The 72089-nt window shown below is 53.0% G+C and overlaps 1 protein-coding gene across 1 annotated transcript; it reads right to left on the reverse strand.

Moving 5' to 3' along the window:
* Positions 1–7604: 7604 nt before the first annotated feature.
* Positions 7605–38430, reverse strand: WARS2 (tryptophanyl tRNA synthetase 2, mitochondrial). The gene is made up of 6 exons (XM_083171483.1): positions 38289–38430; positions 31178–31432; positions 27288–27368; positions 27002–27087; positions 13853–13971; positions 7605–12748 (listed from the first exon to the last, which is right to left on the reverse strand). Exons 1-6 carry the CDS (start codon positions 38376–38378, stop codon positions 12300–12302), a joined length of 1080 nt encoding a protein of 359 aa, XP_083027609.1. The 5' UTR covers positions 38379–38430; the 3' UTR covers positions 7605–12299.
* Positions 38431–72089: the final 33659 nt, after the last annotated feature.

Genomic DNA, 72089 nt, shown 5'->3' on the forward strand with positions numbered 1-72089 from the left:
TCCCTGGTAATGTATGATTGCCAGCACCTGTGGTGACACCTTTCTTATCAGTTACCTAGCTCCTCACAGGTGCTGGCAATCCTACATTATCAATACCTCCCAGTATGCCCCTCTCCAGGAGGACAAAATGCTCTGCTCCTGGGCTTCCCTGGTAATGTATGATTGCCAGCACCTGTGGTGACACCTTTCTTATCAGTTACCTAGCTCCCCACAGGTGCTGGCAATCCTACATTATCCATACCTCCCAGCATGCCCCTCTCCAGGAGGACACAATGCTCTGCTCCTGGGCTTCCCTGGTAATGTATGATTGCCAGCACCTGTGGTGACACCTTTCTTAGCAGTTACCTAGCTCCCCACAGGTGCTGGTAATCCTACATTATCCATACCTCCCAGCACGCCCCTCTCCAGGAGGACACAATGCTCTGTTCCTGGGCTTCCCTGGTAATGTATGATTGCCAGCACCTGAGGTGACACCTTTCTTATCAGTTACCTAGCTCCCCACAGGTGCTGGCAATCCTACATTATCCATACCTCCCAGCATGCTCCTCTCCAGGAGGACACAATGCCCTGTTCCTGGGCTTCCCTGGTAATGTAGGATTGCCAGCACCTGTGGTGACACCTTTCTTATCAGTTACCTAGCTCCCCACAGGTGCTGGCAATCATACATTAGCCATACCTCCCAGCACGCCCCTCTCCAGGAGGACACAATGCTCTGTTCCTGGACTTCCCTGGTCATCTATGATTGCCAGCACCTGTGGTGACACCTTTCTTATCACTTATCTAGCTCCCCACAGGTGCTGGCAATCATACATTATCCATACCTCCCAGCATGCCCCTCTCCAGGAGGACACAATGCTCTGTTCATGCTCTGTTCCTGGGCTTCCCTGGTAATGTATGATTACCAGCACCTGTGGTGACACCTTTCTTATCAGTTACCCAGCTCCCCACAGGTGCTGGCAATCATACATTATCCATACCTCCCAGCATGCCCCTCTCCAGGAGGATACAATGCTCTGTTCCTGGGCTTCCCTGGTAATGTATGATTGCCAGCACCTGTGGTGACACCTTTCTTATCAGTTACCTGGCTCCCCACAGGTGCTGGCAATCCTACATTATCCATACCTCCCAGCATGCCCCTCTCCAGGAGGACACAATGCTCTGTTCCTGGGCTTCCCTGGTAATGTATGATTACCAGCACCTGTGGTGACACCTTTCTTATCAGTTACCTAGCTCCCCACAGGTGCTGGCAATCATACATTACCAGGGAAGCCCAGGAACAGAGCATTGTGTCCTCCTGGAGAGGGGCATGCTGGGAGGTATGGATAATGTATGATTGCCAGCACCTGTGGGGAGCTAGGTAACTGATACTGGGGGAGAGGGGTAGGTAGGCAAGTATGTGTTATACAGTAATAGTATTGTCACAGTATATATCATACCTCCCAACATGACCCATTCAGGGAGGGACACAATGCTCTGTTCCTGTCAGAGCACAGGGGCTGAGTGATACAGCAGCTACATGTGACTTGTCCTGTCAGAGGGCAGGGGTGGAGTGATACAGCTACATGTGACTAGGCCTGTCAGAGGGCAGGGGCGGAGTGATACAGCTACATGTGACTTGTCCTGTCAGAGCGCAGGGGTGGAGTGATACAGCTTCATGTGACTTGTCCTGTCAGAGGCAGCGCAGGGGCGGAGTGATACAGCTTCATGTGACTAGTCCTGTCAGAGCGCAGGGGCGGAGTGATACAGCTTCATGTGACTAGTCCTGTCAGAGCGCAGGGGTGGAGTGATACAGCTTCATGTGACTTGTCCTGTCAGAGCGCAGGGGTGGAGTGATACAGCTACATGTGACTAGTCCTGTCAGAGGGCAGGGGCGGAGTGATACAGCTTCATGTGACTAGTCCTGTCAGAGCGCAGGGGTGGAGTGATACAGCTTCATGTGACTTGTCCTGTCAGAGCGCAGGGGCGGAGTGATACAGCTTTATGTGACTAGTCCTGTCAGAGCGCAGGGGCGGAGTGATACAGCTTCATGTGACTAGTCCTGTCAGAGCGCAGGGGCTGAGTGATACAGCTACATGTGACTTGTCCTGTCAGAGGGCAGGGGTGGAGTGATACAGCTTCATGTGACTTGTCCTGTCAGAGCGCAGGGGCGGAGTGATACAGCTACATGTGACTTGTCCTGTCAGAGCGCAGGGGCGGAGTGATACAGCTACATGTGACTTGTCCTGTCAGAGCGCAGGGGCGGAGTGATACAGCTACATGTGACTTGTCCTGTCAGAGGGCAGGGGTGGAGTGATACAGCTTCATGTGACTTGTCCTGTCAGAGCGCAGGGGCGGAGTGATACAGCTACATGTGACTTGTCCTGTCAGAGGGCAGGGGTGGAGTGATACAGCTTCATGTGACTTGTCCTGTCAGAGCGCAGGGGCGGAGTGATACAGCTACATGTGACTAGTCCTGTCAGAGGGCAGGAGCAGAGTTATACAGCTTCATGTGACTAGTCCTATCAGAGCGCAGGGGCGGAGTGATACAGATTCATGTGACTAGTCCTGTCAGAGCGCAGGGGCGGAGTGATACAGATTCATGGGACTTGTCCTGTCAGAGCACAGGGGCGGAGTGATACAGCTTCATGATGTGACTAGTCCTGTCAGAGCGCAGGGGCGGAGTGATACAGCTTCATGTGACTAGTCCTGTCAGAGGGCAGGGGCAGAGTGATACAGATTCATGGGACTTGTCCTGTCAGAGGGTAGGGGCGGAGTGATACAGCTTCATGATGTGACTAGTCCTGTCAGAGCACAGGGGCGGAGTGATACAGCAGCTACATGTGACTTGTCCTGTCAGAGGGCAGGGGTGGAGTGATACAGCTACATGTGACTAGTCCTGTCAGAGGGCAGGGGTGGAGTGATACAGCTTCATGTGACTTGTCCTGTCAGAGCGCAGGGGCGGAGTGATACAGCTTCATGTGACTAGTCCTGTCAGAGCGCAGGGGCGGAGTGATACAGCTTCATGTGACTAGTCCTGTCAGAGGGCAGGGGTGGAGTGATACAGCTTCATGTGACTTGTCCTGTCAGAGCGCAGGGGTGGAGTGATACAGCTACATGTGACTAGTCCTGTCAGAGGGCAGGGGCGGAGTGATACAGCTTCATGTGACTAGTCCTGTCAGAGCGCAGGGGTGGAGTGATACAGCTTCATGTGACTTGTCCTGTCAGAGCGCAGGGGCGGAGTGATACAGCTTCATGTGACTAGTCCTGTCAGAGCGCAGGGGCGGAGTGATACAGCTTCATGTGACTAGTCCTGTCAGAGCGCAGGGGCTGAGTGATACAGCTACATGTGACTTGTCCTGTCAGAGGGCAGGGGTGGAGTGATACAGCTTCATGTGACTTGTCCTGTCAGAGCGCAGGGGCGGAGTGATACAGCTACATGTGACTTGTCCTGTCAGAGCGCAGGGGCGGAGTGATACAGCTACATGTGACTTGTCCTGTCAGAGCGCAGGGGCGGAGTGATACAGCTACATGTGACTTGTCCTGTCAGAGGGCAGGGGCGGAGTGATACAGCTTCATGTGACTTGTCCTGTCAGAGCGCAGGGGCGGAGTGATACAGCTACATGTGACTTGTCCTGTCAGAGGGCAGGGGTGGAGTGATACAGCTTCATGTGACTTGTCCTGTCAGAGCGCAGGGGCGGAGTGATACAGCTACATGTGACTAGTCCTGTCAGAGGGCAGGAGCAGAGTTATACAGCTTCATGTGACTAGTCCTGTCAGAGCGCAGGGGCGGAGTGATACAGATTCATGTGACTAGTCCTGTCAGAGCGCAGGGGCGGAGTGATACAGATTCATGGGACTTGTCCTGTCAGAGCACAGGGGCGGAGTGATACAGCTTCATGATGTGACTAGTCCTGTCAGAGCGCAGGGGCGGAGTGATACAGCTTCAGCACAGGGGCGGAGTGATACAGCTTCATGTGACTAGTCCTGTCAGAGCGCAGGGGCGGAGTGATACAGCTTCATGTGACTTGTCCTGTCAGAGCACAGGGGCTGAGTGATACAGCTACATGTGACTTGTCCTGTCAGAGCGCAGGGGCGGAGTGATACAGCTTCATGTGACTAGTCCTGTCAGAGCGCAGGGGCGGAGTGATACAGCTACATGTGACTTGTCCTGTCAGAGCACAGGGGCGGAGTGATACAGCTTCATGTGACTAGTCCTGTCAGAGCACAGGGGCGGAGTGATACAGCTTCATGATGTGACTAGTCCTGTCAGAGCGCAGGGGCGGAGTGATACAGCTTCATGTGACTAGTCCTGTCAGAGGGCAGGGGCGGAGTGATACAGATTCATGGGACTTGTCCTGTCAGAGGGTAGGGGCGGAGTGATACAGCTTCATGATGTGACTAGTCCTGTCAGAGCACAGGGGCGGAGTGATACAGCTTCATGTGACTAGTCCTGTCAGAACGCAGGGGCGGAGTGATACAGCTTCATGTGACGTCCTGTCAGAGCACAGGGGCTGAGTGATACAGCTACATGTGACTTGTCCTGTCAGAGCGCAGGGGCGGAGTGATACAGCTACATGTGACTTGTCCTGTCAGAGCACAGGGGCGGAGTGATACAGCTACATGTGACTAGTCCTGTCAGAGCGCAGGGGCGGAGTGATACAGCTACATGTGACTTGTCCTGTCAGAGCACAGGGGTGGAGTGATACAGCTTCATGTGACTAGTCCTGTCAGAACGCAGGGGCGAATTGATACAGCTACATGTGACTAGTCCTGTCAGAGCACAGGGGCGGAGTGATACAGCTTCATGATGTGACTAGTCCTGTCAGAACGCAGGGGCGGAGTGATACAGCTACATGTGACTAGTCCTGTCAGAGCGCAGGGGCGGAGTGATACAGCTTCATGTGACTAGTCCTGTCAGAGCGCAGGGGCGGAGTGATACAGCTACATGTGACTTGTCCTGTCAGAGCACAGGGGCGGAGTGATACAGCTACATGTGACTAGTCCTGTCAGAGCGCAGGGGCGGAGTGATACAGCTACATGTGACTTGTCCTGTCAGAGCACAGGGGTGGAGTGATACAGCTTCATGTGACTAGTCCTGTCAGAACGCAGGGGCGAATTGATACAGCTACATGTGACTAGTCCTGTCAGAGCACAGGGGCGGAGTGATACAGCTTCATGATGTGACTAGTCCTGTCAGAACGCAGGGGCGGAGTGATACAGCTACATGTGACTAGTCCTGTCAGAACGCAGGGGCGGAGTGATACAGCTACATGTGACTAGTCCTGTCAGAACGCAGGGGCGGAGTGATACAGCTACATGTGACTAGTCCTGTCAGAACGCAGGGGCGGAGTGATACAGCTACATGTGACTAGTCCTGTCAGAACGCAGGGGCGAAGTGATACAGCTACATGTGACTTGTCCTGTCAGAGCACAGGGGCGGACTGATACAGCTTCATGATGTGACTAGTCCTGTCAGAACGCAGGGGCGGAGTGATACAGCTTCATGTGACTAGTCCTGTCAGAACGCAGGGGCGGAGTGATACAGCTACATGTGACTTGTCCTGTCAGAGCACAGGGGCGGAGTGATACAGCTTCATGATGTGACTAGTCCTGTCAGAGCACAGGGGCGGAGTGATACAGCTTCATGTGACGTCCTGTCAGAACGCAGGGGCGGAGTGATACAGCTTCATGTGACGTCCTGTCAGAACGCAGGGGCGGAGTGATACAGCTTCATGATGTGACTAGTCCTGTCAGAGCACAGGGGCGGAGTGATACAGCTTCATGATGTGACTAGTCCTGCCAGAATGCAGGGGCGGAGTGATACATCTTCATGTGACGGGGTTAGTGCACAAAGAAATGGCAGCGCTCTTGTTTAATGATGATTAAAATTTGGTGGGATCCGGCTGCAACCAGGCTGTCCCGTGTGAATGGACACATTTGTGTCCATTATTAACTTCTGTGTGCGGCACGGCTTCCTGGCCATGCGGAGCCCCTTTCACGCACTCCGGCTCCTGCCGGGCGGCGAACACCCCCCCCCCCCCCCCCACAGCTAAGAGTCGTGCGGTACACAGAAGTTAATAGTGGACATGATTGTGTCCATACACACGAGATGGCCGCCCGTTTGCAGCCGGATGTCGCCACTGGAGTGGACGGCTGCCGGGCTGTGGCCATCTCCACCATTGATCGTAAACTTGTAGTGTGTGGCCCGGCTTCTTGGCCGTGCGGGGTTTCGCCGCCAGGCAGGAGCCAGAGCGTTTGTACCCCGAACATGTAGAGTCTGGGGGCAGAAGGCCTTCATGGGGAAGCAGGTGATGGTCCAGGGGACAGCACGAGAGGCAGGTGGCCGTCAGGAGGGCAGGACAGGTAGGTGGCTGTCAGGGGTACAGAGATAGGCATCCTCAGGGCGTGTGCCAGTGTTTATGGGGTGTATCAGGGGGCGATGGATGTCGGGGTGACATCAGAGTTTCTGTGCAGAGTGGTAATGTACATACGCCATTATTTTGGTTATCTTGCAAAGGAAAAATCCTTCTCAAATGGACAAAACCATGCTGCACTGCAGGTGGGGCAGATGTAACGTGTGCAGAGAGAATTAGATTTGGGTGGGGTTTTACGTCAAAGTGACATCTATATTGCAGTGTAAAAATAAAGCAGCCAGTATTTTCCCTGCACAGAAACAAAATAACCAAATCTAATTCTCTCTGCACATGTTACATCTGCCCCAGCTGCAGTGCTGCATGGTGTTACCCAGGTCTTTCTGTACGTATGACATCTGCCTCCCTGCTGTGCCCCCGAGGTCTCTCTGTAAATATGACATCTGCCTCCCTGCAGTGCTGCATGGTGCTACTCAGGGCTCTCTGCACATGTTACATCTGCCCCCCTGCAGTGCACATGGTTTTGTCCATTTGAGAAGGAATTTGCCTTTGCAAGTGAACCAGAATAAGGACCATAGTGCGAGTAACCATCGCCACTAGGGCCAGACACGTGTTCTCCTCAGCCACAATGGGAGCAGACCTCCTGAACGGAAGGTGCCCACACACGGTACAGTAATTGGATGCGTTTTGGACTAGATCGCATCAAATGCAATTTGCATGTGATGCGTTCCGAACCTAGTATGTAGAGCACCTTAATGTAACCAACCCCAGCAGGGTCAGATGCCTGAAGGAGCTTCTGACAGACGGATCCCCAGGGGCAGGAGATGAAGCCGCGTCTAGGGCAATGGTTTGCTTACACCATGCAGTGCAGAACATGGCTCCTACCCCGACAGTCAGTACTCCGACGTCGGAATCCCGACTGCACAACGTGGGGAGCGCAATGACCCCTTGCGGGCTCGCTGCGCTCGTCACCTATTTTATCCTCCCTCTATGGGGGTTGTGGACCCCCACGAGCGAGCAGTCGGGATTCTGACGTCGGAGTACTGACTGTCGGGGAGCCGTCCGGCACCCCATATAACACATTGCACCTCAGCATAGGACGATGTCTGTTAGATAAAATATAATAGTCCTGTAATAAAGACCCGGTCACTGTACAGGCGCTGCAACGCTTAGGAGAACATCATATACTAAAATCGCAGAAATAGCAATAAACAAAAAATCACTTTAAAGTGGATTATCCTGAAAACAGTGATGTCATTTACAAAAATAATCAAGTTTATTGGAAAAAATAAGCCATGAAATAATCAGTTATAACAACCTGCAACCAAATTATTATTATTTTAAATACCATTCATTTTGGGGATGTAGGCCTATAGAGTGTCATACAGAGAAATCTGTAATATGGTTATATCCTACAGCAGGGGTGGCCAAACCGCTCCTCAATTTCTAACAAGTTCACATTTCCCAGACCTCCTAGTAATGACTGCACCTGTGCACCAGCTAACTGCCACATTCCCAGACCTCCTAGCTGGGGCACAGGTGCAGTCATTACTGTCACATTCCCCAGACCACCTAGCTGGTGCACAGGTGTAGTTATTACTGTCACATTCCCCAGACCACCTTGCTGGTGCATAGGTGTAGTTATTACAGTCACATTTGCCAGACCCCATAGCTGGTGCACAGGTGTAGTATTACTGTCACATTTTTCAGACCCTCTAGCTGGGGCACAGGTGCAGTCATTACCGTCACGTTTCCCAGACCCTCTAGCTGGGGCACAGGAGCAGTCATTACCGTCACGTTTCCCAGACCCTCTAGCTGGGGCACAGGTGCAGTCATTACCGTCACGTTTCCCAGACCCTCTAGCTGGGGCACAGGAGCAGTCATTCCTAACGGTCACATTCCCCAGACCACCTAGCTGGTGCACAGGTGCAGTAATTACTGTCACATTACCCAGACCATCTAGCTGGGGCACAGGTCCAGTCATTCCTAACGGTCACGTTTCCCAGACCCCTAGCTGCTGCACAGGTGTAGTCATTACTAAGTCACATTTTCAAACGTGCTGCTGGAAAACATGGACTGTTGGCAGATCTTAAGGAGCAATTTATCCTACAGTATATGTCTGGCAGATCTTCCACATGTTCCTTCATAGATTTTGGTACTCATGCATTAGCCGACCAGAGCAGGCACAGGGTGAGTGACAGCTTGAGGGTCATACATGGGGTGGAGACAGTGGTGTTACAGTAATTCAGATGATGGAATGCTGGCTGTATCCACCCATATGAGATCACATAGGAGGCGGGAGGAGATGGACAGGGATAACAGGGCTGCAGCATGTGGTACCATGGGGTAGTGGCCCTCCATAGGCTGCAGCGTGTGGTATAATGGGTTAGTGGCCCTCCATAGGCTGCAGCGTGTGGTATAATGGATTAGTGGCCCTCCATAGGCTGCAGCGTGTGGTACCATGGGTTAGTGGCCCTCCATAGGCTGCAGCATTTGGTATAATGGGTTAGTGGCCCTCCATAGGCTGCAGCATGTGGTACCATGGGGTAGTGGCCCTCCATAGGCTGCAGCATGTGGTACCATGGGGTAGTGGCCCTCCATAGGCTGCAGCGTGTGGTATAATGGGTTAGTGGCCCTCCATAGGCTGCAGCGTGTGGTACCATGGGGTAGTGGCCCCTCCATAGGCTGCAGCGTGTGGTATAATGGGGTAGTGGCCCCTCCATAGGCTGCAGCATGTGGTATAATGGGGTTAGTGGCCCTCCATAAGCTGCCGCATGTGGTACCATGGGTTAGTGGCCCTCCATAGGCTGCAGCATGTGGTACCATGGGGTAGTGGCCCTCCATAGGCTGCAGCGTGTGGTACCATGGGTAAGTGGCCCTCCATAGGCTGCAGCATGTGGTATCATGGGTTATTGGCCCTCCATAGGCTGCATCGTGTGGTACCATAGGTTAGTGGCCCCTCCATAGGCTGCAGCATGTGGTATCATGGGGTTAGTGGCCCTCCATAGGCTGCAGCATGTGGTACCATGGGGTAGTGGCCCTCCATAGGCTTCAGCGTGTGGTTTCATGGGGTTAGTGGCCCTCCATAGGCTGCAGCATGTGGTATCATGGGGTTAGTGGCCCTCCATAGGCTGCAGCATGTGGTACCATGGGTTAGTGGCCCCTTCATAGACTGCAGCATGTGGTATAATGGGTTAGTGGCCCCTTCATAGACTGCAGCATGTGGTACCATGGGTAAGTGGCCCTCCATAGGCTGCAGCGTGTGGTATCATGGGGATAGTGGCCCTCCATAGGCTGCAGCATGTGGTATCATGGGGATAGTGGCCCTCCATGGGCTGCAGCATGTGGTATCATGGGGATAGTGGCCCTCCATAGGCTGCAGCATGTGGTATAATGGGGTTAGTGGCCCTCCATAGGCTGCAGCATGTGGTATCATGGGGATAGTGGCCCTCCATAGGCTGCAGCATGTGGTATCATGGGGTAGTGGCCCTCCATAGGCTGCAGCATGTGGTACCATGGGTTAGTGGCCCCTTCATAGACTGCAGCGTGTGGTACCATGGGTAAGTGGCCCTCCATAGGCTGCAGCGTGTGGTATCATGGGGATAGTGGCCCTCCATAGGCTGCAGCATGTGGTACCATGGGTAAGTGGCCCTCCATAGGCTGCAGCGTGTGGTATCATGGGGATAGTGGCCCTCCATAGGCTGCAGCATGTGGTACCATGGGTTAGTGGCCCTCCATAGGCTGCAGCGTGTGGTATCAAGGGGATAGTGGCCCTCCATAGGGTGCAGCATGTGGTACCATGGGTTATTGGCCCTCCATAGGCTGCAGCATGTGGTATCATGGGGGTAGTGGCCCTCCATAGGCTGCAGCATGTGGTATCATGGGGTAGTGGCCCTCCATAGGCTGCAGCATGTGGTATCATGGGCTAGTGGCCCTCCATAGGCTGCAGCATGTGGTACCATGGGTTAGTGGCCCTCCATAGGCTGCAGCGTGTGGTATCATGGGGATAGTGGCCCTCCATAGGCTGCAGCGTGTGGTATAATGGGGTTATTGGCCCTCCATAGGCTGCAGCATGTGGTATCATGGGTTAGTGGCCCTCCATAGGCTGCAGCATGTGGTATCATGGGGTTAATGGCCCTCCATAGGCTGCAGCATGTGGTATCATGGGGTTAATGGCCCTCCATAGGCTGCAGCATGTGGTATCATGGGTTAGTGGCCCTCCATAGGCTGCAGCATGTGGTATCATGGGTTAGTGGCCCTCCATAGGCTGCAGCATGTGGTATCATGGGTTAGTGGCCCTCCATAGGCTGCAGCATGTGGTATCATGGGGTTAATGGCCCTCCATAGGCTGCAGCATGTGGTATCATGGGGTTAATGGCCCTCCATAGGCTGCAGCGTGTGGTATCATGGGTTAGTGGCCCTCCATAGGCTGCAGCATGTGGTATCATGGGTTAGTGGCCCCTCCATAGGCTGCATCGTGTGGTATAATGGGGTTAGTGGCCCTCCATAGGCTGCAGTGTGTGGTACCATAGGTTAGTGGCCCTCCATAGGCTGCAGCATGTGGTATCATGGGGATAGTGGCCCTCCATAGTCTGCAGCATGTGGTATCATGGGGATAGTGGCCCTCCATAGGCTGCAGCATGTGGTAACATGGGTTATTGGCCCTCCATAGGCTGCAGCATGTGGTATCATGGGTTAGTGGCCCTCCATAGGCTGCAGCATGTGGTATCATGGGTTAGTGGCCCTCCATAGGCTGCAGCGTGTGGTATCATGGGTTAGTGGCCCTCCATAGGCTGCAGCATGTGGTACCATGGGTTAGTGGCCCTCCATAGGCTGCAACATGTGGTATCATGGGGTAGTGGCCCTCCATAGGCTGCAGCGTGTGGTATCATGGGTTATTGGCCCTCCATAGGCTGCAGCATGTGGTATCATGGGGATAGTGGCCCTCTATAGGCTGCAGCATGTGGTATAATGGGTTAGTGGCCCTCCATAGGCTGCAGCATGTGGTATCATGGGGATAGTGGCCCTCCATAGGCTGCAGCATGTGGTAACATGGGTTATTGGCCCTCCATAGGCTGCAGCGTGTGGTATCATGGGGTTAATGGCCCTCCATAGGCTGCAGCATGTGGTATCATGGGTTAGTGGCCCTCCATAGGCTGCAGCGTGTGGTATCATGGGTTAGTGGCCCTCCATAGGCTGCAGCATGTGGTACCATGGGTTAGTGGCCCTCCATAGGCTGCAACATGTGGTATCATGGGGTAGTGGCCCTCCATAGGCTGCAGCGTGTGGTATCATGGGTTATTGGCCCTCCATAGGCTGCAGCATGTGGTATCATGGGGATAGTGGCCCTCTATAGGCTGCAGCGTGTGGTATCATGGGGTAGTGGCCCTCCATAGGCTGCAGCATGTGGTACCATGGGTTAGTGGCCCTCCATAGGCTGCAACATGTGGTATCATGGGGTAGTGGCCCTCCATAGGCTGCAGCATGTGGTATCATGGGTTATTGGCCCTCCATAGGCTGCAGCGTGTGAAGTCATCGTACTGATGGGAGCGTTTATGGACACCCCTTACACAACAATTGTATACGACTATAAGGACCGAATTAGGCCCATGTTCACCAAACACTGCTGCTGGTCGCCGAGGATCCAGGCCGGAGTGTACATGGTGGAACCACCCCTGCCAGCTCCTGTGACAGTTTTATCGGTACTTGTGTAGTTTCACTGCGCCGTGCATCTGAGTCCCCTTGCGGGGCTCGCTTCGCTCGCCCACGCTGCGCTCACCACGCTATTTAAAATCAACTCCATGCCAACATGGATAGTGGAGGTATGAACTATCCATGTTGGCATGGAGTTAAGTTATAAGTTTTTTTTTTGGACATATTTTGTGGCGAGCGTACACCCGGAAGTAGCAAGGCGCCATGCTGGCGCCGTGAAACTACACAAGTACCGTTTTATCTTAAGCCCACCAAGTGGCAGACGGCATCGTACACAGGAACCGCCACCTCCCTGGCTCTCTGAGCCCCACGGTTTAGCACATCCACAAGAAACCCCGTATCTTCCCTGAGCCTCTGGATTTCCTCCCGGATCGGTGTCAGTTTCTCTATCACCGCGTCCGCCACCACCATCTTGTACTGCGCAGTCTCTAGCGCACTGCTCTGCTGAATGATATCCTCAGGCGAAAGGCCTGTCATGGCGCTGTGGATGGCCACCAAGTTGGAGACACCTGGTCGCCCTTCAGGGTCAAAGGTCACCTCGGAGGTGAAATCCGTGATGGCCTTGCGAAATTTCATTGTGATATCATCCGGGCTGTCCATCAGCCGCACAGTGGCCAGCACTTGGGGGTCCGACTTCGACATCTTTACAGAGGGGTTGCGGAGGGACTTTATCTTTTTGGAGCTGCCTGTAAGAAATGATGATACAGTATGTGTCAGCATTCCTCCTCACAGCCGACACATAATTACACAGCGCCGTGCACATGATGTAAGACACTAGGTTAAATCCCTCTGATTCCAAAGCACATTATCATTTTCATAGCACCTCTCTGAGCACAGATCATCTCCCGATTGTAAGGTGCGGCAGTACCTCCTATGTACTGTATGATCTGACCCTTCCCCCTCCCACCTTGGGGCTGCTCCTCTAGGGCTGGGTGATGCAGCACAGCAGGGGTGGGGCAGTAGTACAACCAATCAGAAGTAGCCATCACTTGTTCAGCCCCCTATGTGTGGGGGCACAGATAATAACCACAACGTGTCTGAATTTGTGTTGTGTGGAGACCTGGAATTTATTAGGGTTAGTGCCACGTAAGTCAGACCTCCCCACATGCCCATCCCACCCAACCCCATATCTACCCACTCACATCTCCACAACTTATCTGGATCCTAAACATCTAGCCCTTATTCATGCAGCCTAGCCCCCCCAGCCCGCACAGCCTAATCCTAACCCTGGCCTGACAACCAGGTTATGCAGCTGCGCAGCAGGATGTTCGAGCTTAAGCTGCATTTAAATACACCTGCCACCGGCTCTCTACGCCCGCTGCCCCAACTAAGAACCGCCTTACATCAGTCCCTGGTGCAGCGTAGCGTCTGTAGTCCCTCAGTTTTCCAATCCGGAAATCTGGGATTTTTCAGCACAGTTATGTGTCCTAGTGTTTTATGGTAAGGACCTGGCGTGGAATTTCGGGGTGCATGGTGCAGCAATGAGGTACGAGGACGTTTCCTCTGTGTATAATGATCCCCCTTTGGCAGTTGCATGTCAGAGGGTCTCACATTCCGGCTGTACCCCCTGCCCCACCACCTTGCTGGCATAATATTGTAGACACATAGGATTAGCGTGTGCCTGAACCATGGCAACAACAGTATGGTCACCGCAATCCCACCTGCAATGTGTGTGGCCAATCAGAGCAAATGTGACATTCTCTCACCGTCCCCAGTCCATGCTCCGCCATCTGCCTGTACACCCTGCGCCATAGACCACAACGATCCCAGGAATTGGGCATCTTACTTACCCATCAGCGCTGTGGGAATGGGGAAGAATTCGCCGTATCGGTTATTGAAGATCCGAGCTATGTCCTGGGTCAGCTCTATGTGCTGGGACTGGTCATCCCCCACCGGAACGTGTGTGGCCCTGCCGGGGTAAAGTCCCAGATATAACAAAAGACAATATGCGCAGGAAAGCAGCGGATCCGTCACATAATAATACTAACACTTCCTATAGGTTCTATACCATGATCCCGTCACATAATAATACTAACACTTCCTATAGGTTCTATACCATGATCCCGTCACATAATAATACTAACACTTCCTATAGGTTCTATACCATGATCCCGTCACATAATACTAACACTTCCTATAGGTTCTATACCATGATCCCGTCACATAATACTAACACTTCCTATAGGTTCTATACCATGATCCCGTCACATAATAATTCTAACACTTCCTATAGTTTCTATACCATGATCCCGTCACATAATAATACTAACACTTCCTACAGGTTCTATACCATGATCCGTCACATAATAATACTAACACTTCCTATAGGTTCTATACCATGAACCCCTCACATAATACTAACACTTTCTATAGGTTCTATACCATGATCCCATCACATAATACTAACACTTCCTATAGGTTCTATACCATGATCCCGTCACATAATACTAACACTTCCTATAGGTTCTATACCATGATCCCATCACATAATAATACAAACACTTCCTATAGGTTCTATACCATGATCCGTCACATAATACTAACACTTCTTATAGGTTCTATACCATGAACCCCTCACATAATACTAACACTTCCTATAGGTTCTATACCATGATCCCGTCACATATTACTAACACTTCCTATAGGTTCTATACCATGATCCGTCACATAATACTAACATTTCCTATAGGTTCTATACCATGATCCCGTCACATAATACTAACATTTCCTATAGGTTCTATACCATGATCCGTCACATAATAATACTAACACTTCCTATATGTTCTATACCATGATTCTGTCACATAATACTAACACTTCCTATAGGTTCTATACCATGATCCCGTCACATAATAATACTAACACTTCCTATAGGTTCTACACCATGATCCCATCACATAATAATACTAACACTTCCTATAGGTTCTATACCATGATCCCGTCACATAATAATACTAACACTTCCTATAGGTTCTACACCATGATCCCATCACATAATAATACTAACACTTCCTATAGGTTCTATACCATGATCCCGTCACATAATACTAACACTTCCTATAGGTTCTATACCATGATCCCATCACATAATAATACAAACACTTCCTATAGGTTCTATACCATGATCCGTCACATAATACTAACACTTCTTATAGGTTCTATACCATGAACCCCTCACATAATACTAACACTTCCTATAGGTTCTATACCATGATCCCGTCACATATTACTAACACTTCCTATAGGTTCTATACCATGATCCCGTCACATAATACTAACACTTCCTATAGGTTCTATACCATGATCCGTCACATAATACTAACACTTTCTATAGGTTCTATACCATGATCCCATCACATAATAATACTAACACTTCCTATAGCTTCTATACCATGATCCCGTCACATAATACTAACACTTTCTATAGGTTCTATACCATGATCCCATCACATAATAATACTAACACTTCCTATAGCTTCTATACCATGATCCCGTCACATAATACTAACACTTCCTATAGGTTCTACACCAGGATCCCATCACATAATAATACTAACACTTCCTATAGGTTCTATACCATGATCCCGTCACATAATAATTCTAACACTTCCTATAGGTTCTACACCAGGATCCCATCACATAATAATACTAACACTTACTATAGGTTCTATACCATGATCCCGTCACATAATAATTCTAACACTTCCTATAGGTTCTATACCATGATCCCATCACGTAATAATACTAACACTTCCTATAGGCTCTATACCATGATCCCGTCACATAATAATACTAACACTTCCTATTGGTTCTACACCAGGATTCCGTCACATAATACTAACACTTCCTATAGGTTGTATACCATGATCCCATCACATAATAATACTAACACTTCCTATAGGTTCTATACCATGATCCCATCACATAATAATACTAACACTTCCATAGGTTCTATACCATGATCCGTCACAAAATACTAACACTTCTTATAGGTTCTATACCATGAACCCCTCACATAATAATACTAACACTTCCTATAGGTTCTATACCATGATCCCGTCACATATTACTAACACTTCCTATAAGTTCTATACCATGATCCCGTCACATAATACTAACACTTCCTATAGGTTGTATACCATGATCCCATCACATAATAATACTAACACTTCCTATAGGTTCTATACCATGATCCCATCACATAATAATACTAACACTTCCTATAGGTTCTATACCATGATCCGTCACATAATACTAACACTTCTTATAGGTTCTATACCTTGAACCCCTCACATAATAATACTAACACTTCCTATAGGTTCTATACCATGATCCCGTCACATATTACTAACACTTCCTATAGGTTCTATACCATGATCCCGTCACATAATACTAACACTTCCTATAGGTTCTTTACAATGATCCGTCACATAATACTAACACTTCCTATAGGTTCTATACCATGATCCGTCACATAATACTAACACTTCCTATAGGTTCTATACCATGATCCTGTCACATAATACTAACACCATTTACGGTGACTGGTGCGTAGGGAACGTCCGCGCCACATATCCCCCAACCACCTTCATCTACATACAGTAAATGGAAGGCTCCCCCAATACTGGAATTGGGGTGCTGTGGTTAGGGTTAGGCTGCGGGAGGGGAGTTTAGGGTTAGGCTGAGGGAGGGGAGGTTAGGGTTAGGCTGCGGCAGGGGAGGTTAGGGTTAGGCTGTGGGAGGGGAGGTTAGGGTTAGGCTGCAGGAGGGGAGGTTAGGCTGCAGGAGGGAAGGTTAGGGTTAGGCTGCGGGAGGGGAGGTTAGGGTTAGGCTGTGGGAGGGGAGGTTAGGGTTAGGCTGTGGGAGGGGAGGTTAGGGTTAGGCTGGGGGGGGTTAGGCTGCAGGAGGGGAGGTTAGGGTTAGGCTGTGGGAGGTAAGGTTAGGCTGCAGGAGGGGAGGTTAGGGTTAGGCTGCGGGAGGGGAGGTTAGGGTTAGGCTGCAGGAGGGGAGGTTAGGGTTAGGCTGCAGGGAGGGAGAGGATATGGTTAGGCTGCTGGAGGGGAGGTTAGGGTTAGGCTGCTGGAGGGGAGGTTAGGGTTAGGCTGAGGGGAGGGGAGGTTAGGGTTAGGCTGTGGAAGTTAGGGTTAGGCTGAGGGAGGGAAGGTTAGGGTTAGGCTGCATGAGGAGAGGTTAGGGGGATGCTGCAGGAGGGGAGGTTAGGGTTAGGCTGCAGGAGGGGAGGTTAGGCTGCGGGAGAGGAGGTTGGGGTTAGGCTGCGGGAGGGGAGGTTAGGGTTAGGCTGCGGAAGGGGAGGTTAGGGGATGCTGCCGGAGGGAGGTTAGGGTTAGGCTGCGGGAGGGGAGGTTAGGGTTAGGCTGCGGGAGGGGAGGTTAGGGTTAGGCTGCGGGAGGGGAGGTTAGGGTGAGGCTGCAGGAGGGAAGGTTAGGGTTAGGCTGTAGGAGAGGAGGTTAGGGTTAGGCTGTGTGAGGGGGAGGTTAGGGTTAGGCTGCAGGAGGGGAGGTTAGGTTTAGGCTGTAGGAGAGGAGGTTAGGGTTAGGCTGTGTGAGGGGGAGGTTAGGGTTAGGCTGCGGGAGGGGAGGTTAGGGCGAGGCTGGGGGAGGTTAGGGTTAGGCTGTGGGAGGGGAGGTTAGGGTTAGGCTGTGGGAGGGGAGGTTAGGGTTAGGCTGCGGGAGGGGAGGTTAGGGTTAGGCTGCGGGAGGGGAGGTTAGGGTTAGGCTGCGGGAGGGGAGGTTAGGGCGAGGCTGCGGGAGGGGAGGTTAGGCTGCGGGAAGAAAGGTTAGGGTTAGGCTGCGGGAGGGGAGGCTAGGGTTAGGCTGCGGGAGGGGAGGTTAGGGTTAGGCTGCAGAAGGGGAGGTTAGGGTTAGGCTGCAGGAGGGGAGGTTAGGGTTAGGCTGCAGGAGGGGAGGTTAGGGTTAGGCTGCAGGAGGGGAGGTTAGGGTTAGGCTGCAGGAGGGGAGGTTAGGGTTAGGCTGCAGGAGGGGGAGGTTAGGGTTAGGCTGCAGGAGGGGAGGTTAGGGTTAGGCTGCAGGAGGGGAGGTTAGGGTGAAGCTGCAGGAGGGAGGTTAGGGTTAGGCTGCGGGAGGGGAGGTTAGGGTGAGGCTGCAGGGAGGGGAGGTTAGGGCACGGCTGGGGGAGGGGAGGTTAGGGTTAGGCTGTGGGAGGGGAGGTTAGGGTTAGGCTGCGGGAGGGGAGGTTAGGGCGAGGCTGCGGGAGGGGAGGTTAGGCTGCAGGAGGAGAGGTTAGGGTTAGGCTGCAGGAGGGGAGGTTAGAGTTAGGCTGCAGGAGGGGAGGTTAGAGTTAGGCTGCGGGAGGGGAGGTTAGGCTGCAGGAGGGGAGGTTAGGGCGAGGCTGGGGAGGGGAGGTTAGGGCGAGGCTGTGGGAGAGGAGGTTAGGGTTAGGCTGCGGGAGGGGAGGTTAGGGCGAGGCTGCAGGAGGGGAGGTTAGGGTTAGGCTGCAGGAGGGGAGGTTAGGGTTAGGCTGCAGGAGGGGAGGTTATGGTTAGGCTGCGGGAGGGGAGGTTAGGGTTAGGCTGCGGGAGGGGAGGTTAGGGTTAGGCTGCGGGAGGGGAGGTTAGGGTTAGGCTGCGGGAGGGAGGTTAGGGTTAGGCTGCGGGAGGGAGGTTAGGGTTAGGCTGCAGGAGGGGAGGTTAGGGGGATGCTGCCGGAGGGGAGGTTAGGGTTAGGCTGCAGGAGGGGAGGTTATGGTTAGGCTGCGGGAGGGGAGGTTAGGGTTAGGCTGCGGGAGGGGAGGTTAGGGTTAGGCTGCGGAGGGGAGGTTAGGGTTAGGCTGCGGGAGGGGAGGTTAGGGTTAGGCTGCGGGAGGGGAGGTTAGGGTTAGGCTGCGGGAGGGGAGGTTAGGGTTAGGCTGCAGGAGGGGAGGTTAGGGGGATGCTGCCGGAGGGGAGGTTAGGGTTAGGCTGCGGGAGGGGAGGTTAGGGTTAGGCTGCGGGAGGGGAGGTTAGGGTTAGGCTGCGGGAGGGGAGGTTAGGGTTAGGCTGCAGGAGGGGAGGTTAGGGTGAGGCTGCAGGAGGGGAGGGGAGGTTAGGGTTAGGCTGTAGGAGAGGAGGTTAGGGTTAGGCTGTGTGAGGGGGAGGTTAGGGTTAGGCTGCAGGAGGGGAGGTTAGGGTTAGGCTGCATGAGGAGAGGTTAGGGGGATGCTGCAGGAGGGGAGGTTAGGGTTAGGCTGCAGGAGGGGAGGTTAGGCTGCAGGAGAGGAGGTTAGGGTTAGGCTGCAGGAGGGGAGGTTAGGGGGATGCTGCCGGAGGGGAGGTTAGGGTTAGGCTGCGGGAGGGGAGGTTAGGGTTAGGCTGCGGGAGGGGAGGTTAGCTTTAGGCTGCGGGAGGGGAGGTTAGGCTGCAGGAGGGGAGGTTAGGGTGAGGCTGCAGGAGGGGAGGTTAGGGTTAGGCTGTAGGAGAGGAGGTTAGGGTTAGGCTGTGTGAGGGGGAGGTTAGGGTTAGGCTGCGGGAGGGGAGGTTAGGGCGAGGCTTGGGGAGGGGAGGTTAGGGTTAGGCTGTGGGAGGGGAGGTTAGGGTTAGGCTAGGGGGGGAGGCTAGGGTTAGGCTGCGGGAGGGGAGGTTAGGCTGCGGGAGGGGAGGTTAGGGCGAGGCTGCGGGAGGGGAGGTTAGGCTGCAGGAGGAAAGGTTAGGGTTAGGCTGCGGGAGGGGAGGTTAGGGTTAGGCTGCGGGAGGGGAGGTTAGGGTTAGGCTGCGGGAGGGGAGGTTAGGGTTAGGCTGTGGGAGGGGAGGTTAGGGTTAGGCTGCGGGAGGGGAGGTTAGGGCGAGGCTGGGGGAGGGGAGGTTAGGCTGCAGAAGGGGAGGTTAGGGTTAGGCTGCAGGAGGGAGGTTAGGGTTAGGCTGCAGGAGGGGAGGTTAGGGTTAGGCTGCAGGAGGGGAGGTTAGGGTTAGGCTGCAGGAGGGGAGGTTATGGTTAGGCTGCAGGAGGGGAGGTTAGGGTTAGGCTGCAGGAGGGGCAGGTTAGGGTTAGGCTGCGGGACAGGATGTTAGGGTTAGGCTGCAGGAGGGGAGGTTAGGGTTAGGCTGCAGGAGGGGAGGTTAGGGTTAGGCTGCAGGAGGGGAGGTTAGGGTGAGGCTGCAGGAGGGGAGGTTAGGGTTAGGCTGCGGGAGGGGAGGTTAGGGTGAGGCTGCAGGGAGGGGAGGTTAGGGCGAGGCTGGGGGATGGGAGGTTAGGGTTAGGCTGTGGGAGGGGAGATTAGGGTTAGGCTGCGGGAGGGGAGGTTAGGGTTAGGCTGCGGGAGGGGAGGTTAGGGTTAGGCTGCGGGAGGGGAGGTTAGGGTTAGGCTGCGGGATGGGAAGGTTAGGGTTAGGCTGCGGGAGGGGAGGTTAGGGAGAGGCTGCGGGAGGGGAGGTTAGGCTGCAGGAGGAGAGGTTAGGGTTAGGCTGCAGGAGGGGAGGTTAGAGTTAGGCTGCAGGAGGGGAGGTTAGGCTGCGGGAGGGGAGGTTAGGGCGAGGCTGGGGGAGGTTAGGGCGAGGCTGTGGGAGAGGAGGTTAGGGTTAGGCTGCGGGAGGGGAGGTTAGGCTGCAGAAGGGAGGTTAGGGTTAGGCTGCAGGAGGGGAGGTTAGGGTTAGGCTGCAGGAGGGGAGGTTAGGGTTAGGCTGCAGGAGGGGAGGTTAGGGTTAGGCTGCGGGAGGGGAGGTTAGGGTTAGGCTGCGGGAGGGGAGGTTAGGGTTAGGCTGCGGGAGGGGAGGTTAGGGTTAGGCTGCGGGAGGGGAGGTTAGGGTTAGGCTGCGGGAGGGGAGGTTAGGGTTAGGCTGCAGGAGGGGAGGTTAGGGTTAGGCTGCAGGAGGGGAGGTTAGGGTTAGGCTGCAGGAGGGGAGGTTAGGGTTAGGCTGCAGGAGGGGAGGTTAGGGTTAGGCTGCGGGAGGGGAGGTTAGGGTTAGGATGCAGGAGGGGAGGTTAGGGTTAGGATGCAGGAGGGGAGGTTAGGGTTAGGCTGCGGGAGGGGAGGTTAGGGTGAGGCTGCAGGGAGGGGAGGTTAGGGTGAGGCTGCAGGGAGGGGAGGTTAGGGTTAGGCTGCGGGAGGGGAGGTTACTGTGGGAGGGGAGGTTAGGGCGAGGCTGCGGGAGGGGAGGTTAGGGCGAGGCTGGGGGGGGAGGTTAGGGTTAGGATGCGGGAGGGGAGGTTAGGGTTAGGCTGCGGGAGGGGAGGTTAGGGCGAGGCTGCAGGAGGGGAGGTTAGGCTGCAGGAGGAAAGGTTAGGGTTAGGCTGCGGGAGGGGAGGTTAGGGTTAGGCTGCGGGAGGGGAGGTTAGGGTTAGGCTGCGGGAGGGGAGGTTAGGGTTAGGCTGTGGGAGGGGAGGTTAGGGTTAGGCTGTGGGAGGTTAGGGTTAGGCTGCGGGAGGGGAGGTTAGGGCGAGGCTGGGGGAGGGGAGGTTAGGCTGCAGAAGGGGAGGTTAGGGTTAGGCTGCAGGAGGGGAGGTTAGGGTTAGGCTGCAGGAGGGGAGGTTAGGGTTAGGCTGCAGGAGGGAGGTTAGGGTTAGGCTGCAGGAGGGGAGGTTAGGGTTAGGCTGCAGGAGGGGAGGTTAGGGTTAGGCTGCAGGAGGGGAGGTTAGGGTTAGGCTGCAGGAGGGGCAGGTTAGGGTTAGGCTGCGGGACGGGATGTTAGGGTTAGGCTGCAGGAGGGGAGGTTAGGGTTAGGCTGCAGGAGGGGAGGTTAGGGTGAGGCTGCAGGAGGGGAGGTTAGGGTTAGGCTGCGGGAGGGGAGGTTAGGGTGAGGCTGCAGGGAGGGGAGGTTAGGGCGAGGCTGGGGGAGAGGAGGTTAGGGTTAGGCTGTGGGAGGGGAGATTAGGGTTAGGCTGCGGGAGGGAAGGTTAGGGTTAGGCTGCAGGAGGGGAGGCTAGGGTTAGGCTGCGGGAGGGGAGGTTAGGGTTAGGCTGCGGGAGGGGAGGTTATGGTTAGGCTGCGGGAGGGGAGGTTAGGGCGAGGCTGCGGGAGGGGAGGCTAGGCTGCAGGAGGAGAGGTTAGGGTTAGGCTGCAGGAGGGGAGGTTAGAGTTAGGCTGCGGGAGGGGAGGTTAGGCTGCGGGAGGGGAGGTTAGGGCGAGGCTGGGGGAGGGGAGGTTAGGGCGAGGCTGTGGGAGAGGAGGTTAGGGTTAGGCTGCGGGAGGGGAGGTTAGGGCGAGGCTGGGGGAGGGGAGGTTAGGGTTAGGCTGCGGGAGGGGAGGTTAGGGTTAGGCTGGGGGGGGAGGTTATGGTTAGGATGCAGGAGTGGAGGTTAGGGCAAGGCTGCGGGAGGGGAGGTTAGGGTGAGGCTGCAGGAGGGGAGGTTAGGGTTAGGCAGCGGGAAGGGAGGGTTAGGTGTAGGGTGAGGGTTATATATTAGCAGGTATGGATCATTGGATAGACAACAACTAAGTTAACAAGCATTAAGTCGACACTACTATGCATGAAGGTCGACATGGGGTTAGGTTGACATGGGATGGTCGACAGTTAAAAGATCGGCATGGGGTTTTTCAGCTTTTTTTTTACCCAACACTTCACATGGACACTAAAACATAGCAGTGCATCCCACCGCGTGGTTCGCTGCGCTCGGCACACTGGTATTCTCCCACCGCGCCCTAGTGGGATGGTAGGGCATGAAATACCGCCTGTCGCACATGTCGGCTCCCAAACAAAATTAAAAAACCCCATGTCAACCATTTCACAGTTGACCTTCCCCATGTCGACCTAATGAGTCTATCGGCCCAACCCCATGTCGACCTATTGCCCGTATCCCAGATTAGCATACTGGGCCCGGCAGAAGTGACCTTCTCCTGACTGCTGGGCCCCGGGGACACAGCTGCAGCCGCTGCACCAGGTACAGTCACCACTAGACCTCCAGGGACATTTTGTCAATATTCTACTCGTGTTAACATATCAAGTGTGTCGACATGAATGACATGAATATCATTTTGATCAACGTGAACAAGCCAAGTATGCTGTCAGTATGACCATGTCGACACAATGAATGCTGCAGGTCACACATGTATCACCACACAGGTTGGCACACACACAGATGGCAGCAGCTCCAGCTGTGCCCACAGATCAGGATCCCGCCGCCATACCTGTCCGAGCACAGAACATGTGGATACATGAGCCGTCAGCGTGAGGTTACTGAGTACATGCTCCTGGCAGAGGGTGCGGACGGAGGTGCCAGAATTTAGCAGAACAAGTCCCTCCCCGCACGTTCCAGCCAACAGCAATATTTGCACAACGCCTCACAAATGACGGATTGTCTTATTGGTGCGAGGAGGTCGCTGCTGAGTTCTAGTCACACCGGGGGCCACTCGCTAATTGGAGAGCAGACGTGCTAACAGGCTGGACGGGGCCTGGTCCTCCAGGCATGTAATTAGGGTTCTGCAGCCAGTTACAGAGGACCCAGACCGCGCCGTGTGTCACCAGGGAGGGTATAGTGCATCACTGAGGGGACATCAGCTTACAGAGCACCCAGACCGCACCGTGCGTCACCAGGGAGGGTACAGTACATCACTGAGGGGACATCAGCTTACAGAGGACCCAGACCGCGCCGTGCGTCACCAGGGAGGGTACAGAGCATCACTGAGGGGACATCAGCTTACAGAGGACCCAGACCGCGCTGTGCGTCACCAGTGAGGGTACAGTGCATCACTGAGTGGAGATCAGCTTACAGAGGACCCAGACCGCGCCATGCGTCACCAGGGAGGGTATAGTACATCACTGAGGGGAGATCAGCTTACAGAGGACCCAGACCGCACCGTGCGTCACCAGGGAGGGTATAGTGCATCACTGAGGGGACATCAGCTTACAGAGGACCCAGACCGCACCGTGCGTCACCAGGGAGGGTACAGTGCATCACTGAGGGGACATCAGCTTACAGAGGACCCAGACCGCGCTGTGCGTCACCAGTGAGGGTACAGTGCATCACTGAGTGGAGATCAGCTTACAGAGGACCCAGACCGCGCCGTGCGTCACCAGGGAGGGTATAGTACATCACTGAGGGGAGATCAGCTTACAGAGGACCCAGACCGCGCCGTGCGTCACCAGGGAGGGTACAGAGCATCACTGAGGGGACATCAGCTTACAGAGCACCCAGACCGCACCGTGCGTCACCAGGGAGGGTACAGTGCATCACTGAGGGGACATCAGCTTACAGAGGACCCAGACCGCGCCGTGCGTCACCAGGGAGGGTACAGTACATCACTGAGGGGACATCAGCTTACAGAGGACCCAGACCGCACCGTGCGTCACCAGGGAGGGTATAGTGCATCACTGAGGGAGATCAGCTTACAGAGGACCCAGACCGCGCCGTGCGTCACCAGGGAGGGTACAGTACATCACTGAGGGGACATCAGCTTACAGAGGACCCAGACCGCGCCGTGCGTCACCAGGGAGGGTACAGTACATCACTGAGGGGACATCAGCTTACAGAGGACCCAGACCGCGCCGTGCGTCACCAGGGAGGGTACAGTACATCACTGAGGGGACATCAGCTTACAGAGGACCCAGACCGCACCGTGCGTCACCAGGGAGGGTACAGTACATCACTGAGGGGACATCAGCTTACAGAGGACCCCGACCGCACCGTGCGTCACCAGGGAGAGTACAGTACATCACTGAGGGGACATCAGCTTACAGAGGACCCAGACCGCACCGTGCGTCACCAGGGAGGGTACAGTACATCACTGAGGGGACATCAGCTTACAGAGGACCCCGACCGCACCGTGCGTCACCAGGGAGGGTACAGTACATCACTGAGGGGACATCAGCTTACAGAGCACCCAGACCGCGCCGTGCGTCACCAGGGAGGGTACAGTACATCACTGAGGGGACATCAGCTTACAGAGGACCCAGACCGCGCCGTGCGTCACCAGGAGGGTACAGAGCATCACTGAGGGGACATCAGCTTACAGAGGACCCAGACCGCACCGTGCATCACCAGGGAGGGTATAGTACATCACTGAGGGGAGATCAGCTTACAGAGGACCCAGACCGCACCGTGCGTCACCAGGGAGGGTACAGTACATCACTGAGGGGACATCAGCTTACAGAGGACCCAGACCGCACCGTGCGTCACCAGGGAGGGTACAGTACATCACTGAGGGGACATCAGCTTACAGAGGACCCAGACCGCACCGTGCGTCACCAGGGAGGGTACAGTACATCACTGAGGGGACATCAGCTTACAGAGGACCCCGACCGCACCGTGCGTCACCAGGGAGGGTACAGTACATCACTGAGGGGACATCAGCTTACAGAGGACCCAGACCGCACCGTGCGTCACCAGGGAGGGTACAGTACATCACTGAGGGGACATCAGCTTACAGAGGACCCCGACCGCACCGTGCGTCACCAGGGAGGGTACAGTACATCACTGAGGGGACATCAGCTTACAGAGCACCCAGACCGCGCCGTGCGTCACCAGGGAGGGTACAGTACATCACTGAGGGGACATCAGCTTACAGAGGACCCAGACCGCGCCGTGCGTCACCAGGAGGGTACAGAGCATCACTGAGGGGACATCAGCTTACAGAGGACCCAGACCGCGCCGTGCGTCACCAGGGAGGGTACAGTGCATCACTGAGGGGACATCAGCTTACAGAGGACCCAGACCGCACCGTGCGTCACCAGGGAGGGTACAGTACATCACTGAGGGGACATCAGCTTACAGAGGACCCAGACCGCGCCGTGCGTCACCAGGGAGGGTACAGTACATCACTGAGGGGAGATCAGCTTACAGAGGACCCAGACCGCGCCGTGCGTCACCAGGGAGGGTATAGTACATCACTGAGGGGACATCAGCTTACAGAGGACCCAGACCGCGCAGCATGTAACCAGGGAGGGTACAGTACATCACTGAGGGGAGATCAGCTTACAGAGGACCAGACCGCGCCGTGCGTCACCAGGGAGGGTACAGTGCATCACTGAGGGGACATCAGCTTACAGAGGACCCAGACCGCGCCGTGCGTCACCAGGGAGGGTACAGTACATCACTGAGGGGACATCAGCTTACAGAGGACCCAGACCACGCCGTGCATCACCAGGGAGGGTACAGTGCATCACTGAGGGTACATCAGCTTACAGAGGACCCAGACCGCGCCGTGCGTCATCAGTGAGGGTATAGTGCATCACTAAGGGGACATCAGCTTACAGAGGACCCAGACCGCGCCATGCGTCACCAGGGAGGGTACAGTACATCACTGAGGGGACATCAGCTTACAGAGCACCCAGACCGTGCAGCATGTCACCAGGGAGGGTATAGTGCATCACTGAGGGGACATCAGCTTACAGAGGACCCAGACCACGCTGTGCGTCACCAGGGAGGGTACAGTACATCACTGAGGGGACATCAGCTTACAGAGGACCCAGACCGCGCCGTGCGTCACCAGGGAGGGTACAGTACATCACTGAGGGGACATCAGCTTACAGAGGACCCAGACCGCGCTGTGCGTCACCAGGGAGGGTACAGTACATCACTGAGGGGACATCAGCTTACAGAGGACCCCGACCGCGCCGTGCATCACCAGGGAGGGTACAGTACATCACTGAGGGGACATCAGCTTACAGAGGACCCAGACCGCGCCGTGCGTCACCAGGGAGGGTACAGTACATCACTGAGGGGACATCAGCTTACAGAGGACCCAGACCGCACCGTGCGTCACCAGGGAGGGTATAGTGCATCACTGAGGGGACATCAGCTTACAGAGGACCTAGACCGCACCGTGCGTCACCAGGGAGGGTACAGTGCATCACTGAGGGGACATCAGCTTACAGAGGACCCAGACCGCACCGTGCGTCACCAGGGAGGGTACAGTACATCACTGAGGGGACATCAGCTTACAGAGGACCCAGACCGTGCCGTGCGTCACCAGGGAGGGTACAGTGCATCACTGAGGGGACATCAGCTTACAGATTAGCGAGCCGGGTACCAGGGTCAGCCGCCAGCACTTACCTGTACAGCAGTATGTCAGCCGCCTGCAGCACCGGGTAGGTGAACAGCCCAACACTTCCCTCGTTCTTCTGCGTCTGGCTCTTCATCTAATAATACATAAGGAGAGAACGTGTTATATGTAACAGCTGCCTGGCGGAGCGCAGACCGCGCATGTAACGCTCGCTACACTGGAGTCCCTGAGGGTAACGCCATAACCATCCTGGTCTCCACAGCAGCGACAGGGTTATGTAAGGGGCTATGAGGGTGCAGAGATTGGGGTTACTGGCCGTATTCCTCTACGACTCACCTTCCACTGCGGCAAATGGCGGATCCGCGGCATGGACGTCAGACAGCCTAGAATCCAGCCAAGCTCAGCGTGTTCTGGTACCTGGACACAGCGCGGGATCAGAGAGAACCTCAGTAATTACAGGTGTCAGTGATTCAGGTACATATCTCTGTTATTGGGGCACACTTTGAAATAAAACTTAACGTTTATTTATTTGTATTTGACGTACAACTATATATATACACACATTTAACACAAAATATTATAGACTGTGACAATCAAAGTGATGTATACTGTACGTCCATCTAATCTCAAAATTGTGTCACTGCTAGCTGCAAAACATTTCCATATTGTAAATAGGATTATCATCATTAGGTAGTGCTTTGTTTTACTGAGAAATAGAAAAAACCTAGCTACAGATCTGTATACCTGCTCCCTAACACCCTAACCTAGAGCCCATTCGACCCCTCTCCGTGAGGCCACTCCCACATCTGCACCTCCACACCTCTCACCGGTGCACTTTCACCTGTGGCCACTCCCACAAAGAGCCCATCCATCCTCTGCACCTACACACCTCCCACAATCACACTCCCAGCTAGAGCCCATTACACCTCTGTAGCTACACTCCTCCCACCTGAGACCACTCCCATCTACAGCCCATCACACCTCTGCAGCAACACTCCTCCCACCTGAGAGGCCACTCCCATCTACAGCCCATCCCACCTGAGGCCACTCCCATCTACAGCCCATCACACCTCTGCAGCAACACTCCTCCCACCTGAGAGGCCACTCCCATCTACAGCCCATCCCACCTGAGGCCACTCGAATCGACAGCCCATCCCACCTCTGCAGCTACACTCCTCCCACCTTAGGCCACTCCCATCTACAGCCCATCACACCTCTGCAGCAACACTCCTCCCACCTGAGAGGCCACTCCCATCTACAGCCCATCCCACCTGAGGCCACTCCCATCTACAGCCCATCACACCTCTGCAGCAACACTCCTCCCACCTGAGAGGCCACTCCCATCTACAGCCCATCCCACCTGAGGCCACTCCCATCTACAGCCCATCCCACCTCTGCAGCTACACTCCTCCCACCTTAGGCCACTCCCACATACAGCCCATCCATCCTCTGCACAGAACCACATCTCCAATTCCAACTCCTCCCAGCATGGCACCTCTGCCTAATGCTCCTCCAAGTAGCAAAAAAGACAACTCAAAAAGCAGCGCTCACAATCAATAATGAGTGAATCAGATTTCAAAAATTATATAAGCAATTTATTAAAAAACAATATTAAAAAGATTAATAGGTACTTGTTTCCTAGAACGGCCACAATCGTGAGTGATCGTGGCTCTTAATTAAGGGACACGATCCTCACGATGTGGCCGATTTTTTATAATTTTTTCCATTTGATTGACAGAAATCGGGTCAATCGGTCGGTCGCGACCAATTAAAATCGGCCGCGATGCGACCGACCGATTGACCCGATTTTTCCATAGACTTCAATGTTAAAAAATCTTTTAACATTGAAATCGGTCGGTCTTGTGCCATTATAATGGCACAAGATGAGATGGACTTGATTAAGTCCATCTCACATAGGGAAAAATGATAAAAAAGGTGAAATGGGCCAATATGACCCATTTCACATTTTTTATGTGCCCGCCATGACCCCACGATAGACGTGAACCCGAAGCGTGGCGAGCGCAGCGAGCCCGCGAGGGGCGGCGGTGCGCGTCCTCCGACCTTTTCATTTCCCTACTATCCACTAGGGCGTGGAGTGAGAATATAATAGTGTGGCGAGCGCAGCGAGCCACCGAGCCCGAAGCGTGGCGAGCGCAGCGAGCCCCGCGAGGGGACGCGTATACCTGTGAAGTTAGACGCGTCCCCTCGCGGGGCTCGCTGCGCTCGCCACGCTTCGGGCTCGGTGGCTCGCTGCGCTCGCCACACTATTATATTCTCACTCCACGCCCTAGTGGATAGTAGGGGAATGAAAAGGTCGGAGGACGCGCACCGCCGCCCCTCGCGGGCTCGCTGCGCTCGCCACGCTTCGGGTTCACGTCTATCGTGGGGTCTAGCACACTTATTAACATTTGGGGGGGCAATTTAAACAAATCTGGTGTAAAAAAAAAAAAAATCGGGTGAAAAATCGGCAGATCGGATCGGTCGCATCGTATGCGACCAAATCGCATGCGATGCGACCGATCCGATTTTTTATCTTACGACCACAACGATCTAAATCGTTGTGGCCGTTCTAGGAAACAAGTACCGATTAATATATAGCAGCACATTTGTAACATATAATTGAATCATAAGCAAAGGTTGTTATGGTGTACACTGTTACAAAAAATTAATAAATAAATGAATAAACTTTAAAAAAAAATTGTTGTTTTAAAAAAAAAAATGGTGACCAGATCTCACGTGTATCGGAATATCCCCATCCGGGGTGGAGGAATAATGGATCCCGCACTGTCCACACTATGTAGTAGTCCCAATATTGAAGTGGAGTCCAATGAACGGCGATTTGTAATCCTGTAGGCACACCGAGGGAGTGGCTGATGTTGTGATAGCCTACCTTCAACCTCGTGGCCGGGTGTCCAGGTTGGATTGGATTGAATAATTGAATTGAGCCGCAGACTTCCAATACTTGGTTGGGGAAGATGGTGGTCAGACGATTAAGCAGGTGAAACCTCCAAAGTATTATCCAGGATCTGGCACCAGCAACACCAACGCGTTTCGCTGTCCAAACGTCAACTTTATCATACCTTGATAAAGTTGACGTTTGGACAGCGAAACGCGTTGGTGTTGCTGGTGCCAGATCCTGGATAATACTTTGGAGGTTTCACCTGCTTAATCGTCTGACCACCATCTTCCCCAACCAAGTATTGGAAGTCTGCGGCTCAATTCAATTATTCAATCCAATCCAACCTGGACACCCGGCCACGAGGTTGAAGGTAGGCTATCACAACATCAGCCACTCCCTCGTTGTGCCTACAGGATTACAAATCGCCGTTCATTGGACTCCACTTCAATATTGGGACTACTACATAGTGTGGACAGTGCGGGATCCATTATTCCTCCACCCCGGATGGGGATATTCCGATACACGTGAGATCTGGTCACCATTTTTTGTTTTTAAAACAACAATTTTTTTTTAAAGTTTATTCATTTATTTATTAATTTTTTGTAACAGTGTACACCATAACAACCTTTGCTTATGATTCAATTATATGTTACAAATGTGCTGCTATATATGAATCTTTTTAATATTGTTTTTTAATAAATTGCTTATATAATTTTTGAAATCTGATTCACTCATTATTGATTGTGAGCGCTGCTTTTTGTGTTATCTTTTTTCCTATATTTGTGTGGGGACTGACCCTCCCCACCCAAGCAGCTGCTCCCATTGAGTCAGCAACCCTAATTTAAGCGCTCCCAAGGGTATACACAGTAGTGTATTAACCCATCCTTTGGTCCTCCAAGTAGCAACCTACTCACCTCTGTGACTGCCGCCTATATAACTACACCCCTCAGGCCTACCCCCTGGTGCCTCCTCTCAGCACTACACCTGGCACCTCCACCCAGAGTTCCACCCCATCATCGCACCTGCACCCGGAGTCCCACCCCATCAACACACCTCCACCCACAGTCCCACCCCACCAGCGCCCCTCCACCCACAGTCCCACCCCACCAGCGCACCTCCACCCACAGTCCCACCAGCGCACCTCCACCCCGAGTCCCACCACATCATTGCACCTCCACCCAGAGTCCGGCCCCACCATTGCACCTCCACCCCAAGTCCCATATCACCATTGCACCCCCACCCGAGTCCCATATCACCGTTGAACCTCCACCCGGAGTCCCACCCCACCTCCAACCAGAGTCCCACCCCTTTGCCATTTCTTACCCACCCGGGACTGCTGGAAGACACAGCTATGGTCCGGATTGATTCCACAGGCCAGAAGGCAGGCGGTCATGTCCAGCACACTCTCCCGCAGCCTGTCAGGGTCTTGGGGTACGGTGATGGAATGCAGGTCCACAACACTGAACAGCACCAGCCCAAACTCATCCTGCAGGCTGGCCCAGCTCCGGAGGGCGCCCAGGTAGTTCCCCAGGTGGGGGATGCCGGTGGGCTGGATGCCGGAGAACAAGCAGGGTTTCCCATCCTGCAACGAGACACGTAAATGCCTATTATGGGCCACGGCCAAAGCTGGAATAACAATAAGGCCACAGAAATGACGGGAAGGGGACCAGGCAGTAATGAGGATATATACTAGAAGGCTTTGTGTGTGTGTGCTTTGCTCTAAGATTCAGCGCTTGCAGATCTCTCTCTCGAGTGCAAGCTCTTGAGACCAGGCTGAATGCAGAGAGACAGAGTGATAAATAGTGCTGTCAGAAGAGGGGATTTGGCTCAAGAAAGTGAAATTCTTTGGACATTTAGGACTGGTGATAAATATCATAGGGGGAGGACCCCCGCACCCATTAACCCCTACAGCTCCTCAGACCAGTAACGTGACGTGCCCCACACGCATGTCGCTCTGACACGTACATTCAGCGTAGGTGGCGGGTCGGAGATGAGAGCTGGGACGGCAGGAGACATCCCCCGCTGGTCATCCTGACAGGGAAGACAGATGGAGCTCTCCCGGGAGGAAGGCTGTGTTTGGAGTACAGGGCCTGGATACAATGGGGTGATTAATGAGGCTGATGTAAGTGGGGAGCAGACCCCCCCACCCCACCCGCCCTCCCCAATAACAATCCTGGCATATGCCGGCCACAGGTCTAACCATGAAATAATCCCTTATATACAGGGATACAGGTCACACGTGGCCCTCCGGGGTCTCAGATACTAGCTGATGGGGCCCGGCTGCTGTACAGTAACACATGGGTTACTAATGGTAATCACCACATACAGTAGGAGAGTATCACCACTTCCTTACCGTGCAGAACACACAGGACAGCCCCAATGTCACCTATTACACACATGGGGGAGACAGACGCAGGGTTGTAGCTGAAACTGGCGTGTTGACGGAAAGACAGCAATAGGTCAGGAGGGTTCCAACCTATTCAGTAAGGTCTGTATTCTTCCTAGAGGTCGGCACGCTCTGTCGGAAACCACGTGGATTGGCAGAATAGCCGCGGATTCACCTTCTTTTGACCCGGCCCCTCCGGCTGCCTCCTAAGTCACTCACCTGGTCTCGGCCCCTCCGGCTGCCTCCTCAGTCACTCACCCGGTCCCGGCCCCTCCGGCCGCCTCCTCAGTCACTCACCCGGTCCCGGCCCCTCCGGCCGCCTCCTCAGTCACTCACCCGGTCCCGGCCCCTCCGGCCGCCTCCTCAGTCACTCACCCGGTCCCGGCCCCTCCGGCCGCCTCCTCAGTCACTCACCCGGTCCCGGCCCCTCCGGCCGCCTCCTCAGTCACTCACCCGGTCCTGGTCTCCTCCTCAGTCACTCACCCGGTCCCCTCCTCAGTCACTCACCCGGCTCCCTCCTTAGTCACTCACCCGGTCCCGGCTCCCTCCTTAGTCACTCACCCAGTCCCGGCCCCCTCCTCAGTCACTCACCCAGTCCCGGCCCCCTCCTCAGTCACTCACCCGGTCCCGGCCCCCTCCTCAGTCACTCACCTGATCCCGGCACCACCGGCTGCCTTCTCAGTCACTCACCCGGCCGCGGCCCCCTCCTCAGTCACTCACCTGATCCCGGCCCCTCCGGCTGCCTCCTCAGTCACTCACCCGGTCCCCGCCTCCTCCTCAGTCACTCACCCGGTCCCGGCCCCCTCCTCAGTCACTCACCCGGTCCTGGTCTCCTCCTCAGTCACTCACCCGGCTCCCTCCTCAGTCACTCACCCGGCTCCCTCCTTAGTCACTCACCCGGTCCCGGCTCCCTCCTTAGTCACTCACCCAGTCCTGGCCCCCTCCTCAGTCACTCACCCGGTCCCGGCCCCCTCCTCAGTCACTCACCCGGTCCCGGCCCCCTCCTCAGTCACTCACCCGGTCCCGGCCCCCTCCTCAGTCACTCACCTGATCCCGGCACCACCGGCTGCCTTCTCAGTCACTCACCCGGCCGCGGCCCCCTCCTCAGTCACTCACCTGATCCCGGCACCTCCGGCTGCCTCCTCAGTCACTCACCCGGCCCCGGCCCCCTCCTCAGTCACTCACCCGGTCCCGGCCCCTCCGGCTGCCTCCTCAGTCACTCACCCGGCCCACGGCCCCCTCCTCAGTCACTCACCCGGTCCCGGCCCCTCCGGCTGCCTCCTCAGTCACTCACCCGGTCCCGGCCTCCTCCTCAGTCACTCACCTGATCCCGGCACCTCCGGCTGCCTCCTCAGTCACTCACCCGGCCCCCTCCTCAGTCACTCACCCGGTCCCGGCCCCTCCGGCTGCCTCCTCAGTCACTCACCCGATCCCGGCCTCCTCCTCAGTCACTCACCTGATCCCGGCACCTCCGGCTGCCTCCTCAGTCACTCACCCGGCCCCGGCCCCCTCCTCAGTCACTCACCCGGTCCCGGCCCCTCCGGCTGCCTCCTCAGTCACTCACCCGGTCCCCGCCTCCTCCTCAGTCACTCACCCGGTCCCGGCCCCCTCCTCAGTCACTCACCTGATCCCGGCCCCTCCGGCTGCCTCCTCAGTCACTCACCCGGTCCCCGCCTCCTCCTCAGTCACTCACCCGGTCCCGGCCCCCTCCTCAGTCACTCACTCGGTCCCGGCCCCCTCCTCAGTCACTCACCCGGTCCCGGCTCCTCCGGCTGCCTCCTCAGTCACTCACCCGGTCCCGGCCCCCTCCTCAGTCACTCACCTGGTCCCGGCCCCTCCGGCTGCCTCCTCAGTCACTCACCCGGTCCCGGCCCCTCCTCAGTCACTCACCCGGTCCCGGCCCCTCCGGCCGCCTCCTCAGTCACTCACCCGGTCCCGGCCCCTCCGGCCGCCTCCTCAGTCACTCACCCGGTCCTGGTCTCATCCTCAGTCACTCACCCGGTCCCGGCCCCTCGGGCTGCCTCCACAGTCACTCACCCAGTCCCGGCCCCCTCCTCAGTCACTCACCCATTCCCGGCCCCTCCGGCTGCCACCTCAGTCACTCACCCGGTCCCGGCCTCCTCCTCAGTCACTCACCCGGTCCCGGTCGCCTCCTCAGTCACTCACCCGGTCCCGGCCCCCTCCTCAGTCAATCACCCGGTCCCGGCCCCTCCTAAGTCAATCACCCGGTTCCGCCCCCTCCTCAGTCACTCACCCAGTCCCGGCCTCCTCCTCAGTCACTCACCCGGTCCCGGCCGCCTCCTCAGTCACTCACCCAGTCCCGGCCTCCTCCTCAGTCACTCACCCGGCCCCTCTGGCCGCCTCCTCAGTCACTCACCCGGTCCCGTCCCCTCCGGCCGCCTCAGTCACCCACCCGGTCCCGGCCTCCTCCTCAGTCACTCACCCGGTCCCTCTGGCCGCCTCCTCAGTCACTCACCCGGTCCCGTCCCCTCCGGCCGCCTCAGTCACCCACCCGGTCCCGGCCTCCTCCTCAGTCACTCACCCGGTCCTGGCCGCCTCCTCAGTCACTCACCCAGTCCCGGCCCCCTCCTCAGTCACTCACCCAGTCCCGGCCCCCTCCTCAGTCACTCACCCAGTCCCGGCCCCCTCCTCAGTCACTCACCCAGTCCCGGCCCCCTCCTCAGTCACTCACCCAGTCCCGGCCCCTCCGGCTGCCTCCTAAGTCACTCACCCGGTCCCAGCCGGGTGAGCAGCAGAGCCCAAATCTGACAGTGAGATTTGGCCGCTGATTGCATAGGGCATGTCGGATCCATTCCAACATTAATTGAATATATCCCTAAACCTTGAGAAAAATGGTAGTTTATCACTCGGCAAGGCTTAGCACACATAGGTCCTGACAGTCGGGTGGGGGTTCTCGATCACTCTTCAGTGCCCCCACCCCTTCTATTTCTCCTTCCCTCTCTTACTCCATTCCTCTCCCCTGTTCTTACTGCATTCTTCCCTTACTCCATTGGTCTCCCCCCTCTTACTCCTTTCCATTATCTCTCAGGTATGGATCATAGGGTCAACAGGTCGACACTGACAAAAGGTCAACATGCACCAAATCGACAATGGCAAAAGATCAACATGGAAAACATGGACCCCAATTAGTGTAAGCGCACCCTCGCATGGTCACTCTCCATGCTGTCGGCTCGGCATACTGTTAAATTCTCCCTCTATGCCGACATGGATGGAGTAAGAAGAAGCCAGTTTTTAAAAAATATTCATGAAAAGCTCACGTCGACCTTTTGTCGTGTCGACATTTTGACTGTCTATCTGGACACTGCAGATCTATCAACCATAACCACTATGCTCCAGGGCTTCTCACCAATGTGATAATGTGATGGTGGATATGGGGGCACTGTGATGGCGGGATCAGGGGGCGCAGGGCTGTGATGGGGGATCAGGGGGCGCAGGGCTGTGATGGGGGATCAGGGGGCGCAGGGCTGTGATGGGGAATCAGGGAGCGCAGGACTGTGATGGGGGATCAGAGGGTGCAGGGCTGTGATGGGGGATCAGGGAGCGCAGGGCTGTGATGGGGGATCAGGGAGCGCAGGGCTGTGATGGCGGGATCAGGGGGCGCAGGGCTGTGATGGGGGATCAGGGAGCGCAGGGCTGTGATGGGGGATCAGGGGGCGCAGGTCTGTGATGGGGGATCAGGGCGCGCGGGGCTGTGATGGGGGATCAGGGGGCGCAGGGCTGTGATGAGGGATCAGGGGGCGCAGGGCTGTGATGGGGGATCAGGGGGCGCAGGGCTGTGATGGGGGATCAGGGGGCGCAGGGCTGTGATGGGGGATCAGGGGGCGCGGGGCTGTGATGAGGGATCAGGGGGCGCAGGGCTGTGATGGGGGATCAGGGGGCGCGGGGCTGTGATGGCGGATCAGGGAGCGCAGGGCTGTGATGGGGGATCAGGGGGCGCAGGGCTGTGATGGGGGATCAGGGGGCGCAGGGCTGTGATGGGGGATCAGGGGGCGCAGGGCTGTGATGGGGGATCAGGGGGCGCAGGGCTGTGATGGGGGATCAGGGGGCGCAGGGCTGTGATGGGGGATCAGGGGGCGCAGGGCTGTGATGGGGGATCAGGGGGCGCAGGGCTGTGATGGGGGATCAGGGGGCGCAGGGCTGTGATGGGGATCAGGGGGCGCGGGGCTGTGATGGGGGATCAGGGGGCGCAGGGCTGTGATGGGGGATCAGGGCGCGCGGGGCTGTACTGTGATGGTGGATATGGGGGCACTGTGATGGGGGATCAGGGGACGCAGGGCTGTGATGGGGGATCAGGGGGCACAGGTCTGTGATGGGGGATCAGGGGGCGCGGGGCTGTGATGGGGGATCAGGGGGCGCAGGGCTGTGATGGGGGATCAGGGGGCGCGGGGCTGTGATGGGGGATCAGGGTGCGCAGGGCTGTACTGTGATGGTGGATATTGGGGCATTGTGATGGGGGGGATCAGGGTGCGCAGGGCTGTGATGGGGGATCAGGGGGCGCAGGGCTATGATGGGGATCAGGGGGCGCAGGGCTGTGATGGGGGATCAGGGGGCACAGGTCTGTGATGGGGGATCAGGGGGCGCGGGGCTGTGATGGGGGATCAGGGGGCGCAGGGCTGTGATGGGGGATCAGGGGGCGCGGGGCTGTGATGGGGGATCAGGGTGCGCAGGGCTGTGATGGGGGATCAGGGTGCGCAGGGCTGTACTGTGATGGTGGATATTGGGGCATTGTGATGGGGGGGATCAGGGTGCGCAGGGCTGTGATGGGGGATCAGGGTGCGCAGGGCTGTGATGGGGGATCAGGGGGCGCAGGGCTATGATGGGGATCAGGGGGCGCAGGGCTGTGATGGGGGATCAGGGGGCGCAGGGCTGTACTGTGATGGTGGATATTGGGGCATTGTGATGGGGGGGATCAGGGTGCGCAGGGCATTGTGATGGGGGGGGATCAGGGTGCGCAGGGCTATGATGGGGGATCAGGGGGTGCAGGTCTGTGATGGGGGATCAGGGGACGCAGGGCTGTGATGGGGGATCAGGGGGCGCAGGGCTGTGATGGGGGATCAGGGGGCGCAGGGCTGTGATGGGGGATCAGGGGGTGCAGGGCTGTACTGTGATGGTGGATATGGGGGCACTGTGATGGGGGGATCAGGGGGCGCAGGGCTGTGATGGGGGATCAGGGGGCGCAGGTCTGTGATGGGGGATCAGGGCGCGCAGGGCTGTGATGGGGGATCAGGGGGTGCAGGGCTGTACTGTGATGGTGGATATGGGGGCACTGTGATGGGGGGATCAGTGGGCGCAGGTCTGTGATGGGGGATCAGGGGGCGCAGGGCTGTGATGGGGGATCAGGGGGCGCAGGGCTGTACTGTGATGGTGGATATGGGGGCACTGTGATGGGGGGGATCAGGGGGCGCAGGGCTGTGATGGGGGATCAGGGGGCGCAGGTCTGTGATGGGGGATCAGGGCGCGCGGGGCTGTGATGGGGGATCAGGGCGCGCGGGGCTGTACTGTGATGGTGGATATGGGGGCACTGTGATGGGGGGATCAGTGGGCGCAGGGCTGTGATGGGGGATCAGGGAGCGCAGGTCTGTGATGGGGGATCAGGGGGCGCAGGGCTGTGATGGGGGATCAGGGGGCGCAGGGCTGTGATGGGGGATCAGGGGGCGCAGGGCTGTGATGGGGGATCAGGGGGCGCAGGGCTGTGATGGGGGATCAGGGGGCGCAGGGCTGTGATGGGGATCAGGGGGTGCAGGGCTGTGATGGGGATCAGGGGGCGCAGGGCTGTGATGGGGGATCAGTGGGCGCAGGGCTGTGATGGGGGATCAGGGAGCGCAGGTCTGTGATGGGGGATCAGGGGGCGCAGGTCTGTGATGGGGGATCAGGGGGCGCAGGGCTGTGATGGGGGATCAGGGGGCGCAGGGCTGTGATGGGGGATCAGGGGGCGCAGGGCTGTGATGGGGGATCAGGGAGCGCAGGGCTGTGATGGGGGATCAGGGGGCAATGACTGCAGTGTGATAGGGGATTAGGGGGCACCAGGTACCTGGGCTGCCGGTTTCCCGTCACTGCACAGTCCCCGGTACCCGCTACGCAGCCGGTAGAACACAGCACGCCTGGCCATGGGCAGCGCCATCTTGGTGACGTCAGCACGGCGTGAGGTCAAAGCTAGCTGTCAGTGTGCACAGCGCAGCAGCGCCCCCGCCGGTCACACGCTGAGAACAGGTGAGTGCAAGACATCCTGCTCCTGCACCACGTCATCTCACACCTCACACTGTGCCTCATCCTACTCCTGGACCTGCACCTCACACTGTGCCTCATCCTACTCCCGCACCTCACACTGTGCCTCATCCTACTCCTGGACCTGCACCTCACACTGTGCCTCATCCTACTCCCGCACCTCACACTGTGCCTCATCCTACTCCCGCACCTCACACTGTGCCTCATCCTACTTCCGCACCTCACACTGTGCCTCATCCTACTCCTGCACCTCACACTGTGCCTCATCCTACTCCTGCACCTCACACTGTGCCTCATCCTACTCCCGCACCTCACACTGTGCCTCATCCTACTCCCGCACCTCACACTGTGCCCCATCCTACTCCTGCACCTCACACTGTGCCTCATCCTAACTCCTGTACCTCACACTGTGCCTCATCCTAACTCCTATACCTCACACTGTGCCTCATCCTAACTCCTATACCTCACACTGTGCCTCATCCTACTCCCGCACCTCACACTGTGCCTCATCCTACTCCCGCACCTCACACTGTGCCTCATCCTAACTCCTGTACCTCACACTGTGCCTCATCCTAACTCCTATACCTCACACTGTGCCTCATCCTAACTCCTATACCTCACACTGTGCCTCATCCTACTCCCGCACCTCACACTGTGCCTCATCCTACTCCCGCACCTCACACTGTGCCTCATCCTACTCCTATACCTCACACTGTGCCTCATCCAATCCCACACCTCACACTGTGCCTCATCCTACTCCTGCACCTCACACTGTGCCTCATCCTAACTCCTATACCTCACACTGTGCCTCATCCTACTCCTCACCTCTCACACTGTGCCTCATCCTACTCCTCACCTCTCACACTGTGCCTCATCCTGCTCCTGCACCACGTCACCTCACACCTCACACTGTGCCTCATCCTACTCCCGCACCTCACACTGTGCCTCATCCTACCTCCTGTGCCTCATCCTACTCCTGTACCTCACACTGTGCCTCATCCTACTCATCACACTGTGCCTCATCCTACACCTCATACTGTGCCTCATCCTAACTCCTGCACCTCACACTGTGCCTCATCCTAACTCCTGCACCTCACACTGTGCCTCATCCTAACTCCTGCACCTCACACTGTGCCTCATCCTAACTCCTGCACCTCACACTGTGCCTCATCCTAACTCCTGCACCTCACACTGTGCCTCATCCTAACTCCTGCACCTCACACTGTGCCTCATCCTAACTCCTGCACCTCACACTGTGCCTCATCCTACTCCTGCACCTCACACTGTGCCTCATCCTACTCCTGCACCTCACACTGTGCCTCATCCTACTCCTGCACCTCACGCTGTGCCTCATCCTACTCCTGCACCTCACGCTGTGCCTCATCCTACTCCTATACCTCACGCTGTGCCTCATCCTACTCCTATACCTCACGCTGTGCCTCATCCTAACTCCTGCACCTCACGCTGTGCCTCATCCTAACTGCTGCACCTCATGCTGTGCCTCATCCTAACTGCTGCACCTCATCATCCTGTACCAGCACCTCACACCTCACACTGCACATCAGACATGACACATGCACACTTTATCTGAGGCACATTCCAAGTGCAAAAAACATTCCTGAACTGCACAAACATTGCACAGCGCCCCCTAGTATGTATGTGACACTGCATAGTACCACTTCTCCTGTTCTGTATACCGGGGTATATGACCCTGCATAGTACCACTCCTCATGTTCTGTATACCAGGGTATGTGACCCTGCATAGTACCACTTCTCATGTTCTGTATACCGGGGTATGTGACCCTGCATAGTACCACTCCTCATGTTCTGTATACCGGGGTATGTGACACTGCATAGTACCACTTCTCCTGTTCTGTATACCGGGGTATGTGACCCTGCATAGTACCACTCCTCATGTTCTGTATACCAGGGTATGTGACCCTGCATAGTACCACTTCTCCTGTTCTGTATACCGGGGTATGTGACACTGCATAGTACCACTAATCCTGTTCTGTGTACCGGGGTATGTGACACTGCATAGTACCACTTCTCCTGTTCTGTATACCGGGGTATGTGACCCTGCATAGTACCACTCCTCATGTTCTGTATACCGGGGTATGTGACACTGCATAGTACCACTCCTCATGTTCTGTATACCAGGGTATGTGACCCTGCATAGTACCACCTCTCGTGTTCTGTATACCGGGGTATGTGACCCTGCATAGTACCACTTCTCATGTTCTGTATACCGGGGTATGTGACACTGCATAGTACCACTCCTCATGTTCTGTATACCAGGGTATGTGACCCTGCATAGTACCACTTCTCATGTTCTGTATACCGGGGTATGTGACCCTGCATAGTACCACTTCTCATGTTCTGTGTACCGGGGTATGTGACACTGCATAGTACCACTTCTCCTGTTCTGTATACCGGGGTATGTGACCCTGCATAGTAACACTTCTCATGTTCTGTATACCGGGGTATGTGACACTGCATAGTACCACTCCTCATGTCCTGTATACCGGGGTATGTGACACTGCATAGTACCACTTCTCCTGTTCTGTATACTGGGGTATGTGACACTGCATAGTACCACTTCTCATGTTCTGTATACCGGGGTATGTGACCCTGCATAGTACCACTTCTCCTGTTCTGTATACCGGGGTATGTGACACTGCATAGTACCACTTCTCCTGTTCTGTATACCGGGGTATGTGACACTGCATAGTACCACTTCTCCTGTTCTGTATACCGGGGTATGTGACACTGCATAGTACCACTTCTCCTGTTCTGTATACCGGGGTATGTGACACTGCATAGTACCACTTCTCCTGTTCTGTATACCGGGGTATGTGACACTGCATAGTACCACTTCTCATGTTCTGTATACCGGGGTATGTGACACTGCATAGTACCACTTCTCATGTTCTGTATACCGGGGTATGTGACACTGCATAGTACCACTTCTCATGTTCTGTATACCGGGGTATGTGACACTGCATAGTACCACTTCTCATGTTCTGTATACCGGGGTATGTGACACTGCATAGTACCACTTCTCCTGTTCTGTATACCGGGGTATGTGACACTGCATAGTACCACTTCTCCTGTTCTGTATACCGGGGTATGTGACCCTGCATAGTACCACTTCTCATGTTCTGTATACCGGGGTATGTGACACTGCATAGTACCACTGCTCCTGTTCTGTATACCGGGGTATGTGACACTGCATAGTACCACTTCTCATGTTCTGTATACCGGGGTATGTGACACTGCATAGTACCATTTCCCCTTCTGTGTCACCCCCTGTCTTCCCCTCCTCTTCTGTGTCACCCCCTGTTTTCCCCTCACCTTGTGTCACCCCTGTCTGTCTGCCCCTCCCCTTCTGTGTCACCCCTGTCTGTCTGCCCCTCCCCTTCTGTGTCACCCCTTTCTGTCTGCCCCTCCCCTTTTGTGTCACCCCTGTCTGCCCCTCCCCTTCTGTGTCACCCCTGTCTGCCCCTCCCCTTCTGTGTCACCCCTGTCTGCCCCTCCCCTTCTGTGTCACCCCTGTCTGGCACCATATAATTAATCCATAATAATAATAGATCCTTCTGTGTCCTCCGTGGCCCAATCAGCTGTTTTTGTATTTCTTCCGTGGCCCCATACACTAGTGGGACTTATCGGAGGTAGAAGCCGCATTTCCTGTGACCCATCCGGCAGCTTCCCAGGTGGCAGGACACGATGTATCGCATGCCAGGTGCGATAAATCTATAGCGCAGCCCCCGATCTGATGCACGCAGGACCATCGATTTGGAATCGGTAATAAAATACCATGTGACACTTCCCATCCAATCTCTCAGCCCGATCCGTCGGAATCAGATGAAAAGTGTATGGGGGCCTCTATGCTCAGAACTCCCCACGTGGCTGTGTGACTACATGTCTCAGCATGCACTGATTTCTGGAAGTATGGGAACATGCAGGGGGAGTTTATTTTTACCTACATGCTCGTTGCCAGTGGTTCCATGCTCATTGCCAGGGGTGTACACTAGAGGGGCAGATTTATTAAGCTGGGAGAAGAGATAAACTGGAGAAAAGGTAAAAGGAGATAAAGCACCAGCCAATCAACTCCCAACTGTCTTTTTCAAACACAGCTGATTGGCTGCTGCTTTATCTCCTTTTACCTTTTCTCCGATTTATCTCTTCTCCCAGCTTAATAAATCTGCCCCTTAGCGATTTGATTGCTGAGGAGTTTTTGACTTAATATCATTCCGCGATAAATCGCTGAGTGTCCCGTTTTAATCTGGTCGCTGATGTTACTGCTCCTGCGGCCAGTACTGGGCCTGTCCTCGGCGTTATAGGTGAAATCGCATCATGTGCACGCCGGGGCTTAGGAAATGACACCGGTGTGAGAGCAGACATCTCCCTCCTGTCTGTCCCAAGTATAACACCCCAGGCACCAGTACATGATCTCTCCCACTTCAAAGGCAGGCGGATTGTGTGAGACCCTTGTACAAACACCCGAGGTCTGACCTTGTTGTGCCGGGCGTGGAGAATGGGCAGTAAGCCCCCGCAGACCAGGCTGAACACGTTTTTTGCGTTAGGCCATTTTGCACACTGCGGACGGTCGCTTTCTCCCATTACAGAACATGTGAGGGTCACAAACAGAAGCGAGGGCCCGGGGTCGGAACACGAGGGCCCAGTCCGGAGGTGGAACATTCCTCACGCCCAGGGAACCTTCAGGGGACTGCAGGGAATGGGTTAAATGGTGGAACCCTCTCAGGGTGTTCTAACCTAATTACACTAATGCTGTGTACACACTGGCCAATACGTCGATAGACCATCGGCCACTGTGTAGCATCGATATTACAGCATCGTTCAGACATATCGCTTTGGCTGTGCAATGCAGCCGATACCGTGACTGTGCGGTGACTGTAGACGTCGCCATCGCGCGCTTCTGTGCGGTGACTGTAGACGTCGCCATCATGCGCTTCTGTACGGTGACTGTAGACGCCGCCATCACGCGCTTCTGTACGGTGACTGTAGACGTCGCCATCACCCGCTTCTGTACAGTGACTGTAAACGTCGCCATCACGCGCTTCTGTACGGTGAATGTAGACGTCGCCATCACGCGCTTCTGTGCGGTGACTGTAGACGTCGCCATCACGCGCTTCTGTAGGTGACTGTAGACGTCGCCATCACGCCCTTCTGTACGGTGACTGTAGACGTCGCCATCACGCCCTTCTGTGCGGTGACTGTAGACGTCGCCATCACGCGCTTCTGTGCGGTGACTGTAGACGTCGCCATCACGCGCTTCTGTGCGGTGACTGTAGACGTCGCCATCACGCGCTTCTGTGCGGTGACTGTAGACGTCGCCATCATGCGCTTCTGTGCGGTGAATGTAGACGTCGCCATCATGCGCTTCTGTGCGGTGAATGTAGACGTCGCCATCACGCGCTTCTGTACGGTGACTGTAGACGTCGCCACCACGCGCTTCTGTACGGTGACTGTAGACGTCGCCATCACGCCCTTCTGTGCGGTGACTGTAGACGTCGCCATCACGCCCTTCTGTGCGGTGACTGTAGACGTCGCCATCACGCCCTTCTGTACGGTGACTGTAGACGCCGCCATCACACGCTTCTGTGCGGTGACTGTAGACGTCGCCATCACCCACTTCTGTGCGGTGACTGTAGATGTCGCCATCACGCGCTTCTGTGCGGTGACTGTAGACATCGCCATCACCCCCTTCTGTACGGTGACTGTAGATGTCGCCATCATGCGCTTCTGTGCGGTGACTGTAGACGTCGCCATCACGCCCTTCTGTACGGTGACTGTAGACGTCGCCATCATGCGCTTCTGTGCAGTGACTGTAGATGTCGCCATCACGCGCTTCTGTGCGGTGACTGTAGACATCGCCATCACGCGCTTCTGTGCGGTGACTGTAGACATCGCCATCACGCGCTTCTGTGCGGTGACTGTAGATGTCGCCATCACGCGCTTCTGTGCGGTGACTGTAGACATCGCCATAACCCCCTTCTGTACGGTGACTGTAGATGTCGCCATCATGCGCTTCTGTGCGGTGACTGTAGACGTCGCCATCACGCCCTTCTGTACGGTGACTGTAGACGTCGTCATCGCCCCCTTCTGTGCGGTGACTGTAGACGTCGCCATCATGCTCTTCTGTACGGTGACTGTAGACGTCGCCATCATGCGCTTCTGTGCGGTGACTGTAGATGTCGCCATCACGCGCTTCTGTGCGGTGACTGTAGACGTCGCCATCACGCGCTTCTGTGCGGTGACTGTAGACATCGCCATCACGCGCTTCTGTGCGGTGACTGTAGACGTCGCCATCACACGCTTCTGTGCGGTGACTGTAGACGTCGCCATCATGCGCTTCTGTGCGGTGACTGTAGACGTCGCCATCACGCGCTTCTGTGCGGTGACTGTAGACATCGCCATCATGCGCTTCTGTACGGTGACTGTAGATGTCGCCATCCCGCCCTTCTGTACGGTGACTGTAGACATCGCCATCATGCGCTTCTGTGCGGTGACTGTAGACGCCGCCATCACACGCTTCTGTGCGGTGACTGTAGACGTCGCCATCACCCCCTTCTGTGCGGTGACTGTAGACGTCGTCATCACGCCCTTCTGTGCGGTGACTGTAGATGTCGCCATCACGCGCTTCTGTGCGGTGACTGTAGATGTCGCCATCACGCGCTTCTGTACGGTGACTGTAGATGTCGCCATCACGCGCTTCTGTGCGGTGACTGTAGACGTCGCCATCATTGCACTGAGATTGCGCCTTGTCCATGTAAATTGCGTCAGTGTGATTTATGTGCCGCACAGTCGCCATTAGCGCCCCGTTACCGTACATTACGGATCTGTTATCCCGAGCGTAGTACATGGAAAGAATTATTCCCGAGCGTCACTGCGCGGTGATACGAGGACTGCGGCCCCTCGCCTGTCACTCACTGCTATATTTTAGGAGACATTACACCCTCGGATCATTTACCATCACTTCACCATAATGCGCTTAAGTACGTCTAACCGCTTCCAAATGTGATGGCGGCCTCCTGGAGGCGGTAATAAAGATATTGGCAGGCCCGGCGTGTCGCCTAGCCCATTACATTCCAATAACATGGACGCAGCACGTCATGATTACCGCCTACAGCAGATTGTGCTCACTCCTAACCTCATTAGCAGGGTCCCGCGGGAGCGGCCCCATCTGAAAGTCATTATTACCTTATCTCCATAACACGGGACGGAGAGGGCCCCATTCTCCCTCCGCACCGAGTACAGGCTATCTAGGGTCTGACAGCTTATTATACTGACGTGTCATTGCGGATTAAGCTGTGTATCGGGGCCAGCCAACGTCACGGGAGCCCCATTATCCAGTGCTGACATCAGGGCTAATAATACATTGCAGAATACTCGGGGTCTCAGCCAAAGCGCAGAGGAAGGTTTGGGGGGATACCTACACCTTCTGCCTGGACCACTTCTGATTGGACTGTGTAGAGGGCGGTCTGCAGGTGTAATTGGGTAACTTTTATATCTCAGTATGAGCCCGGTGCAGTCTCCTGTATGTCGGGTACCGTATGTACCCCTAGTTCGGAATCTCTTACATGTTTGTCCGGGAGGCATTTGGACACGGATTTGGGTGAAACCAGTGCGAGATGGCTTCATTGGGTCCAGATTACGCTCACAGTTACTAAAACCCCCAATCCCGACTAGGGATGGCCATCGTTGCCATTGCCATCTAGTGTTAAAATATGCAACGAATGAACATCAATATTTTTAACTGTCGATGGTCATTCATGTGTTTGACTGATTGGCCGAACACGGGGGCGGGGCTTTGAAAAAAAAGCAAAACCTCGTTCTGCTGTACCATCGATGGAGGGAAACCTCTCGTTCTCCCCCATCGATGGCAAAAGTATTCAACATTCAACAACAAGTATTCAACAATCCATTGATGATTTGAATCATCGATGGTCAATGGTCATCCTTAATCCCGACCCCATGGGGGTCCCGGGGATTACACAAAGTGGGTCAGGGAAGTAAGATATGCCATAACATCATAGTTGAAAAGCAAAGGGTGTTGATCAGTGCGCTACTATCTGCAGCTGGTACTGGGACTTGTCAGGTCTCAAAGGTAAATACAAATAGATAAAGAAAATGTACCAGCGCTGGCTGTAGAGAATACAATTTAAATATAAAAATAAGCAGAACGGTATCCTTTACAAAATTTATTTACTAATAAAAAGTGCTAAAAAAGCTGTACCGTTAATAGGTTTGGTAAATCAATGTATAAAACGGGGGGTTACAATAAAATAGTGAGGATATTCAAATGTGCAACACAATAACGTAAGTAAAACAGGCATTGAATATGCATATTACCACACGGACATCTCAGATGGTAGTCCCATATAAGCAGCAGGTGACCAGGTGGCCAATGGCAGTCCCAAAAACAGAGTCCAGTTGGTGAATTAGGTTCCTCTGGTGGGAAAAGATGGTAAACCTGGAGGATAGATGTAAATTCCAGTAGCTGCCTCGGATGATGAGTCCGGATGGGGTTGTGCAAATGCACATGATGGTGTCCATTGTAGTGTGGATTTGGCCCGATTTTAGTGATGCGTTTGAAAGGAATGTCCGGTCTGTTGTGGGGCTCAACGCGTTTCTCTGGGTCAAACACCCAGCTTCTTCAGGAGCAAGTATGAATTTACATCTATCCTCCAGGTTTACCATCTTTTCCCACCAGAGGAACCTAATTCACCAACTGGACTCTGTTTTTGGGACTGCCATTGGCCACCTGGTCACCTGGTGCTTATATGGGACTACCATCTGAGATGTCCGTGTGGTAATATGCATATTCAATGCCTGTTTTACTTACGTTATTGTGTTGCACATTTGAATGTCCTCACTATTTTATTGTAACCCCCCGTTTTATACATTGATTTACCAAACCTATTAACGGTACAGCTTTTTTAGCACTTTTTATTAGTAAATAAATTTTGTAAAGGATACCGTTCTGCTTATTTTTATTTTTATATTTAAATTTTATTCTCTACAGCCAGCGCTGGTACATTTTCTTTATCTATAACATCATAGTTACCTGCTCTGTGAGAGGCCCAGGGAGGAGGCTCTGTGAGAGGCCCAGGGAGGAGGCTCTGGGAGAGACCCAGGGAGGAGGCTCTGGGAGAGACCCAGGGAGGAGGCTCTGGGAGAGAACCAGGGAGGAGGCTCTGGGAGAGGCCCCTGGGAGAAGCCCATGGAGGAGGCTCTGGGAGAGACCCAGGGAGGAGGCTCTGGGAGAGGACCAGGGAGGAGGCTCTGGGAGAAGCCCATGGAGGAGGCTCTGGGAGAAGCCCATGGAGGAGGCTCTGGGAGAAGCCCATGGAGGAGGCTCTGGGAGAAGCCCATGGAGGAGGCTCTGGGAGAAGGCCATGGAGGAGGCTCTGGGAGAGGCCCCTGGGAGAAGCCCATGGAGGAGGCTCTGGGAGAGACCCAGGGAGGAGGCTCTGGAAGAGGACCAGGGAGGAGGCTCTGGGAGAGGACCAGGGAGGAGGCTCTGGGAGAAGCCCATGGAGGAGGCTCTGGGAGAAGCCCATGGAGGAGGCTCTGGGAGAAGGCCATGGAGGAGGCTCTGGGAGAAGCCCAGGGGGGAGGAGGATCTGGGAGAAGCCCAGGGGAGGAGGCTCTGGGAGAAGCCATTTCTGGGGGCGGGGCTTGCTGACATTAAGCCATGCCCACATTTTGGTAAATGCCGCTATTCGTGGCTCTTTGGGGAGGGGTTGGTACTAAATGACGCGGTTTGCGCCATTTTAGCCCCGCCCCCTCCTCAAAGAGCCACAATGCCGGGATTTGACCATCTGAGGGAGCTGATGCATCATTTTTGGCCATAAATATAAGGGCCCCCGAGCACGACCAGGTGACCTCGTCTGGTGAGTCCCTAACAATAAGGTCATATCCAGGGCACCGGACCCCCCAGTCCAGCACACGCTAACCCCCCCGCCCCCCATGCAGCAGGTTACTGAGAGGTTTCAGGAACGTTATGCTTAGTTTGACTACTCCTGGATAATGTATTCAGCTATGTCCTTCTGTTACTCAGCACGAATCAGGCCCAAGAGTCACCAACGTCCAGACATCGGGCGCACCATCAGACCGCTGAGTAACCCTATGATAGCTCAAAGTGTCGCCGGTATCATTAGAGCCGTGTCTTCCGACGCAGTCCTTGACACTCCGCCCGCATTAATGTCACACCCTTCCGGACCAGGGTTGCCAGATCATCCTGTTAATAAGCGCACATCTGAATTACACGGGTTCTTGACTGCACATAGGATGTGATGACAGTTGGGAGGGGTCAGAGTTCATACCAACTGTCATTACAATCTATAATGAGCAGTGAAGAACCTGTGTAGAGGTCCCCATACACATTGCGATAAGCAGCGTGCAATGCGATGCATTATCGGGTGGATCGCATCGCGAGTCGCGACGCATGCAATTTGCGTACGATGGGATGTGATCCGCGTGCATCGCGTCACATAGTATGGGGACTTTAATTCATGCGCTTATTAAATGGATGGTGCGGCTAACCTTTTCCGGACCTTTATTGTGCTATATGACCTTGTGACCCCGTTACAGGCCACCAAAGACTCCTCAGTATGGTCGTCTTACCTGCATGGCCAAGGCATCGCCGATAGCGATCCTATACGTAGGAATCACGCCGACATTGCGACCGTCACTAAGGGAGTCCATGTTTTCCGGCTCTGCATAGATGCTGTGATTGTATACGCAGTTGCGTGCGGTTGTATGTTGTGCACGGCGTGGTGGGCGTCTATATACAACCCCCGGTGGCCTAGTACACAATATATGCCGATTATATATATATATATATATATATATATATATATATATATATATATATATATATATATATATATATATATATATATATATATATATATATATATACTGTATATTTGCTCATCGTTCTCTGGCTTGTAATAAGAGAATCAGTATTTGTAAATCCTACAAGCACCAGTTAGGATTGTTTCAGATGAGGACTTGCATAATTTAGCCAACGCCATGTTGATTTTGAAGCGTGGGATCTTCGCAGGTCCCCCTCCCTGTCTGCTGGTCCCCAGCTTCCCCCAGATAGTTCTGCCCAAATAGATATAAGAAATAATACAGCATTTACTAAAGCTTCTAAAACTTATAAGAGGTGATGTTTCCCATAGCAACCAGATTCTGTCTAGCATTTCTCTATTGTATCCTCGTAAATGACAGACAGAATTTGATTAGTTGCTATAGGCAACAGCACCTGAAAGCAGCATTTGCATACTGTCGCACCCGCGTACGTCCGCCGTCGGCCAGGGTTACGGAGTGAGGGAGACGCTCTCCTGGTCGCCGAGGGGCAGTCGCTGACTCATCACTTACATTTCCCCAGAGGGGTCTCCACGGTGTTTTAGTGAAAGCAGGCGCCGTAACCCAATAACAGAGCTGTAAGCCGGCCTCCGCCAGCAGCCTCTGACTGAGGCCGAGCCCGATGACAGACGTGTCAGAGGTGTCAGGGCCCGGGGGCTGGGGGAAAATGAAGGGAATTAAGGCCGTGTAACAGGAACCGCTGTCTACCTTTCAGCAGCCCAGTCTGTAACAACAAACAGCAGCCGGGTGTGAGCCGCAACGTCCCTCCACAGGAGAGGCGGCCATCTTCCTGTATCTAGTCCCCAGGACAGACCTGCACCAGTACATATAGTACCTGACATACACACGTCACACACAGGAGAGGCGGCCATCTTCCTGTACCCAGTCCCCAGGACAGACCTGCACCGGTACATATAGTACCTGACATACGTCACACACAGGAGAGGCGGCCATCTTCCTGTATCTAGTCCCCAGGACAGTCCTGCACCAGTACATATAGTACCTGACATACACATGTCACACACAGGAGAGGCGGCCATCTTCCTGTATCTAGTCCCCCAGTACAGCCCTGCACCAGTACATATAGTACCTGACATACACACGTCACACACAGGAGAGGCGGCCATCTTCCTGTATCTAGTCCCCAGGACAGACCTGCACCGGTACATATAGTACCTGACATACGGCACACACAGGAGAGGCGGCCATCTTCCTGTACCCAGTCCCCAGGACAGCCCTGCACCGGTACATATAGTACCTGACATACACACGTCACACACAGGAGAGGCGGCCATCTTCCTGTACCCAGTCCCCAGGACAGCCCTGCACCGGTACATATAGTACCTGACATACACACGTCACACACAGGAGAGGCGGCCATCTTCCTGTATCTAGTCCCCGGGACAGACCTGCACCAGTACATATAGTACCTGACATACACACGTCACACACAGGAGAGGCGGCCATCTTCCTGTACCCAGTCCCCAGGACAGACCTGCACCAGTACATATAGTACCTGACATACACACGTCACACACAGGAGAGGCGGCCATCTTCCTGTACCCAGTCCCCAGGACAGACCTGCACCAGTACATATAGTACCTGACATACACACGTCACACACAGGAGAGGCGGCCATCTACCTGTACCCAGTCCCCAGGACAGCCCTGCACCAGTACATATAGTACCTGACATACACACGTCACACACAGGAGAGGCAGCCATCTTCCTGTATCTAGTCCCCAGGACAGTCCTGCACCAGTACATATAGTACCTGACATACACACGTCACACACAGGAGAGGCGGCCATCTTCCTGTACCCAGTCCCCAGGACAGCCCTGCACCGGTACATATAGTACCTGACATACACACGTCACACACAGGAGAGGCGGCCATCTTCCTGTACCCAGTCCCCAGGACAGCCCTGCACCGGTACATATAGTACCTGACATACACACGTCACACACAGGAGAGGCGGCCATCTTCCTGTATCTAGTCCCCGGGACAGACCTGCACCAGTACATATAGTACCTGACATACACACGTCACACACAGGAGAGGCGGCCATCTTCCTGTACCCAGTCCCCAGGACAGACCTGCACCAGTACATATAGTACCTGACATACACACGTCACACACAGGAGAGGCGGCCATCTTCCTGTACCCAGTCCCCAGGACAGACCTGCACCAGTACATATAGTACCTGACATACACACGTCACACACAGGAGAGGCGGCCATCTACCTGTACCCAGTCCCCAGGACAGCCCTGCACCAGTACATATAGTACCTGACATACACACGTCACACACAGGAGAGGCGGCCATCTTCCTGTATCTAGTCCCCCAGGACAGCCCTGCACCAGTACATATAGTACCTGACATACACACGTCACACACAGGAGAGGCGGCCATCTTCCTGTACCCAGTCCCCAGGACAGACCTGCACCAGTACATATAGTACCTGACATACACACGTCCCACACAGGAGAGGCGGCCATCTTCCTGTATCTAGTCCCCAGGACAGACCTGCACCAGTACATATAGTACCTGACATACACACGTCACACACAGGAGAGGCGGCCATCTTCCTGTACCCAGTCCCCAGGACAGCCCTGCACCGGTACATATAGTACCTGACATACACACGTCACACACACAGGAGAGGTGGCCATCTTCCTGTATCTAGTCCCCAGGATAGACCTGCACCGGTACATATAGTACCTGACATACACACGTCACACACAGGAGAGGCGACCATCTTCCTGTACCCAGTCCCCAGGACAGCCCTGTACCAGTACATATAGTACCTGATATACACACGTCACACACAGGAGAGGCGGCCATCTTCCTGTATCTAGTCCCCAGGACAGCCCTGCACCAGTACATATAGTACCTGACATACACACGTCACACACAGGAGAGGCGGCCATCTTCCTGTATCTAGTCCCCAGGACAGACCTGCACCAGTACATATAGTACCTGACATACACACGTCACACACAGGAGAGGCGGCCATCTTCCTGTATCTAGTCCCCAGGACAGACCTGCACCGGTACATATAGTACCTGACATACACACGTCACACACAGGAGAGGCGGCCATCTTCCTGTATCCAGTCCCCAGGACAGACCTGCACCGGTACATATAGTACCTGACATACACACGTCACACACAGGAGAGGCGGCCATCTTCCTGTATCCAGTCCCCAGGACAGACCTGCACCGGTACATATAGTACCTGACATACACACGTCACACACAGGAGAGGCGGCCATCTTCCTGTATCCAGTCCCCAGGACAGACCTGCACCAGTACATATAGTACCTGACATACGTCACACACAGGAGAGGCGGCCATCTTCCTGTATCCAGTCCCCAGGACAGACCTGCACCGGTACATATAGTACCTGACATACACACGTCACACACAGGAGAGGCGGCCATCTTCCTGTATCCAGTCCCCAGGACAGACCTGCACCAGTACATATAGTACCTGACATACACACGTCACACACAGGAGAGGCGGCCATCTTCCTGTATCCAGTCCCCAGGACAGACCTGCACCAGTACATATAGTACCTGACATACACACGTCACACACAGGAGAGGAGGCCATCTTCCTGTATCTAGTCCCCAGGACAGACCTGCACCGGTACATATAGTACCTGACATACACACGTCACACACAGGAGAGGCGGCCATCTTCCTGTACCCAGTCCCCAGGACAGACCTGCACCGGTACATATAGTACCTGACATACACACGTCACACACAGGAGAGGCGGCCATCTTCCTGTACCCTGTCCCCGGGACAGACCTGCACCAGTACATATAGTACCTGACATACATACGTCACACACAGGAGAGGCGGCCATCTTCCTGTATCTAGTCCCCAGGACAGACCTGCACCAGTACATATAGTACCTGACATACACACGTCACACACAGGAGAGGCGGCCATCTTCCTGTACCCAGTCCCCAGGACAGACCTGCACCGGTACATATAGTACCTGACATACACACGTCACACACAGGAGAGGCGGCCATCTTCCTGTACCCAGTTCCCAGGACAGCCCTGCACCAGTACATATAGTACCTGACATACACGCGTCACACACAGGAGAGGCGGCCATCTTCCTGTATCTAGTCCCCAGGACAGACCTGCACCGGTACATATAGTACCTGACATACACACGTCACACACAGGAGAGGCGGCCATCTTCCTGTATCCAGTCCCCAGGACAGACCTGCACCAGTACATATAGTACCTGACATACACACGTCACACACAGGAGAGGCGGCCATCTTCCTGTATCTAGTCCCCAGGACAGCCCTGCACCAGTACATATAGTAACTGACATACGTCACACACAGGAGAGGCGGCCATCTTCCTGTACCCAGTCCCCAGGACAGACCTGCACCAGTACATATAGTACCTGACATACACACGTCACACACAGGAGAGGCAGCCATCTTCCTGTATCTAGTGCCCAGGACAGTCCTGCACCAGTACATATAGTACCTGACATACACACGTCACACACAGGAGAGGCGGCCATCTTCCTGTACCCAGTCCCCAGGACAGACCTGCACCAGTACATATAGTACCTGACATACACACGTCACACACAGGAGAGGCGGCCATCTTCCTGTATCTAGTCCCCAGGACAGACCTGCACCAGTACATATAGTACCTGACATACACATGTCACACACAGGAGAGGCGGCCATCTTCCTGTACCCAGTCCCCAGGACAGCCCTGCACCAGTACATATAGTACCTGACATACACACGTCACACACAGGAGAGGCGGCCATCTTCCTGTATCTAGTCCCCCAGTACAGCCCTGCACCAGTACATATAGTACCTGACATACACACGTCACACACAGGAGAGGCGGCCATCTTCCTGTACCCAGTCCCCAGGACAGCCCTGCACCAGTACATATAGTACCTGACATACACACGTCACACACAGCAGAGGCGGCCATCTTCCTGTACCCAGTCCCCAGGACAGCCCTGCACCGGTACATATAGTACCTGACATACACACGTCACACACACAGGAGAGGCGGCCATCTTCCTGTATCTAGTCCCCAGGACAGCCCTGCACCAGTACATATAGTACCTGACATACACACGTCACACACAGGAGAGGCGGCCATCTTCCTGTACCCAGTCCCTAGGACAGACCTGCATCGGTACATATAGTACCTGACATACACACGTCACACACAGGAGAGGCGGCCATCTTCCTGTATCTAGTCCCCAGGACAGACCTGCACCGGTACATATAGTACCTGACATACGGCACACACAGGAGAGGCGGCCATCTTCCTGTATCTAGTCCCCAGGACAGCCCTGCACCGGTACATATAGTACCTGACATACACACGTCACACACAGGAGAGGCGGCCATCTTCCTGTACCCAGTCCCCAGGACAGACCTGCACCAGTACATATAGTACCTGACATACACACGTCACACACAGGAGAGGCGGCCATCTTCCTGTACCCAGTCCCCAGTACAGACCTGCACCAGTACATATAGTACCTGACATACACACGTCACACACAGGAGAGGCGGCCATCTTCCTGTATCTAGTCCCCAGGACAGACCTGCACCGGTACATATAGTACCTGACATACATACGTCACACACAGGAGAGGCGGCCATCTTCCTGTACCCAGTCCCCAGGACAGACCTGCACCGGTACATATAGTACCTGACATACACACGTCACACACCGGAGAGGCGGCCATCTTCCTGTATCTAGTCCCCAGGACAGACCTGCACCGGTACATATAGTACCTGACATACACACGTCACACACAGGAGAGGCGGCCATCTTCCTGTACCCAGTCCCCAGGACAGACCTGCACCAGTACATATAGTACCTGACATACGGCACACACAGGAGAGGCGGCCATCTTCCTGTACCCAGTCCCCAGGACAGACCTGCACCAGTACATATAGTACCTGACATACACACGTCACACACAGGAGAGGCGGCCATCTTCCTGTACCCAGTTCCCAGGACAGCCCTGCACCGGTACATATAGTACCTGACATACACACGTCACACACACAGGAGAGGCGGCCATCTTCCTGTATCTAGTCCCCAGGACAGACCTGCACCAGTACATATAGTACCTGACATACGGCACACACAGGAGAGGCGGCCATCTTCCTGTATCTAGTCCCCAGGACAGACCTGCACCAGTACATATAGTACCTGACATACACACGTCACACACAGGAGAGGCGGCCATCTTCCTGTACCCTGTCCCCGGGACAGACCTGCACCAGTACATATAGTACCTGACATACATACGTCACACACAGGAGAGGCGGCCATCTTCCTGTATCTAGTCCCCAGGACAGACCTGCACCAGTACATATAGTACCTGACATACACACGTCACACACAGGAGAGGCGGCCATCTTCCTGTACCCAGTCCCCAGGACAGACCTGCACCAGTACATATAGTACCTGACATACACACGTCACACACAGGAGAGGCGGCCATCTTCCTGTACCCAGTCCCCAGTACAGACCTGCACCAGTACATATAGTACCTGACATACACACGTCACACACAGGAGAGGCGGCCATCTTCCTGTATCTAGTCCCCAGGACAGACCTGCACCGGTACATATAGTACCTTACATACACACGTCACACACAGGAGAGGCGGCCATCTTCCTGTACCCAGTCCCCAGGACAGCCCTGCACCAGTACATATAGTACCTGACATACACACGTCACACACAGGAGAGGCAGCCATCTTCCTGTATCTAGTCCCCAGGACAGACCTGCACCGGTACATATAGTACCTTACATACACACGTCACACACAGGAGAGGCGGCCATCTTCCTGTACCCAGTCCCCAGGACAGCCCTGCACCGGTACATATAGTACCTGACATACACACGTCACACACACAGGAGAGGCGGCCATCTTCCTGTACCCAGTCCCCAGGACAGACCTGCACCGGTACATATAGTACCTGACATACACACGTCACACACAGGAGAGGCGACCATCTTCCTGTACCCAGTCCCCAGGACAGACCTGCACCGGTACATATAGTACCTGACATACACACGTCACACACAGGAGAGGCGGCCATCTTCCTGTATCTAGTCCCCAGGACAGACCTGCACCGGTACATATAGTACCTGACATACACACGTCACACACAGGAGAGGCGGCCGTCTACCTGTACCCAGTCCCCAGGACAGCCCTGCACCGGTACATATAGTACCTGACATACACACGTCACACACAGGAGAGGCGGCCATCTTCCTGTATCTAGTCCCCAGGACAGACCTGCACCAGTACATATAGTACCTGACATACACACGTCACACACAGGAGAGGCGGCCATCTTCCTGTACCCAGTCCCCAGGACAGACCTGCACCGGTACATATAGTACCTGACATACATACGTCACACACAGGAGAGGCGGCCATCTTCCTGTATCTAGTCCCCAGGACAGACCTGCACCGGTACATATAGTACCTTACATACACACGTCACACACAGGAGAGGCGGCCATCTTCCTGTACCCAGTCCCCAGGACAGCCCTGCACCAGTACATATAGTACCTGACATACACACGTCACACACAGGAGAGGCGGCCATCTTCCTGTATCCAGTCCCCCGGACAGACCTGCACCAGTACATATAGTACCTGACATACACACGTCACACACAGCAGAGGCAGCCATCTTCCTGTACCCAGTCCCCAGGACAGACCTGCACCAGTACATATAGTACCTGACATACACACGTCACACACAGGAGAGGCGGCCATCTTCCTGTATCTAGTCCCCAGGACAGACCTGCACCAGTACATATAGTACCTGACATACACACGTCACACACAGGAGAGGCGGCCATCTTCCTGTACCCAGTCCCCAGGACAGACCTGCACCGGTACATATAGTACCTGACATACACACGTCACACACAGGAGAGGCGGCCATCTTCCTGTACCCAGTCCCCAGGACAGACCTGAACCGGTACATATAGTACCTGACCTACACACGTCACACACAGGAGAGGCGGCCATCTTCCTGTATCTAGTCCCCAGGACAGACCTGCACCAGTACATATAGTACCTGATATACACACGTCACACACAGGAGAGGCGGCCATCTACCTGTACCCAGTCCCCAGGACAGCCCTGCACCAGTACATATAGTACCTGACATACATACGTCACACACAGGAGAGGCGGCCATCTTCCTGTATCTAGTCCCCAGGACAGACCTGCACCGGTACATATAGTACCTTACATACACACGTCACACACAGGAGAGGCGGCCATCTTCCTGTACCCAGTCCCCAGGACAGCCCTGCACCAGTACATATAGTACCTGACATACACACGTCACACACAGCAGAGGCGGCCATCTTCCTGTATCCAGTCCCCCGGACAGACCTGCACCAGTACATATAGTACCTGACATACACACGTCACACACAGCAGAGGCAGCCATCTTCCTGTACCCAGTCCCCAGGACAGACCTGCACCAGTACATATAGTACCTGACATACACACGTCACACACAGGAGAGGCGGCCATCTTCCTGTATCTAGTCCCCAGGACAGACCTGCACCAGTACATATAGTACCTGACATACACACGTCACACACAGGAGAGGCGGCCATCTTCCTGTACCCAGTCCCCAGGACAGACCTGCACCGGTACATATAGTACCTGACATACATACGTCACACACAGGAGAGGCGGCCATCTTCCTGTATCTAGTCCCCAGGACAGACCTGCACCGGTACATATAGTACCTTACATACACACGTCACACACAGGAGAGGCGGCCATCTTCCTGTACCCAGTCCCCAGGACAGCCCTGCACCAGTACATATAGTACCTGACATACACACGTCACACACAGCAGAGGCGGCCATCTTCCTGTATCCAGTCCCCCGGACAGACCTGCACCAGTACATATAGTACCTGACATACACACGTCACACACAGCAGAGGCAGCCATCTTCCTGTACCCAGTCCCCAGGACAGACCTGCACCAGTACCATACCTCCCAACATGACCCTCTCCAGGAGGACACAATGCTCTGTTTCTGGACTTCCCTCTTCATTTATGATTACCCTCACCTGTGGTGACACCTTTCGTATCAAGTAACTTGTTTAAAACAGGTGATGGTAATTATACATTAAGAGGAAAGTCCAGAAACAGAGTAATGTGTCCCTCCTGGAGAGGGTCATGTTGGGAGGTATGCAGTACATATAGTACCTGACATACGTCACACACAGCAGACCCGGCCATCTTCCTGTACCTAGTCCCCAGGGGAGCTAAGTGCAGTAAGGGGGCGTGGAGTACAGTAACGGATTCTTGAGTGCAGTAAATTGGAGCTGAGTGCAGTAAGGGGCGTGGAGTACAGTAACAGGGAGCTGAGTGCAGTAAGGGGGAGCTGAGGGCAGTAACGGGGGAGCTAAATGCAGTAAGGGGGCATGGAGTACAGTGAATTGAGCTAAGTACAGTGAAGGGGAGCTGAGTGCAGTAAGGGGGCGTGGAGTACAGTAACGTGGAGCTAAGTGCAGTAAGGGGGCGTGGAGTACAGTAACAGGGAGTGGAGGGCAGTAAGGGGGCGTGAGTACAGTAACAGGTAGCTGAGTGCAGAAAGGGGTAACTGAGGGCAGTAAGGAAAGATGTGGGCGGTTACCCGAGGCATGCAAATAGATGTTTATGCGAATTCTCAGCCTTGCGAATTAACCAGAATAACCCCCAATTCCCCATAATGACAATGTGCAATATGTCTTTTGAGATTTTTGCTAATTTATTACAAAGTAAAACCTAGGAAATCCCATGTACGGAAGTCAGTGGTTCCCAAACATTTTTGAATCCCGGCACCCCGGAGTATCCGAATTCTCTTCATTGTACCCCTAGGGGAACGTTTCTCATTGATAAAGTCAGAAGATAAATATAAAATGAAGTAATTGTGTTTGTCGCATCCGTAATGTCCGCTATGTTTTCATGTATTCACTTCTGTTTGTCCACAATCTGTCTGCTAAATTGGTCATAAATAACTTGAATTGGTTCTGGACCAGCAATCCAGGGCACCCATGCAAGTCCCCGAAGGCACCCCAGGGTGCCACGGCACACCGTTTGGGAACCACTGACGTAAGTATTGAGTGTAAAAAATTATTATGACATCACAATAACAACCAGGCGTAACAGGCTTATTTACTGAAGGTAGATTTGGGGGGGGGGGGCAGGGCTTGTCAGGATTAAGCCCCACCCTATATCGCTAAATACTGTGATTCACGGCTCTTCGGGAAGGGCGTGGCTCTAAATTACGCTATTTTTGGCATTTTAACCCCGCCCCTCCCCAAAAGAGATGTGAATGCCAGTATTTGACCATCAGAATGGAGGGGGTGGGGGGACTGGTGGGGGACCCCGCTAAATGCGGGAGGCTGGCCCACCCTTCTGAGTAGCTGGGAGGGTGCCCATAACACTTGCTCTACCCCGCAGCTGTCGCAATCGGAGGAAAAGTTGGTGGGTCCAAGAAGCATTTGCCCATGAATTGCATCATGGAAGCTCCACCCCCTGCAGTGTCTGAATCTGCTGTTCTGTGTAACCCTGCACAACGCATTGCTCCTTGCAAGCTCCGTTCATATCCCTGTGTAACGAGAGGGAACCATGACCTGTCCGGGGTCTATAATGCACCGGTGCAGTTGCCATCAATGGTTTTCATCGATGGTGATAGTGCAAACAGCCAGTGATAGTAACAAACTATGTGATGGATTACCATCGATAGTTTTAGCTAGCGATGGTCATCCATTTTCTTTGACTGACTGGCCCATGGGCCAGTCAGAATGTGGGGGCGTGGCTTCAGGGTTGCTGGGGGGTGGAGCTATTGCTGAGTGTCCCAGCAACTTGAAAAAAAACACAAAAACATCGCCATCGATTTAGGGAAACCATCTGGTTCTCCCACATTGATGGCAAAAGTATTCAACATCGGCCATAAACTATCGATGATTTCAAATCACAGATGTTCGATGGTGCTCCCTAATCTGCGCTGGGCAGGGGATCTGTAATGGAGGGATGGGATTCATTTGGTTGCAGCAGCCTCTGGCACTGAGCACCGGCCACGTGGGAGATGAGAGGTGACGGAGACTTGATTGAAGTGTGTGGTCAGGAAACGCCAGCAGGTCCTAATGACAGACAGCCGGATCACTAGGCAACAGGCTCCGCCCCCAATCACTACATCACACGGCTTCTCTCTAAGGGACTCTCAGCAGTTCTGTTACAGATGGGATATCTCCCATAGCAACCAATCAGATACTATTATATTCTAGAAGGGGCTACAAAATAATAATTTCTCATGTGTGGGGCGATGTTTACCCAATCCCTGGGCTCCCAGCGATCAGGTCTGAATCGGGCCTATTATGGGGAAGAGCAGGGTTGCAGGAAACAGCGGATTCTCAAAGTCCAGTAAAAAACCTACGCGGTTCCCTGTTTCCTATCCAGATTTCCTCAGCCTATCAGGGACAGTGCGTCGGTGACAAAGATGTCGGGGATACCGCACACTATATGGTGTCCATGACAACCTGGTGTCGACATGGACACAAAAAACGTGAAAACTGCATGTCGACCTTTCCCCATGTCAACCTTTGTTATGATGAATGTTTGCTTGTGTAGACCTTTTCACCATGCTCACCTTTTTCTTGTGTCGACCATTTGACCGTCACCCTAGTGAACCATACCTGCCCCATGCAGACGCACTGATAATATGCCCTCAGAGCGCTGCGTCGACCACTGTGTCAGCAGCCTATGTCACAAAGAACCTTATAGGGCGTGATTCAGAATGGGTGGCTAATGTGAGAGGCTACAGATGACAGTGAGGAGCTGGCCGCCGCCCAGACAGAACGAGGAGACGTCCGGCTTAGATTGCTAACCGCCGCCCACAGCAGAGCCGGACACAAGTCCTGGAACATGGAATGTGAGACCGGGTGGTAGGGGGCTGGCGCTGACGTCACTGACCCTCACACCCCAAACCTCGGCTCCCTGCCAGTCAGACTGCGAGGGGCCTGCGCTTACAATCCATGCGCACGTACTGCCTCCATTTCCCCAGTACACATGTGCAGTAGTTCCATAATCGCCCGATTGGTAAATTCGCTGATTAACGATCCATGCTGAATTAGCCCCATAGGACTGTCCAGTGTCACCTGTCCTACAGCGCCCCCTAGTGCCAGCACAGGTTTCTACACACTGTATACTGGACTTGGATGTTGCGCTATATAAGACACTGTAACGGAATCTGCTGCGCTATATAAGACACTGTAACAGAATCTGCTGCGCTATATAAGACACTGTAACGGAATCTGCTGCGCTATATAAGACACTGTAACGGAATCTGCTGCGCTATATAAGACACCGTAACGGAATCTGCTGCGCTATATAAGACACTGTAACGGAATCTGCTGCGCTATATAAGACGCTGTAACGGAATCTGCTGCGCTATATAAGACGCTGTAACGGAATCTGCTGCGCTATATAAGACGCTGTAACTGAATCTGCTGCGCTATATAAGACGCTGTAACGGAATCTGCTGCGCTATATAAGACGCTGTAACAGAATCTGCTGCGCTATATAAGACACTGTAACGGAATCTGCTGCGTTATATAAGACACTGTAGCGGAATCTGCTGCGCTATATAAGACACTGTAACGGAATCTGCTGCACTATATAAGACACTGTAACGGAATCTGCTGCACTATATAAGAAGCTGTAACAGAATCTGCTGCGCTATATAAGACGCTGTAACAGAATCTGCTGCGCTATATAAGACACTGTAACGGAATCTGCTGCGCTATATAAGACACTGTAACGGAATCTGCTGCGCTATATAAGACACTGTAACGGAATCTGCTGCGCTATATAAGACACTGTAACGGAATCTGCTGCGCTATATAAGACGCTGTAACGGAATCTGCTGCGCTATATAAGACGCTGTAACGGAATCTGCTGCGCTATATAAGACACTGTAACGGAATCTGCTGCGCTATATAAGACACTGTAACGGAATCCGCTGCGCTATATAAGACACTGTAACGGAATCTGCTGCGCGATATAAGACACTGTAACGGAATCTGCTGCGCTATATAAGACACTGTAACGGAATCTGCTGCGCTATATAAGACACTGTAACGGAATCTGATGCGCTATATAAGACGCTGTAACGGAATCTGCTGCGCTATATAAGACGCTGTAACGGAATCTGCTGCGCTATATAAGACACTGTAACGGAATCTGCTGCTCTATATAAGACACTGTAACAGAATCTGCTGCGCTATATAAGACACTGTAACGGAATCTGCTGCGCTATATAAGACACTGTAACGGAATCTGCTGCGCTATATAAGACGCTGTAACGGAATCTGCTGCGCTATATAAGATGCTGCAATGGAATCTGCTGCGCTATATAAGACGCTGTAATGGAATCTGCTGCGCTATATAAGACACTGTACCGGAATCTGCTGCGCTATATAAGACACTGTAACGGAATCTGCTGCGCTATATAAGACACTGTAACGGAATCTGCTGCGCTATATAAGACGCTGCAATGGAATCTGCTGCGCTATATAAGACGCTGTAATGGAATCTGCTGCGCTATATAAGACACTGTAACGGAATCTGCTGCTCTATATAAGAAACTGTAAATAAATAAATATGTGGAGAAATTGTGGAAAAAGATTGTGAACGTGGCACCTAGAAGCGTGGGTGTGTAATTTAAAATGACTTATATCCAAATGTAGATGAGCATCAAAAACAGTTAGTAAGAGATACTATACTTGGTAAAGTGCTGGGAAATGGTGCTGATGATTCAATGTAACTGTCTCTCATTCCTTTTTTCCTCTAAAATATAACAGTGTAATGTGGGCTAGGTGACATGAGGGAGATTGCTAGACTAATGAGGGAGAGAGGGAGATTGCTGCTATGTCAGGGAGTCTCCTGCAGAATGCAGGAGGGGAGGTAACTATGATGTAACAGTGTAATGTGTGCTAGGGGACATGAGGGAGATTGCTAGACTAATGAGGGAGAGAGGGAGATTGCTGCTATGTCAGGGAGTCTCCTGCAGAATGCAGGAGGGGAGGTAACTATGATGTAACAGTGTAATGTGGGCTAGGTGACGTGAGGGAGATTGCTAGACTAATGAGGGAGAGAGGGAGATTGCTGCTATGTCAGGGAGTCTCCTGCAGAATGCAGGAGGGGAGGTAACTATGATGTAACAGTGTAATGTGGGCTAGGTGACGTGAGGGTGATTGCTAGACTAATGAGGGAGAGAGGGAGATTGCTGCTATGTCAGGGAGTCTCCTGCAGAATGCAGGAGGGGAGGTAACTATGATGTAACAGTGTAATGTGGGCTAGGTGACATGAGGGAGATTGCTAGACTAATGAGGGAGATTGCTGCTATGTCAGGGAGTCTCCTGCAGAATGCAGGGGGGGAGGTAACTATGATGTAACAGTGTAATGTGAGCTAGGTGACATGAGGGAGATTGCTAGACTAATTATGGAGAGAGGGAGATTACTGCTATGTCAGGGAGTCTCCTGCAGAATGCAGGAGGGGAGGTAACTATGATGTAACAGTGTAATGTGAGCTAGGTGACATGAGGGAGATTGCTAGACTAATTATGGAGAGAGGGAGATTACTGCTATGTCAGGGAGTCTCCTGCAGAATGCAGGAGGGGAGGTAACTATGATGTAACAGTGTAATGTGGGCTAGGTGATATGGGGGAGATTGCTATACTAATAAGGGAGAGAGGGAGATTGCTGCTATGTCAGGGAGTCTCCTGCAGAATGCAGGAGGGGAGGTAACTATGATGTAACAGTGTAATGTGGGCTAGGTGACATGAGGGAGATTGCTAGACTAATGAGGGAGATTGCTGCTATGTCAGGGAGTCTCCTGCAGAATGCAGGGGGGGAGGTAACTATGATGTAACAGTGTAATGTGAGCTAGGTGACATGAGGGAGATTGCTAGACTAATGAGGGAGAGAGGGAGATTGCTGCTATATCAGGGAATCTCCTGCAAAATGCAGGAGGGGAGGTAACTATGATGTAACAGTGTAATGTGGGCTAGGTGACATGGGGGAGATTGCTAGACTAATGAGGGAGATTGCTGTTATGTCAGGGAGTCTCCTGCAGAATACAGGAGGGGAGGTAACTATGATGTAACAGTGTAATGTGGGCTAGGTGACGTGAGGGAGATTGCTAGACTAATGAGGGAGAGAGGGAGATTGCTGCTATGTCAGGGAGTCTCCTGCAGAATGCCGGAGGAGAGGTAACTATGATGTAACAGTGTAATGTGGGTTAGGTGACGTGAGGGAGATTGCTAGACTAATGAGGGAGAGAGGGAGATTGCTGTTATGTCAGGGAGTCTCCTGCAGAATGCCGGAGGGGAGGTAACTATGATGTAACAGTGTAATGTGGGCTAGGTGACGTGAGGGAGATTGCTAGACTAATGAGGGAGAGAGGGAGATTGCTGCTATGTCAGGGAGTCTCCTGCAGAATGCAGGAGGGGAGGTAACTATGATGTAACAGTGTAATGTGGGCTAGGTGACATGAGGGAGATTGCTAGACTAATGAGGAGAGAGGGAGATTGCTGCTATGTCAGGGAGTCTCCTGCAGAATGCAGGAGGGAAGGTAACTATGATGTAACAGTGTAATGTGGGCTAGGTGACATGAGGGAGATTGCTAGACTAATGAGGGAGAGAGGGAGATTGCTGTTATGTCAGGGAGTCTCCTGCAGAATGCCGGAGGGGAGGTAACTATGATGTAACAGTGTAATGTGGGCTAGGTGACATGAGGGAGATTGCTAGACTAATGAGGGAGAGAGGGAGATTGCTGCTATGTGAAGGAGTCTCCTGCAGAATGCAGGAGGGGAGGTAACTATGGCGTAACAGTGTAATGTGGGCTAGGTGACATGAGGGAGATTGCTAGACTAATGAGGGAGAGAGGGAGATTGCTGCTATGTCAGGGAGTCTCCTGCAGAATGCAGGAGGGGAGGTAACTACGATGTAACAGTGTAATGTGGGCTAGGTGACATGAGAGAGATTGCTAGACTAATGAGGGAGAGAGGGAGATTGCTGCTATGTGAAGGAGTCTCCTGCAGAATGCAGAGGGGAGGTAACTATGGCGTAACAGTGTAATGTGGGCTAGGTGACATGAGGGAGATTGCTAGACTAATGAGGGAGAGAGGGAGATTGCTGTTATGTCAGGGAGTCTCCTGCAGAATGCCGGAGGGGAGGTAACTATGATGTAACAGTGTAATGTGGGCTAGGTGACATGAGGGAGATTGCTAGACTAATGAGGGAGAGAGGGAGATTGCTGCTATGTGAAGGAGTCTCCTGCAGAATGCAGGAGGGGAGGTAACTATGGCGTAACAGTGTAATGTGGGCTAGGTGACATGAGGGAGATTGCTAGACTAATGAGGGAGAGAGGGAGATAGCTGCTATGTCAGGGAGTCTCCTGCAGAATGCAGGAGGGGAGGTAACTACGATGTAACAGTGTAATGTGGGCTAGGTGACATGAGAGAGATTGCTAGACTAATGAGGGAGAGAGGGAGATTGCTGCTATGTGAAGGAGTCTCCTGCAGAATGCAGAGGGGGAGGTAACTATGTACTAACTAGATGTGTAATGTGTGTATATATTAGATATTGGACAGGCATAGCGTGTATCTAAATGCCAAAGTAACCCTTCCACATGAGGCGCCTTATGGGCACATCCTACTGGCGCGTCGCAGAGCATTGCATACACAATAGCCCCCCACTACAGCCCAACCCCCAATTTCAGTCATCGGTGTGGATGTGGCTCAACTCTGCACCGGCCGTACTAGCGTGCAATCAGTGGCTGGAGTATACACACACAGTATACACAGACACATACACAGTATACACATATACATACACAGTATACACAGACACATACACAGTATACACATATACACACACAGTATACACAGACACATACACAGTATACACATATACATACACAGTATACACAGACACATACACAGTATACACATATACATACACAGTATACACAGACACATACACAGTATACACATATACACACACAGTATACACAGACACATACACAGTATACACATATACACACACAGTATACACAGACACATACACAGTATACACATATACATACACAGTATACACAGACACATACACAGTATACACATATACATACACAGTATACACAGACACATACACAGTATACACATATACATACACAGTATACACAGACACATACACAGTATACACATATACATACACAGTATACACAGACACATACACAGTATACACATATACACACACAGTATACACAGACACATACACAGTATACACATATACATACACAGTATACACAGACACATACACAGTATACACATATACACACACAGTATACACAGACACATACACAGTATACACATATACATACACAGTATACACAGACACATACACAGTATACACATATACATACACAGTATACACAGACACATACACAGTATACACATATACATACACAGTATACACAGACACATACACAGTATACACATATACACACACAGTATACACAGACACATACACAGTATACACATATACATACACAGTATACACAGACACATACACAGTATACACATATACACACACAGTATACACAGACACATACACAGTATACACATATACACACACAGTATACACAGACACATACACAGTATACACATATACACACACAGTATACACAGACACATACACAGTATACACATATACACACACAGTATACACAGACACATACACAGTATACACATATACACACACAGTATACACAGACACATACACAGTATACACATATACACACACAGTATACACAGACACATACACAGTATACACATATACACACACAGTATACACAGACACATACACAGTATACACATATACACACACAGTATACACAGACACATACACAGTATACACATATACACACACAGTATACACAGACACATACACAGTATACACATATACACACACAGTATACACAGACACATACACAGTATACACATATACACACACAGTATACACAGACACATACACAGTATACACATATACATACACAGTATACACAGACACATACACAGTATACACATATACATACACAGTATACACAGACACATACACAGTATACACATATACATACACAGTATACACAGACACATACACAGTATACACATATACACACACAGTATACACAGACACATACACAGTATACACATATACACACACAGTATACACAGACACATACACAGTATACACATATACACACACAGTATACACAGACACATACACAGTATACACATATACACACACAGTATACACAGACACATACACAGTATACACATATACATACACAGTATACACAGACACATACACAGTATACACATATACATACACAGTATACACAGACACATACACAGTATACACATATACATACACAGTATACACAGACACATACACAGTATACACATATACACACACAGTATACACAGACACATACACAGTATACACATATACACACACAGTATACACAGACACATACACAGTATACACATATACATACACAGTATACACAGACACATACACAGTATACACATATACACACACAGTATACACAGACACATACACAGTATACACATATACACACACAGTATACACAGACACATACACAGTATACACATATACATACACAGTATACACAGACACATACACAGTATACACATATACATACACAGTATACACAGACACATACACAGTATACACATATACATACACAGTATACACAGACACATACACAGTATACACATATACACACACAGTATACACAGACACATACACAGTATACACATATACACACACAGTATACACAGACACATACACAGTATACACATATACATACACAGTATACACAGACACATACACAGTATACACATATACACACACAGTATACACAGACACATACACAGTATACACATATACACACACAGTATACACAGACACATACACAGTATACACATATACACACACAGTATACACAGACACATACACAGTATACACATATACACACACAGTATACACAGACACATACACAGTATACACATATACATACACAGTATACACAGACACATACACAGTATACACATATACACACACAGTATACACAGACACATACACAGTATACACATATACACACACAGTATACACAGACACATACACAGTATACACATATACATACACAGTATACACAGACACATACACAGTATACACATATACATACACAGTATACACAGACACATACACAGTATACACATATACATACACAGTATACACAGACACATACACAGTATACACATATACACACACAGTATACACAGACACATACACAGTATACACATATACACACACAGTATACACAGACACATACACAGTATACACATATACATACACAGTATACACAGACACATACACAGTATACACATATACACACACAGTATACACAGACACATACACAGTATACACATATACACACACAGTATACACAGACACATACACAGTATACACATATACACACACAGTATACACAGACACATACACAGTATACACATATACATACACAGTATACACAGACACATACACAGTATACACATATACATACACAGTATACACAGACACATACACAGTATACACATATACATACACAGTATACACAGACACATACACAGTATACACATATACACACACAGTAACACAGACACATACACAGTATACACATATACACACACAGTATACACAGACACATACACAGTATACACATATACATACACAGTATACACAGACACATACACAGTATACACATATACACACACAGTATACACAGACACATACACAGTATACACATATACACACACAGTATACACAGACACATACACAGTATACACATATACATACACAGTATACACAGACACATACACAGTATACACATATACACACACAGTATACACAGACACATACACAGTATACACATATACACACACAGTATACACAGACACATACACAGTATACACATATACACACACAGTATACACAGACACATACACAGTATACACATATACATACACAGTATACACAGACACATACACAGTATACACATATACATACACAGTATACACAGACACATACACAGTATACACATATACATACACAGTATACACAGACACATACACAGTATACACATATACACACACAGTATACACAGACACATACACAGTATACACATATACACACACAGTATACACAGACACATACACAGTATACACATATACATACACAGTATACACAGACACATACACAGTATACACATATACACACACAGTATACACAGACACATACACAGTATACACATATACACACACAGTATACACAGACACATACACAGTATACACATATACATACACAGTATACACAGACACATACACAGTATACACATATACATACACAGTATACACAGACACATACACAGTATACACATATACACACACAGTATACACAGACACATACACAGTATACACATATACACACACAGTATACACAGACACATACACAGTATACACATATACACACACAGTATACACAGACACATACACAGTATACACATATACATACACAGTATACACAGACACATACACAGTATACACATATACACACACAGTATACACAGACACATACACAGTATACACATATACACACACAGTATACACAGACACATACACAGTATACACATATACATACACAGTATACACAGACACATACACAGTATACACATATACACACACAGTATACACAGACACATACACAGTATACACATATACACACACACACACATCACATATATACACACACACACTATACACATATACACACACACATCACATATATACACACACACACACACAGTATACACATATACATACACACACCAGTATACACATATACATACATCACACACACACACACACACGGTATACACATATACACACACACAGTATACACATATATACACACACACACAGTATACACATATATACACACACACACACACACACAGTATACACATATACACACACACATATACACACACAGTATACACATATACACACACACACATCACACACACACACACACAGTATACACATATACACACACACACACAGTATACACATATACACACACACCACATATACACACACATACACAGACACATACACACTCACACACACAGTATACACACATCACATATACACACACACATCACATATACACATACACACACAGTATACACACACACATCACATATACACACACACACAATCACAGTATACACATATACATACACACACATCACATATACACACACAGCAGTGTACACAGCACAGTCTGCTGGAAGCTGGAATTTCCCCCAGTGGAATCTGTTGCCGGTGACTGTTCCACCTTATTCTCCCCAAATACAGCCGTGTAACATGCGCCCCCTCCCGGGTGCTGCCCCAGCTGGGATAAGGTTACAGATCACAGATATACATAGTGGAGGGGTGCAAGACCCGTGTCATCGCCTCCTGTGATTAAAGGCTCAGCGAGGGGAGAACGTGGCTTCTACTGATCCCGCAGCAGTGCTGTTAATGTGCCATATCTGTCTCTGTCATCAGGTGTGAGGGGGGGGGGGGGGGGGGTGTCAGCTACAGGCATGGGGGGGGGGAGCGTCAGCTACAGGCATGGGGGGGACGTCAGCTACAGGCATGGGGGGGACGTCAGCTACAGGCATGGGGGGGACGTCAGCTACAGGCATGGGGGGGACGTCAGCTACAGGCATGGGGGGGGCGTCAGCTACAGGCATGGGGGGGGCGTCAGCTACAGGCATAGGGGGGCGTCAGCTACAGGCATGGGGGGATGTCAGCTACAGGCATGGGGGGGGCGTCAGCTACAGGCATGGGGGGGCGTCAGCTACAGGCATGGGGGGATGTCAGCTACAGGCATGGGGGGATGTCAGCTACAGGCATGGGGAGGACGTCAGCTACAGGCATGGGGGGGATGTCAGCTACAGGCATGGGGGGATGTCAGCTACAGGCATGGGGGGATGTCAGCTACAGGCATGGGGGGGCGTCAGCTACAGGCATGGGGGGGCGTCAGCTACAGGCATGGGGGGGACGTCAGCTACAGGCATGGGGGGGGGCTTCAGCTACAGGAATTGGGGGGGGGCCGTCAGCTACAGGCATGGGGGGGCCGTCAGCTACAGGCATGGGGGGGCCGTCAGCTACAGGCATGGGGGGGGGACGTCAGCTACAGGCATGGGGGGGGCCCTAAACAGCTCCAGGTTCTTTACTGTGCACTATTTCTCAGAAACTCTCAGCGTCCCAGGCTAAGGCCGCATTTATCTCTTATATATTTGGCTATATCTGTCACTCAATGTGTGAGTGTGTATATAACGCTGGGTGCTTTCAGACCGCATAACTGGCTTTGACCCTGTATTTGAAAACGTTTCCAAAAACGGGTCTGCCAGGTAAAACCCCTTTCACACCGCACCTCTTAAACGGTA

The sequence above is a fragment of the Crinia signifera genome, chromosome 2 (genome assembly GCF_055691185.1).
Source record: "Crinia signifera chromosome 2, ASM5569118v1, whole genome shotgun sequence".
Taxonomy (NCBI): domain Eukaryota; kingdom Metazoa; phylum Chordata; class Amphibia; order Anura; family Myobatrachidae; genus Crinia; species Crinia signifera.

Coding starts and splice junctions, on each gene's coding strand:
- WARS2 (XM_083171483.1), bottom strand. CDS start 38,378: ATGGCGCTGCCCATGGCCAGGCGTGCTGTGTTCTACCGGCTGCGTAGC. Junction 31,433..38,288: donor ACGGGAAACCGGCAGCCCAG/GTACCTGGTGCC, acceptor GTCTCGTTGCAG/GATGGGAAACCCTGCTTGTT. Junction 13,972..27,001: donor GCTGACATACTGCTGTACAG/GTAAGTGCTGGC, acceptor TTACCCCGGCAG/GGCCACACACGTTCCGGTGG.